This window comes from Neltuma alba, unplaced genomic scaffold, assembly GCF_004799145.2.
Source record: "Neltuma alba isolate B1F8T4 unplaced genomic scaffold, ASM479914v2 tig00010359_pilon, whole genome shotgun sequence".
In the NCBI taxonomy this organism is placed as follows: Eukaryota; Viridiplantae; Streptophyta; class Magnoliopsida; order Fabales; family Fabaceae; genus Neltuma; species Neltuma alba.
The window spans coordinates 748589-820677 of record NW_021635267.1 but is presented as its reverse complement, the minus strand read 5'-3'; the positions used below and the strand labels follow the sequence as shown (position 1 = coordinate 820677).

The 72089-nt window shown below is 35.0% G+C and overlaps 1 protein-coding gene across 1 annotated transcript; it reads right to left on the bottom strand.

Annotated features, from left to right (window-relative positions):
- Window positions 1–39095: 39095 nt before the first annotated feature.
- On the bottom strand, window positions 39096–40066 carry LOC114755962 (glutamic acid-rich protein-like). Its single transcript, XM_028944856.1, has 3 exons — window positions 39873–40066; window positions 39667–39742; window positions 39096–39473 (listed from the first exon to the last, which is right to left on the bottom strand). Exons 1-3 carry the CDS (start codon window positions 40064–40066, stop codon window positions 39096–39098), a joined length of 648 nt encoding a protein of 215 aa, XP_028800689.1.
- Window positions 40067–72089: the final 32023 nt, after the last annotated feature.

Sequence of the window (72089 nt, the reverse complement as noted above, 5' to 3'; positions counted from 1 at the left end):
CTCATCAAAATGCCATCTCAAGTTCTTTGCATCTGTGGCATTAGCAAATAGACGCTTAAATCGTGGTATTATTGGAAGATACCACAGAACCTTTAAAGGAGAACCTTTGGTCATCTCATTATAATCACCATCATCTTTCTTCATTTTGTATCTTGAAGTCCCACATTTAGGGCACTTATTCAACTCTTCATAATCATTTCTGAATAATATGCAGTCATTAGGACACGCATGTATCTTCTCATATTCCAAACCCATCGGACACAAAATCTTTTTTGCCTCATACATTCGTTTCGGAAGTGAATTCCCTTTGGGAAGAATATCACTCAGCAATTCAAGCAATTCCGTAAAACTAGCATCGGTCCAACCATTTCTTGCCTTCAAATTCATCAGTTTCAATACGGTTGTCAATCTTGTGTAATCATCTTTGCACCCCGGGTATAAAGGTGTCTCTGCATCACTACACAAAGTTTCAAAGGTGGAAGAAAACTGTGTAGAGGATTCAGACCTTATATCACGAAACATATCCGAAATTCTATCACCAAAGTCTTCATTCACAACCTTCTCATTTGCAGACAGTGTAGTCTTTCTAATTTCTCCATGCCATATCCAATTTGTATACCTCAAATTTATCCCATCACAGATAAGATGCTCTTTTATCTCAGAAATACTCCGTCGACTATTGTTTAAACATTTGACACAAGGACAATAGTACAATCCATCTCTTTTACTAGAGGCATTTCTCTGAGCAAACTCAAGAAACTTTTCAACCCCATCCTCATATTCCTTGCTAATTCTCTTAGCTTTCATCCAACTACGATCCATTGTTCTACAGATTATTTAAACAATACTTTACTATCAATCAAAATTCATAACGAAGGAAAAAAACACAAAATAACTAACAGATTATTTATCACTAAATTCTTATATTTATTACAAAAAATTATCAAAAATTCGAAATAAATATCAAAAAATTATAAAAAAATTTAAAAACTTCACAACTAATCAACTCCAAACATTTAAACATATTTCTAATACAGTATATAAAAAGGAATTAAGGTTTTCTCACATCTAATGCCTACCAATTAACACCAATCAACGGTTCAACCACATAAAAAATGCAAAATGAACAATACAAGCCAACCACAATGTAAAACTAACAACCCCATTTCATATATAACAGATTTTCATGGCTAAAACATTCAACAAACCAAGAAAAATTGAAAAGAATGAAAGAAGAGGATACTCACAGAGCAGAGAAGCTTCAAACGCGAAGTGAGGCGGCGGCGGGCGGCGGCGGACAGCGGCAACGCACCGGTTTTCGGTTAGATAGTGGGGGGTAGGACCGGTTTTCGGTGGTGGACCACAGCTGAGCAAGAACGGACGGAAATGGGAGGCGGTCGACCACGGCGGACTGCGGCGCACGGCGGCAAGGCTCCAAGAGCTCAATGGAGGAGTTTAAACGGTGGGATAGTGGCGGGAATGGCCGGTAATGGCAGTTTTACGGTGGTGGGGCAGAGGGGCACCACGGCGCACTGAAGAAATGAGAAAGAAAGTGAAGAGAGTCGAGCGGCGCGGGGGTTAGAAGACACACTTTCCACGGCGGTTTTCTTAAAAACCGCCGTGGAAAGTCATACCCTCTTCAACTTATTTACAAAAATGCCACCGCTTTTTTTCCACTTCGTTTTTCTGTTGAACCGCCGTTAGTTTGCGACGTTAAAAGTCTTTTTTCTAGTAGTGTCAACTTGAGAAGGACAGTTTGTTGTAAATTTCGTTGGAGATGAATTCATGTCAACTGGTGATAAAATTTCTGAATTTTGTGAAGTTCGAAAACTGTGGCTAGATCAAAACAAATTAGCAACCTGTATTTGTTTTGTGCATTATTGCAATCCTGCTCCACATCAACTGTTGTAACTGAAATATATAAAAAGCAAAAGCTCAAACAACTTAATGAAATAGAATCACGAAGATCCTTATCACCACAATAAAATAGATCCTCAAAACTTTTAAAGTGAATTGGATTATATTACATTAAACAAGTGCTATGATACAACAGGTGCACTTCTTATATGGCAAATTGCCTAAAACATCCTAATAACATACAAGTGCCAAAACTTGCATCCTAAATAAGTGGCAAAATCATTCTCTTTTCATAGACTATATATTCAACACCCTAAATTTCAACCTACTTCTATATCACAAATGGTGCCAAAATAAAAAATCACAAGACCCCACATCTCCATCCTAAACATAACACGGTGCATCTCTTATTCTGATAAAAAGTTCCTGGAGCAGTGCATCCTGAATTACAGCAAACATCAATTACTTGTCATATGTTATATCATAAAATTTTGCTTCAATCAATCATGAATCCTGTAAGAGAACTATTAAGAGTTTGGTCTCAACTTAAAAGTTTTTGAAGCAGAGAAATGGCTTTCAAATCTTTTGGGTTTGCTGGTTCTTGGAAAGATAATTTATTGTTTGAAAAAGAATTTTATATGCCAATATCCAGACTATGTCACGAGCAAAAATTGTGCATAAGGAAAACCTTTGCGAGCTTGAGCCAACACAAACAACAACGTTGCTCAGCGGTGACCTTCTCTTCCCCTCTCTTCTTCTGCAAGCGACGACCCTTATGCGAGAAACCAAACGAGTGAACACCGCAAGAAGCCAAGTGATCGACTACTCACAAGCAAACCAAATCGCTTACCTATTCAGACATTACAATGTCTCTAAAGTTCCTCGGCGACCTTCTCTCCATCGGCCTCCTATGCAATCAATGACCCACTTCTCCCTCAAAAATCCCCTAACAGGATGCCCATGGTGAGAGAAGCAAGGAACAAAAAAAACTGAACCGAACGCTAGCCTGGTTGAAATAGGGGTTTAAGAATCAATTGGTTAGATTGAGATCAACTTATGATCAAACTAATCATATTAAAATAATATATTTTAATTAAAAATAACAAAATATAACAACATTAATAATAATTAATAACAAAATATAAGAAAAGATAACAATAGTTTGATTGTAACAATAAGAAAGTACAACATTGAGAATTTTGATTTTTAAGATTCATTAATAATTATAATTAATAATTATTGATATCAAAATTATCATTAAAATTCATTCAAATCTATGGTGATTGAGATATTAAGAGTTGAATGAGAGAAAAAAAGGACTAACAGTAACATAATTATCCAAACTGGTTCACACTAATTGTTTTTGGTTTTCACCAATTTACACCAGTTTCATACTAATTCAACTCTTACCTAGTTCAACAACAAAACCAAATTGAACCATTGCCAGTTCGCCAGTTTTCCAGGTGAACCGGCTAATTCGGTCCGGTCTGTTTTTTTCTCTAGATAGAAGTCCAGCATAGCCCCTATGGACTTACTGATTGCCTAATCAAATCCAACTTGGCTGGCAGTTTGCCATATCATCAATTCTTAATATAGTTTTTAATGCCATTAATCCCACTTTAATATCTTTATATTTAAAGGGCTAACAGAGCTAACGGAATAATCTTATAAGACCCAATAAGAAGAAAACAAAAAAAATACAAGTACCTACTTCAAAACTTAAGAAAATTACAAGCACTGACAAATTACTTTTAGGGGCTGTTTGGCTTCCTTAAAATGTGCTTTTAAAAAGTACTTTTCTCCGCAAATCAAGATAAACTCTTCCACATATTTACTTTGTATACTGTAAAAGTACTTTTAAAATCATGATTTTGGTTCCATCCAAACACTTTCTTACCAAAAGTCTAATAGGGTGATTGAATGTTTGGAGACTTAAACACTAAATCATCAAATTATTAGTTGAATGAGAGAAATTTGCCTTGATACTTTAAGTATAGTTCTTTTGGTATGAAGGAAATGGAAGGAAAGGAATAAGATATTTTTATGAACTTGATTTAAAAAATTAAAAAGTGAGATTAAAAACATTTAACTAATTTTGCTTACTTTTCTATCTAACATATTCTCTAACAAAATTTTTAACATTGTTGATCCCAAATTAACAGTTTTACATGCAAAGGGCTAACAACTCTAATGAAGTAATCTTAAAGAACCCAATAAAAAGAAAAAATAACACAACGACCTCATTCAAAACTTGAGAAAATTACAAGGACTAACAAATTAGTTTTACCAAAAAACTAATCAACTGATTGAATGTTTGGGGAATCAAATGCTAAATCATTAAATCACTAGTTGAATGAGAGAAATTTGTCTTAATACTCTGAGTACAGTTTGTTTGATATGAGGAAAATGGAGGAAAGGGTAGGAAATATTTTAACAAACTTGATTTAAAAAACTAGAAAAGTGGGATTAAAAACTCTTAACTAATTTTGCTTACTTTTTTATTTGACATATTCTTTGAACAGACTTTTTAACAGTGTTGATCCTAAGTTAACAGTTTTACATGTAAAGGACTAATGACTCTTAAAGAGTAATCTTAAAGAACCCAACAAAAAGGAGAAAAAAACACAACGGCCTCATTCAAAACTTGAGAAAATTACAAGGACTAACAAATTAGTTTTACCAAAAAGCTAATCAGTTGTTTGAACGTTTGGAGACTCAAATGCTAATTCATTAAATCCCTAGTTGAATGAGAGAAATTTGTCTTAATACTCTGAGTATGGTTCGTTTGATATGAGGGAAATGGAGGAAAGGGTAGGAAATATTTTAATGAACTCAATTTAAAAAACTAGAAAAGTGGGATTAAAAACTCTTAACTAATTTTGCTTACATTTCTATTTTACATATTCTCCTAACAGAGTTTGTAACACTATTAATCTGAATCTAACACTTTTGCATGTAAAGGACTAACGAATCTAATGGAATAATCGCAAAGAACCCAATAAAAAGCGGAAAACAAATAGAAGGACTTGATTCAAAACTTAAGAAAATTACAAGGACTTATAAATTAGTTTTACCAAATTATCAAATCACTAGTTGAATGAGAGAAATTTGTCTCACATATTCTCCTAACAGAGTTTTTAACACTGTTAATCCCAATTTAACAGTTTTCCATATAAAGGACTACCAAATCTGGTAGAGTAATCTTAATGGACCCAATTAAAAGGGAAAAAAACACAAGGATCTGATTCAAAACTTAAGAAAATTAGTTTTACCAAAAAACTGATAAGCTAATTGAATGATTGAATGTTTGGGGACTAAAATATTAAATAATCAAATCACTAGTTAAATGAGAGAAATTTGTCTTGATACTCTAAGTATGGTTCGTTTGTGTCACGATCCAGAAAAAAGAGTCGTGATCGGCACATAGGATAAGCCAAATAATTTTACTTAGCATAGCAAGCCTAAACAATTTTATATAGAATCTCAACCAAACATCTTCACAATAATAAGACTCTAACACCATCATAGTAGTCATGACATCATAGGATCCCACAGAACATACCAATTCAGCACCATATACTCCATAGGTCTATAGAGCATAATTAACCACAATCACTTTTACTAACTGCATTATCAAAAGAAAAAAATGTAAAGAGGGGAGTGAGTCTACCATGACTCAATGAGACTATAAATAACAAAGTGCACGGAAAGGAAGTAAAGGCGCACGAGAGTTTTTCACGAAAGAATTTCATTAAAATAGAAAAAAAATCACACTCACTACTACAATGAAGACCTTTTACTTCTGTTTTTGGGGGGGATGAAAAGAAAGGATATAAAAAGTATCCTACCTTTTACTTCTGTTTTGAACAGAGGAGAAAAATGGTGTTATTTTTGTCTGTTCTTAACAAAAGTAAAATAATCAATCTTTTACTCCTGTTTTATCTAAGACGTAAATAACCTATTATTTATGTCTATTTTGATATAAAACAAAGGTAAAAAGGTGATTTTTTTTTTTACTTTTCTTTTCCAAATAGAAGTAAATAGTGTGACTTTTTACTTCTGTTTTGTCATAATAGAAGTAAAAAGTTTTCCCATTTACTACTATTTTTTTGAAACAAACGTGAATTTGCTCTTTTTTTTTTTAAAAAAATTGACTTCTTAAATACCACTTGCCATACTACTAATATGTCAAAAGAACAACCATAACAGCCACCTTCCAACAAGTTGAAATAGTCTAACATTTAAACCAGTCAATATTTTCAGCCAACATATATCAAGATCATGATTTCATCATAATATTAACACATTAACTAACTATTCAAGAGAACAAATTGCAAAAGTCAAAATTGATAACCTATTATCTTTAAACGTAAACTTTATCAATCCTTAGACCACCATTCTTGAAACAGTTGCTGTGCTAAAAGGTCTCGGATAAAATCAATATCATCAACGATGTATGAGCAGTTATTATAAAAAATATGTAAATTGATAAATGAATAAATTTAAACATATGAAGAAAATAAAATAAGTAACAATTCAATTTAAAAATTCAATAACTATTACAAAACTAAAATTATATTCACTTACCTCTTCAAATTTTTTAGTACATCCACTCTTAATAATTTCAAACATGTAACGGATAATGTAGTATGAGCATTTTGTTGACCCTTGTTGCTTAGGGCACTGCAAATCACAAGGAAATGGTAATACAAATTCGTATAAAATAACTGTCATCAATGAAAGAACTTTAATTTAAACTACTTACGTTGGGATATACCCAAGTTGTTGGGCCATTTTTGCTTGCACACTTCCTACCCATTATATAATAAGTCTTTAAAGCCCTATAAGCAAATGAAAAGCACAAGTTAAACAATTTATAGTGAAAACCAAATTATTGATCTACTTTAAAGTACTTATGTGTTGAAAACGCCCTTCATCTCACTACTTGGACCACGACCCAAAGGATCAAACTAGTAAATGATATTGTCGATGGGGCAAGGAACACACAAACTCCAATGATGACTGCAACATAGATTAAGATTTATACATTGTTGGATATTACAGTAATTCTTAGCAATTTGAATATGTATAAATAAATATAATTAAGCTACTTGCCCTTCAATAATTGGTACTAGATAACAAGGTAATTTGGTGTCTCCAATTGTATTGCCCACATATCTCATTCTCTTATCTAGTGGGTTGTACTTCTTCTGCCCAGTTATAGGGCATAAAAATCCATATAAATGTCTTTTCTCCATTAATGACATGTATTTGTTATGGAAGAAGCTATCATTGAATTGAAATAAGATAATAATTAGTAATTATGTGTAAAGTAAAAAATTAGAAGTTAAGTTAAAAATGAAAAAATAAACTTACATGATTGCTAATTGAACCCATGCTATGTCCAACTCCTTTATAGATAAGAACTTCCTGGTATCTTTGTTTCCCCATATGCATCTTTATGTCGACCTTGTTAATTTTTTTATAGTCCTCATATGATTGTGCCAAGTAGGGATATCTATTAACAACTTATGGTCCTAATGAAACATAAAATAAAGACAAGTATTATAAGTACTACGTTAAAGGAAATTCACATAATATAGTGAGACATTTTCTTACCATTGTAGATATTATCTCCTCATCAACAAGGCGTCTAGTGTAATATCCTAAAGTTTAGTTAGGGTTTTAAAAAAAAAGGGGGGGGGAGAGTCAACAATTACGGTGGAAAGAGATAGAATAAAGAAGAAGAAGGAAAGCTGAAATTTGAAGTGGAAAATTTGGGAGAGTGGAAAATGGGGCAAAGGTATGGAAAGGAGAATGAAGAGTTTGGCGTAGAGAAGGAAGACTTAGGGGAGGAAGAATTAAATGTAAGGAGGAAAATTTGTGATGGGTGGTTGGAATTTACAGCATAAAAGAGAGAGCATAGAGCCAGAAGGCGAGAGTGCGTGAGAGAAGGAAAGAAAGAGAGAGAATTAGAGAAAGAGAGAACGAGAGAGGAGCAGAGAAGTGTTGGCACTTTGAAGAGTAGCACAAGTTTTGGGGATAATTTAGGTACATGAAATTACTTCTTTTCATCAAACTTTCTTCATGAATATTTCCTATATATTTTAGGCTTCCTAATTTAAGTATTATTGAATTTTTGATAGTTTGATTTTGAGGTTTAAACTTAAAATGAGATTTTTAGAATTTAGAACATAATAATTTTATATTTGGAAATTGTGAAAAATCCTTTTTATTAAGGTAAAAAATTTGGAGGTGATAAATAAATAATTTGGGTTGTTAGAAATTTTAAGTTGTTTCTAAAATACTTAGTAATTTTTGGGTTATGAGAGTTGCGAGAATTTAGAATAAAAATTTAATTAATTAGAAATTTAACTAATATAGATAAGTTTAATTAATTAATTAATTAGTTTATATTAATATGTGATTATATTAATTGTGTAGATTAATAATTGGTTGAGCAAAAGTTTGACCTTGTGGTAATCCTTAATATTGCTTTGGCGAGAGGTAACCACTTTCCACTTGTTATATGGGTTGCATTAGTGGCAATATATAATAATCTCACATAACCTTCCCTGTTACTTTGTGTCTGTGCTTGACCATACTTTGTGTTTCTTTTGGTGGGTTCCATCCTTAGCTGGGGAGGATGGTACGGACGCGATCTCGACAAACCAATCAAGGTGAGGATGAATCCACAAACCTACCTAATCAACCACCGAATCCTCTACAGTTTAACTAAGAGATCTTACTGCAACAACTAAGGGAAGTGGTAGTTACGGTGGTAGATGAGAGAGTAAGGAAGATGGAGGAAGATTTAAGAGTCAACAAAGCTATGGAAGAATTTGAAGAGAGTGGGCTTCCTGAGCTGTCTGTGGGAAATTCTATCACCCACAGGGATTCTATCTAAGGAACTAGAGAAGAGAGTAGTTCGCGAAGGCGACAAGGAAAAGAGGAGGCGGTGAACCTTAAAAGTGTATGGAAGGATATAGAGCGGCATCACCTAAAGACTCTTGATGGGGGTATGGATCTTGACAAAGCTGAGGCTTGGATCGATGATATGGAGACAATATTTAAAGCTTATGGCTGTAATACCTACTACAAGGTACAAGCAACGGTAGTCTTATTGAGGGATCGAGCTAAGAGGTGGTGGAGGGGCGTAAGCAGCAAAGATGACTCGAGGATTACTTGGAACAAATTCAAACAATGTTTTTTGATCACTACTTTCCCCCAGCCATGAGACAAGAAAAAGAAACAGCTTTTTATGCTCTTCGACAGAGAACATGCATGAGGATGAGTTTATTGCCAAGTATATTGACCTATCCAAGCATGTTACCTATCTACAGCAGAATGATAATCTAGAGTGGATGGCCCGACAATTGATAGAACAGGTGAGGCCAGAGTTGAAGTAGCAAATGGCCTTATACGAGTTTAAGAGTTTTGAGGATGCTTGCACGAAACTCAGGATGACAGCCCATGGAGGCTTTATGCTGAGGAGACAGGCTCAGGGGAACCATATAGGAGGAGATCAGAGTGTCCACCGTGAACCTGCCAGATCCACACTAAGTGTTAGTGGTCCTTACATGAGTTGTGGGAGAAATCACCCAGGACAGTTTGGGAATGCTACAGATGCCATAAGTTTGGACATATAGCTCGTAATTGTCCAGAGACGCAGCAGCAAACTCTTCGTTTCAGATCCACAGTACCCAGGAGAGTTTTTGGTCTAACTAGAGAGGAAGATGGTACGTCTCCTAATCTGATTAGAGGTACTGTCTCTCTTCAAGGACATGATATACCTGTGTTGTTTGATTCTGGTGCCACTCATTCTTTTATTGCTGCAGAATGTGCTTAAAAGTTTAAATTTCCAATGCATGATTTGTCTTACATGTTGACAGTGTCAACTCCAGCGGGATCCACTGTGTTAACCACATAGGCGTGTTTAAGTCTTGTTCTTAATGGTCTTTTGTGGCTATCTGCTACTCAAGCAACTAAGAGTATTCAGAAGGGTTGTCAGGCGTATGCTGTTTTCTTTTCTGTTAGTACAGATAAAGAAGTTGGTATAGAGCAAATCGAGGTAGTAAAGGAGTTTCCTGAAGTATTTCTTGAGGAAGTGTCTGGTTTACCTCCTGAAAAGGGAAGTTGAATTCTCTATTGAGCTAGTGCCAGGGACAGCTTTGATTTCTAAAGCACCGTACAGAATGTCACCTTCAGAATTGGCAGAGTTGAAAAAGCAAATTGAAGAGTTACTTGAAAAAGGATTTATTAGACCAAGTGTCTCACTGTGGGATCACCAGTACTGTTTGTGAGAAAGAAGGATGGGAGCCTGAGATTGTGTATAGATTACAGATAGTTGAACAAAGTGACTATTAAGAACAAATATCCTTTGCCTAGGATTGATGACTTACTAGATCAATCAATGGGGTTAGCGGTGTTTTCCAAGATTGACTTAAGGTCGAGATATTATCAATTAAGAGTTAGAGCAGAGGACATCCCGAAGACGGCCTTTCGTACTAGATACGGACATTACGAGTTTCTAGTAATGCCTTTTGGTTTGACAAATGCTCCAGCGGTGTTTATGGACTATATGAACAGGATCTTTAGGCTGTATTTGGATAGGTTATTGTGGTGTTTATAGATGATATCCTGATATACTCTAAGAACGAGGAAGAACACCAAGAGCATCTTTACATTGCATTGCGAATATTGAGGAATCATCAGTTATATGCTAAGTTAAGCAAGTGCGAGTTCTGGCTTAGAGAAGTGAAGTTCTTAGGCCATGTAGTATCTGCCGAGGGAGTAGTTGTTGATCCTAGCAAGGTCGATGCCGTGTTGAAATGGGAAACACCAAAACCTATGATGGAGGTAAGAAGTTTCGTGGGCTTAGCTAGGTATTACCGAAGATTCATCAAGAGATTTTCTCAAATCGCCATGCCTCTAACTAAGTTGACCAAGAAAGACCAACCGTTTATTTGGAACGAAAAGTGTGAGGCGGCTGTCCAAGAACTGAAGGCTAAGTTGACCATGGCTCCAGTGTTGACTATTCCATATCCTAGTAAACCATACACCCTTTATACTGATGCTTCACTTAAGGGTTTAGGGTGTGTCCTGATGTAGGAAGGTAAAGTGGTTGCCTATACATCTAGACAATTAAGGCTGCATAAGGAAAATTATCCTACACATGACCTGGAATTAGCGGCGGTGGTTTTTGCATTGAAGATTTGGAGGCACTACTTATATGGATCACGGTTTAAAGTCTTCAGCGATCAAAAGAGCCTGAAGTATTTAATAGATCAGAAGGAATTGAATAATAGACAACGTCGGTGGATGGAATTCATCAAGGACTATGACTTTGAGCTTAAGTATCATCCGGGTAAAGCCAATGTGGTTGCAGACGCTTTGAGTAGGAAAACGGTGCATGTGTTTCACATGAGATTGGAGGAACACTACTGTTTAGAGAGATTGAGAGATCTCCAAGTGGTGCATAAGGCTTCAGCCACTCTATAATCAATTTTGGGTGATTATGAGTTCTTTCAAGACTTGAAGGCTGCACAGATGGAGGATGACTGGTTACTAAGCATCCGAGAGGAAGTGGAGGCCATTGGTGTGCCTGATTATGAAATTAGTGAAGAAGGAATCCTAAGGTACAAGAAGAGGATTTGTGTCCCTAATAATGAGGAAATCAAAAAGACTATTCTAGAAGAGGCGCATCAGAGTAATTACATGATACACCCAGGGATAACTAAGATGTACCAGGACTTGAAAAAGAACTACTGGTGGCAAAAAATGAAGAGGGACATCACGGATTTTGTGCTGAAGTATCTGACATGTCAAAAGGTCAAGATAGAACATCAGAGACCTCCAGGACTATTAAAGAATCTTGATATTCCGCAATGGAAATGGGATAGTATTTCCATGGATTTCAACTGGCATGCCAAGAACCCCAGTTGGCTATGATGCAATATGGGTAATTGTGGACAGACTGACTAAGTCAACACAATTCTTGCCTATCAAGAGTACTTATTCTTTAGAATGATTGACAAAGCTATATATAGATGAGATTGTTCAACTTCATGGAGTGCCAGAATCTATCATTTTAGATAGGGACCCGAGGTTTACATCGAACTTCCGGCAGTCATTACATGAAGCTATGGGCACTAAGCTCAAGTTTAGTATTGCTTGTCATCCTCAGACTGATGGACAGACTGAGAGGACTATTTAGACTCTCGAGGACATGTTGAGGGCCTATGCGCTATAGAGCTAAAGGGTAGTTGGGACACTCACTTGTCATTAGTTGAGTTTGCCTATAACAACAACTATCACGCTAGCATTCAGATGGCACCATATGAGGCTTTATACGGGAGGAAATGTAGATCTCCACTTTGTTGGATTGAATTAAGTGAAAGAACAATTATTGGCCCAGATTTAGTGGACATCACAACCAGAAAGATTAAGCTGATCAAGCAGAAGTTGTTGATGGCCCAAAGTCTACAGAAGAGTTATGCGAATCATCGGAGGAGACCTTTAGAATTTGAAGTGGGTGATCATGTATTTTTAAAGGTTTCACCTGTCAATGGTGTTGGCAGATCTATTAAAGCCAAGAAGCTTACACCCCGATTTATGGGTCCTTATGAGATTTTGGAGTGGATTGGACCTGTTGCATATTGAATTGCGCTGCCGCCATATCTTTCTAGTTTACACGACGTGTTCCATGTGTCACAATTGAAAAAGTATCATCCCAATCCATCTCATGTTATTGAACCCAAAGAGGTCGAGTTGCGAGATAATTTGACCTATCCAACAGAACCAGAGCGAATTTTGGACGTTAAGGACAGACAATTGAGGAACAAGACTATCCGTCTTGTTAAGGTCTTCTGGAAGGGCATGAGTCCTGGTGATGCTACTTGGGAGACTGAGGAATGGATGCGTTACGAGTACCCTTACCTGTTTTTTTAGTAAGCACTTTGAGTTACTTTTGTTTTTATTTCTTGTGTGTGGTTGTTTGAATTTTGGGGACAAAATTCTAATTAGGTGGGGCGAGTTGTAATATCCTAAAGTTTAGTTAGGGTTTTAAAAAAAAGGGGGGGAAGAGTCAACAATTACGATGGAAAGAGATAGAATAAAGAAGAAGAAGGAAAGTTGAAATTTGAAGTGGAGAATTTGGGAGAGTGGAAAATGGGGCAAACGTATAGAAAGGAGAATGAAGACTTTGGGGTAGAGAAGGAAGACTTAGGGGAGGAAGAATTAAATGCAAGGAGGAAAATTTGTGACGGGTGGTTGGAATTTGCAACATAAAAGAGAGAGCGTAGAGCCAAAAGGCGAGAGTGCGTGAGAGAAGGAATGAAAGAGAGAGAATTAGAGAAAGAGAGAACGAGAGAGGAGCAGAGAAGTTTTAGCACTTTGAAGAATAGCACAAGTTTTGGGGATAATTTAGGTACATAAAATTATTTTTTTTCATCAAACTTTCTTCATGAATATTTCCTATATATTTTAGGCTTCCTAATGACAGTGTTACTATGGTATTTAAAGAAAATTTTGAGATTTATATATGATATGAGTATTGAGTTTTGATAAAAGATGACTATAGAAATTTAGAAGTAAATGAGTTGTTACTTTTAATCGGTTTAGATTTGTCTATTTATTAGTTTTAGTATTTAAATCAATTTATTTAGTTGAAAATCTGTTATTTATGGGATATACCATATTTTTACTAATTAAATTTAAGTTAAATAATTTATTTGGATTGTTTGACATATTATTGACGAGAGCCTTTTTGTCGTTCGCCTTGGGGTTCTCAATCAAAAATAAATCCAAGCTATGCAGTATAGTGCAAACTCAGGTCGTTTCACTTTTGGGAGCCTTTATTAATTACCTAAGCTAGACTAAATGCCATGCAATGCAATGAAATGGGGTTTTGGGTTTTTAAGATTTAAATGAATGGAGCCTAAACTAAATGCAATGAAAACAAACCTAAGATACTATATTTTTGGTGTTTTAAGATAATAATGATGGAATGGAAATGAATGATAGGAAATCTCTTGAAAATGGTTTTGATGGCAATCATAGTTCACTTAAAATATTGGGAGTTTCAAAATCCATTAGGTTTTCTTAATAAGAACCTCATTAACTCAATGACTCTAAAGCTTACATTAATGAACTCATTAATGAAAACTTTGTTTAGCTTCCCTAATGTGTAATTTTGGAATGATCATGCAATTGGCTCAATGTAACACACAATCAACTGAGTACCAAAACATAACCATGCAAGATAGGAGAGAATCATGAGAGTTACAATAAGCATATATGCAACTATATATATTTAAACACAAAATTCAACATCAATCAATTCAAATTACAAATGCTAATCATTAACCAATGATTACAGTAACAATCCCAAGTTCTTAACTAACAATTTACAACTCCTAGACCTAGAAAGCCATAAATCATAGCTAAAAATTGAAAACTGAAACTAAACTCCCCTTTGAAGTTTAGAAACTCATGCCACACCACCATTCTTCAAGAGTTGATAAACCCTAACCCTCCATAGCTTCAAGAAAAACTCCAACCAAAGTGAATCTATCAACCATGGCAGCTGGGAGTGGAAGGAAATGAGATGAAATGAAGAAAAGGTGAAGGAAATGGATGAGGAAGAAGATAAAGGTGGAGAGGCAAGAGGATGGGAGAATAGAGGTATTGGAGGTGATAGAATGGAGTGATAGGTCGAAAATAGGGTTTCTAAGGGTTTAAAGGGTCCATATGGGTCGGATCATATGATTAGAGGCTCCGTTTTCGTGTTCTGATCCGGATCTGGCGTTGCTGATACGAGTCTTTCGCTGCGGCGAAGCATTCCTGAGAGGAGCTCCGCTTAATCTTGTGATTTCGCTGCGGCGAACTCTGCCTGAGAGATTACTGGTGAGATTTCAATTTGGCGCCGCGGCGAAGAATTCTCTTCGCCGCGGCGAACTATGTTAGTGCTGATACTCTGATCTTGTGTTGTGTCATCCTTTGGTCTTTGATCTTGGCTCTAATTCTCAAGTGTCCTACAAAGAAAAGCAATAATTTGAAGCATCAATTGTCCTAGAAATCAACTGAATGCAATTAATAACCAATTATGACAATTTTAACCTAAAAAAGACATTAACTCAAAGCAAGGACTCTTAATCTAAATTAAGCACAATTATCAACAAAAGGAGCCAAAATCTATGATAAATACCCTTAAAATGATATGAAATAACATAGAACAATTGGGTTCAATCAATTATTGAGATTTTAATCAGTTTAGTTTTATTTATTAGGTGACTGGAGGTTTTAAAATAATTATTGTAGCTAAAAAAAAGTTTATTATTTACGGAAATATATATATGGTAGTTATACCATTAAAGTTTTGATTAGATTATTTATTTTCAAATATTTGAAGTATTATTGAATTTTTGATAGTTTGATTTTGAGGTTTAAACTTAAAATGAGATTTTTAGAATTTAGAACATAATAATTTTATATTTGGAAATTGTGGAAAATTCTTTTTATTAAGGTAAATAATTTGGAGGTGGTAAATAAATAATTTGGGTTGTTAGAAATTTTAAGTTGTTTCTAAAATACTTAGTAATTTTTGGGTTATGAGAGTTGTGGGAATTTAGAATAAAAATTTAATTAAATTAGAAATTTAACTAATATAGATAAGTTTAATTAATTAATTAATTAGTTTATATTAATATGTGGTTCTATTAATTGTGTAGATTAATTATTGGTTGAGCAAAGGATTGACCTTGTGGTAGTCCTTAATATTGCTTTGGCGAGAGGTAACCACTTTCCAGTTGTTATATGTGCTAATATGTTGTTTATGAGTATTTTCCTATTTTTGAATAATATTTGATATTTGGAATTCGAGTAGATATATTATATCTTTTGAGTTATGAAAATTGTCTTGTGGGATTTTTGGAATTGTGATTGAGAAGTTTGGAAAAGATATATGATTTATATCTTATGAATTATACTGAGAAAAGATTGTTGAAACATTTTTTGTTATATTGTGAATGATTGGTTGTTATTTGGATTTTGGATTGAGCGCTATCCTACCACGTGGTATGGCCGCCATTGGTAGACATTGGTTGGCTTCTTCCTTCATCCCCCATAGTGAGGGATAGGCCTTTATGGCTTCTTATTCATCCCCTAGAGTGAGGGATAGGCCTATATGTCTGATTAATCCCCCATAGTGAGGGATAGACTTATGTGGCTTGTGTGTTAGCCCCCATAGTGAGGGTTTGGATGATTGAAATTATATATCTATGTCTTTGAGAATTAATAACTGTCCCATTTGACACCTTGCGAGCACATGTTAGTATGTATGATGAGTTGGAAAGTTGGTTACTAAGGCGTTTGTCTCACCCCGTGGTTTTTACTATCTTCAAGTGATAGTTCAGGTGGTGACCCATCAGGGAAGGCTCCGGAGGCATAGTGTGCTGTTATAGCTTGTATAGCCTCCCGACTTTTGTTATATGTACTGATTTGTTACATATTGCCACATAGTATCCACATTACTCTAATGCTGTAAACTAATACTTTTAATTACTACTATTTGATATGGGGGTCATTGGAAGGCCAGAGATGTTTAAGACTTTGTGTATTATGCCCTTTTGATAGTGTTGACATTTAACTAATGGGCTCCATGACTTATATTAAAATGATTTATCAGTTGTTCGTATATTTGAAAGTATAAGTTTGGTTTAGGCTAATGGTGGAGTGATATTTCTAGACTTTGGAAGTCCAAGGCCCAAGTTAACGATCGATGTTGCTCGTAATATAAGTTTATTTTTTTTAACCATGATAGCGATTTTAAAATTTTAAGGTTTCTTCTTTTCTATCATGGTTAATCATTCAAATAAATTGTTGGATTTAATCTAAAATGGTTTTGAAAGAACGGTTGTCACATCTAGGCCAAAGAATGAAAGTTCCTATTGCCTAGCCTAATTTCACAACTTCAGTAGTCGGGAATGGCACATCCGTACCTACCTCTCCCTCTCAAACATCCGTAACTATAAACCTCACTTGGTCCTCTTGAATTTGTTGGTGATGGATGGTGCTCCCTTGATTATAGAGGAGAGCATCAGCAACAACACGCATCCTTGGGACCTCTAAACGAAGATAACAAGGTTGTCCAACATCCGGTATAGGACTACTAGGATCATGCATTCCTAATGCCCTCAGTGGATTATAACTGTCTTTGGTGCTTTGAAAGACGGGGGAATCCTAAATGAGAGAAATGCAAGTATTAAATTAAATAAGAGAAATGTTGGGAAAACTCAATATTAATTTAAGTGAAATTAATTACAAACTTGAGGTGTGCATTGTTGTTGAACTGTCCCAATTTGTATGCTAGAGACCATATATTTCATCTCATCATGAAGCTCAGCCATAAGCTCTTGTCGAAGTGACTGGCATAGCTGGGCCTCAATCTTGACCTCAAGCTGGGATTAGAGCTTGTCACAAACTTGGTCTTGAAGTTTAGCTATCATCTTATCAATGGGTTGATTTTATAGATAAGTTCATGAAGTTTGTCTAAAATATTGAGTAAGACCAATTGTTCTCCCTTCTCCTCTAACACGTTCAGGGTGATTAGACTTCCCAATCACCAGCACTAAGATGTCTATCCTTCCACTCTGACTAAATAAACCTTCGCTACTTTGCTCTTTAAGAACCTCCTATAACATTTTAAGTAATTAATGACAAAGTATAAGGAATCTTAGCATAACTTAAAGTTATTTGAATTATACAACTTACAATTTTTTTAGCAATCTCAGCAACTACTGGATTAATATATTGACCCTTCTTCATCCTTGCTTCCTTCCATTTTCTATGATGTGAGGAGGAGGTAGGGCCTGAATAATAATACTAGCATCAGATTTCGCAGCTTCTTGCATTGCCTTCAAATCATTCTGCATGATCCTCTCCTTATGCATCTCGCAACATCCACGAGAAAAATGGTGCTGATATAAATTTTTAGCTTGCCTCTCTTTATTCATAGCACTTAATTCCTATGGAAAAGAAAACAAAGTAAATTGAGCAAGTGAAGTAAATTAAATCAAGATTAAATGTTTTATAGGGCAATATACCTGAAATTTAGGACCATGTCATGATGCCACAAATCTTCTCCAATCATGTTGATCAAGGAACGAGTATTTTTTGCACAAATCGTCATCCTTCTTGGGCCCTCGAACATATTGGCTCGTATGTGTTTGAAATCTTTCTAGCGCTGACAAACTTGCTACAACGAATGCTTTCTCATCCACTCAATAGCAGGGATGTCATACATTTGCTACAAAGAACAATATATATTTAAGTTAAAGATATCAATTATAACTATATTTACAAAAAAATATGAAACAAAAAAAGAAAATGATATACCAAAATATCTTCCCAAATCCTATCCTTCGTTTTCTTGGATATCGACTTCCAATTAGCCTACAAAATGTTAACTTTGCTTCAGGTAACAGAGCCTATATGGCTAATGAATCTGTCCTTCTCTTGACCAATTGGATTCATATTGACATCAAAATCCACATGCTTCTTCTGAATACGACTTTAATGTACTTCTGACTTTGGTAGCCTTGTACTACCTCTACCCTTTCATATTGGTGGATCATTCACATGATTGTTGTCAAAATCATCCTCTATATTTCTATTAGAATCCTCCTCCATGTGCCTGTTGAGAAACCAAAATTAGATCGATAAGTAAATTATAATGAAATACATTCATATAAAAAATATCAAGTATATTGCAGTGAAATGAATGAAACAAAATAACATAAAGTACATTACAAAATTACATTACTTAATCTAACTTCATACATAATCCCATATCCCTTCACAATGATAATCTCTTGCAGCATATTCATCATTATCTACCAATTCCACTTCACTTGGTCTAGGTGGATTTGAAGCAAAAGGTGGTGTCTCAATAAGATTTATAGTTGGATCACCATCCTTCTGCTTTTTTACGTTGAAGGACAATAGACAATTTTTTATTTGTTGGATTACTAACATAAAATACTGGTTTTGCCTAGCATGCTAAAATGAAGGGCTTATCTTTATAACCAACCCTGTTGAGATCAACTAATGTAAATCCAAATTGTTGATCTATTTCAACACCATTATTGTTGACCCATTTATATTTGAAGACATGGATCTTGAAATTGGTGTAGTTTACCTCCCATATCTCTTCAATAACTCTGTAATAAGTCATGGATGCTAATTTGGGGTTTTTATCTTTTGAACTAGAAAAATGCATCACTTCAGCGACCACCATTAACCCACTATTCTACATAGTACTTTTGTCATCTTGAGCTTTTGTGTAGAAGGAACATCCATTTATGTTGTATCCACTCCAAGTGATGACTTCAAAACGAGGACCCTAAGCTAGTCATTTTATTGTATCAGACATATTAGCTTCTCTCAAAACCTTTTCATTGAAACCATGCTATAAATATCTTGTTATACTCATTAGCTATCTGCATATCACTTTTCTTTGGATACTTTTCTTTTAAAATTTTTTTGTGATCATCTAAATACGACTGTACTTCTTCCATATTATTCAATATGTATAAGTGTGCTTGTAGCACTTCTTCATGACCCATACTCTTAACTTTGAGCCCCCCTGTTCCTTTAATTATCCCCTTTTCATGCCGAGATGGTGCCTTAGCAACTGATAGATATGCTTTGCAAAATTTCATAGCCTCTTCTGCTATATATCTTTTAACAATTGATGTTTTAGGTCGATAAGGATTCTTGGAATAACCTTTTAAGACTTTCACGCATCTCTCAAATAGATACATCCATCTTAGAAAAACAAGGCTGTAGAGTCTTATCTCCTTCACTAAATGAATGATTAAATGTACCATGATATCAAAAAATGCTGAAGGAAAGTGTATTTCTAGTTGAGACAAAATAATATAACTCTCATTTTCCAATTCGTCCAACTTTGCAATATCAATGACTTTGCTACAAATAGCATTAAAGAAGATATGTAATCTAGGTATAGTGCTCCTCACATCATCTTTCATTATGCCTCGAATAGCTATTGGTAATAGTTATTGCATCAGTATATGGTAATCATGAGACGTCATTCCCACTAATTTCAAATTGTCCATTGGGACAAGCCTTCTCACATTAGAAGAATACCCTTGGGGCACATTGATACCATTCAAACACCGACACAAAATTGTTTTTTTGACTTTAGACAATGTGTAGGTCGTTGGCTCTATATAAGCCCGCTTACCACTCACTCTTAGTTGTGGATGCAAGCGTTCTCGTATTCCCATTTCAGCTAGATCAAATCTTGCATTAATTCCATCTTTAGTTTTCCCGAGTAGGTGCAAAAGAGTACCGATGAGACTATCACACATATTTTTTGTAACATCTCGATTTTTGGGCCTAGAAGTACCAGAATTACCCTGAAAGGGACAGGCTACTAGACTTCTTTTGGCAGGAGTCCTAGAGGTTCCTTGGAAGGACAGAGGGATTCCTAAGAACTTAATCACAAAAGAAAAGTTTTCTGGGATTGAGAAAAGAGAAAGTTAGAGACTCAGACGAGGTCTGAAAGCCCGAGAATGAAAAGTTGAGATGAGTGTAGGCCAAAGATTTTGTTGGAGGCCTCAATGAGGTGAATTGTGGGGTTAAATCGAATCAGGAACAAAATCGTAATTTTGTAAAGTTTCAGGCTAATAAGGGCAATTATGGAAATTATGCTGACAAATTCCAGAAAAATCCCACAAAATGGGAAATGACATGTTAAGGCCTGCATATGAAGAAAAATTATGAAAATGCCCTTGGGTGACTTTAAATGAATTTTTAAAATTATGACTCATTTTAAGGTATAAAAATAGATTTAATTAATTGAGCCTTGAGAAGGCCTTAGAAATACAAGCAAAAATAGGGATTCATGAGTTAAGAGGCAATAGAAAATTATAAAACTATTCTCATCCCTAGAACCAACAGAATGGCTTTAAGAATACTTAAAAGCCAGTTATGCCGAAAAAGGACGTTATAAGGGAAATTCAAAAAGAAATAGCTACAGGTTGAGTTATGGCCCAAGAAAATTCATATATTTTCTCTAGAATCTAAGAAATTTTTTGATATTTTTGGATGAATTTTTGGATTGAATAAAATGCTCCAGCTAAATATTAAATAATTTTTATCCCATATATAGGAGACAAAACCAAAAAAATATCTAAATGCCATTATGACAGTGCTGAGTCAGCATGTTGAGTCACCAAGTGCAATTATAACACCTCTGAGTCAACATGTTGAGTCATTAGGGGACAATATAAAAATTAGAACGCAATACGGTTACATTTTAGATAGTCTTTTGTCTACTCGTTATAGTGAAATCTCTACTGTATGGCTTAGTAAGGCTAAGTAGCTTGTGAGTGAAGGTAATTATTTTGTTCTATGCTCCTCTAAGATGGCACCATATGTGTACTTAATTAAGATGAGAAAATGGTGCCAGAACATGTCCCAGTGGTCCCGGGTAAATTAAGACCCAAAAACGTACCCGATACGATACAGAATGGCAAGATAGGTGGAGGAATGCCTAGGAACTATATTTTGCACGAATTTTATATTAATTTCCTCCCTATTTAATGCCAAAATGATCAAGGCACATGGAAGAGACAATTGTATGGTTAGATAAATGACACGTGTACGGTTGGATGCAAGACACATGTACGGTAGAACGCAAGACATGTGGCTTGATGATGTAAGCATGATGTCATCAAGATGTAAGCATGATGTCATAAGGACACTTGTCACTATAAGACAAAGAGGAAAAATGGATGGTCAAGATTAAGCCACATATTTTCAAGATTAATAGCTAGGATTTGTTCTTAAACTCTATAAATACCCCTCCCCTCCCCTCATTTAGTCCTAAGCTCAAGGAAACCATAAGAAAGCTCTTACAAAATGACTTCTAGAGAGAGAAAGAAGAAGGGGAGAGAAAGACCAAGTGATCCCATGTAAGATCAAGCTCTAAACAAGGTATGTTTATGGCTTTTGATGTAGTTTTCACTACCCTTGTTGCTATGAGCTTGGTTATGGATTTTAATGGTTTTTGGGAGCTTGAAACATTGGGAGGATATGCTGCACAAAATTGTTAAGGATAGGGGAAGATGAAATTGATGTTGGAATAATGTTCAAAGGCTTGAAAGGAACAAGAGTCAAGTAGTTAAAGCTTTGTATTAATTGAATTTCATGACTTTGAAACCAAAGAGGATGCCACGACCTAATTGATCATTATGTCTAGGATGTGATTTTGAAGATTTTGATGCTTTCAATGTGTTTAAAATGAAAAAATGAAGTTAGAAGCATTGGAATCAAAATTAGAATTTAAGTGGCAGACCTTGGTTTTGGCCTAGAACCAGGGGAAGAAGTTGGATTTTGAGGAATCTAAATTCATATTTGGATTCCTTGGGTAAAATTGTGTGGGATTGGCCTAAGAAAACAATTTTTACAAAGCTAGAACACTACATTATAAATTAAGAAAAAGAGATTAAGTTTAAGGACATAAGTCTTTCACATTATGTAGTTCTTGGTCCTAGTGAGTAATGTGACCATTGTGACTGTGACTAGGACCTTGAGACATCTAAGAGAAGGTTTGGATGTGGTTGACTGAAAGCTAGATGGTTGGGAAGCTTAGGGAGGAAGTTGAAGAACAAGAGAAAACTTGTGATGCAAGGTAGCAAACTTTACCCTACTCTTCTGTGCTTGGTATTTGCCTGCATTTATGACATGTTTCTCTGTTTATATGATTTTATGAACTCATGCATTGTGATTGTGAATATGTTTGAAATATGCTATAGGCCTATGTGTTTTATGATAAATGCATGATGATTTCCAAACATGTCATTATGTTATAAAGATGTTAAGTTGTAAGCTTGTTATAAATGTCAAGCTTGCCATGTATGTTTAGGTGGTTATTGTTTCCTACTGAGATTCTCTCAAATCTCACCCCTCCCTAACCAACCATTTAGGTCAATCAATGATAGATAATGATTGCAAGAGGGAGAATATGAGAAGGAAGGAGAAGAATGTGGAGAATTATTGATGTTAATGGTTGGTGAAGGATTTATGTATAATTCTCCTATTATGTAAATTATGTATATGAATGTCAATGATGCAATGTACTCATTTAGAATGTTTATGCCATGAATAAAAATGTATAAGAATGAATGGGAAAGAATAAGGCCAAGTTATGCATGCCAAAACAATAAAAAGAATTAAAGTAAGATTTGATTAAGGGATAAAACGTAGGTCCTAGAGCAGTCAGTTTCCAGCTCCAGTTTGACCTATCACATGAATAAATTAAGTCACAAAATTTGACAGCATATAGTACACATCCCAAGCTCTAAAATGAGAGGTAGATAACCTCAATTAGATGTGTATACTAAGAGATACGAATTTTCAAAGTCGAGGCAAGAAATTTGGAGGTTCCAGAATTTACAAAATGAATAGTGATATTTATGGATTAAATTGTACAAATTGGCTTGATATAAATCTAGTTTGATATTTTTTTCCTTAAAGAGAATTGAAAGAGCTTCAAGTAGAAATTTGAACCACCTCTATACGATTTTCATAAAATTAGTTATGATCTTTTAAAATTGGAAAAAAATCTAAAATTTAACTGGTGAACAATAACCCGAGAACTAATTGCAAATTTTCAATCTATGGGCTTGTTTTGTGAATCGTTTGAATTGTGATGCTTCCAAACGCAAACTTTGAGGGGTCAAAGGAATGATGTTTTATTTTTCTCCACATGTGTTACATCAATACTATGTTTTACATCATGACTACGCCAATATGGAAGATCAAAGAAAATAATATTCTCTCATCAAGATACCACCTTAACTTTTTTGCTTCTATTGCATTAGCAAATAAGTGCTTAAATCATGGTATTATTGAAAGATACCACAACACCTTCAAAGGTTGCCCTTTAATTATCTCATCACCATCATAGTTATTATCACAATCCACATTCTTTTTTACTTTATATCATGAAGTTTTACATTTTAGACATTCACGTAGACCAGCATGCTCTTTTCTATATAATACACAGTCATTAGGAAAAACATATATCTTTTCTTAGCCCATACCCATCCGAGACAAGATTTTCTTTGCCTCATACACACAATTTGGAAGAACATTATCAATTGGAAGCATATCACTAATCAATTGAAGCAACTTTGTGAAACTTTTGTCAGTCCACCCATTATTTGCTTTTAAATTGAACAATTTTCAACACAATTGTCAACCGGGTATACTTAGAACACCCAGGGTATAAAGGTATCTCTGCATCACTCTGCAAGCTATCATTTGCATGTAGTCGTGCAAAGAACTTTACCCCTACATCACGAATCATATCGTTCATTCTACCATTTACATCATCCATAAATTCCTCTTCTTTGAGTACTGAACTTCTTCCTACTTCACCATGCCATATCCATCTTGTATATTGAAGATTTATACCATCACAAAGCAAATGATATCTAATGTCATCAATACTCAGTCGACTCTCATTTTAACACTTGACATAAGGGCAAAAATACATTTCATTTTTGTCAGGAGCATTTTTTTTAGCAAATTCAATAAATCGTTCTATCCCGTTCTCATATTCATCACTCGTTCTCAAAGCACTCATCCAACTATGACCCATTGTGTTACTCCCTAACAAATTTTGAACAATTTAATTCAAGACTAAATTCAACAAGAAATTTTGAATAATTTAAGACTAATTCAACTCAATTTAAAAAAAACCCTAAAACAATTCAAAACTAATGATGGCAATTTAATATGCTTCATTCAAATTCCAACAAAATCAAACTAATTCAAGACTAAATTCAACAAGCAATTTTGAACAATTTATGACTAAATTCACCAATTTAATCTAATTCAACTCAATCCTGATAAAAATAAAGCAATTAGCAAATCCAATTTCAACAAATTCAAACCAATTGAACACTAATTTTAGCTCTTTAATCTAGTTCAACTCAATTACAACCAAAATAATGCAAATTCAAAACTAATGATAACAATTTTATCTAATTAATTAAGATCAATTATTTAATCCAACAATTTCAAGCAATCCAAAATATAAAAGCCTTAACAAAATTTTCAACTTTACAATCCCAACCACAATTTTCAAGTTTACTCATTTTAAAAATTTTTTTGCCAAAGCTTCCTTTTGAGATAACACATCCAAAAAAACATCAACTTGCTATTAAATAAACCTTTCAAGATCATAATAACTATATTACTGTTCTAATGCAATACTAATATATGAAAATTCTCTCTTAGACATTTTAACAAATATCTTGTGTGCATTAATATTCAAACAAGTTTAACAAATTTCTAAATCTTCAAATCTATTACCTAATCAATGTATACAAGTTTAAAACTTTGTAAATACAATTCAAGATTCAGCAGCAACCACAAACCCACATTCTTTTGCAGCACATATAGAATAACCAAAAGGAGGAAGATTGCTCTTCAACTTACCTTATTCAGTACGTAGAGCTATCGAAGAAGGGAGAGTGTAGATGTGGCGTCGGCTTAGAGGGGAGAAGAGACGACACAGGTGAGTGTGGCTTGAACAATGACCTTCTTTGTTTAGTGGAGTCGCCAACTTGGAGAGGGAGAATGACGGCTTGTCGTTGTCAAATAGCAGAGGAGAGAAACGCTACAGCATCAGAGACGCAGCTGCTACAACCTTCATTCGCTGTGGAAATGAGAGGAAAGGTGATGGTCTGTGAGCTTGTAGTTATGGTCGTCGAGGGGAGTAGTGGAGATGGGAGGAAGAGGTGATGTAGGAATAAAAATGGGAAGGGAGGGAGATGTTTGCGGGCTGCGCAGATTAACTTGGGCAATGTTTTTTAAAAAAATTCAGCCCCTTCTCGTGTGTTACTAATGAAACAGATGAGAAGCTCTAGTTCTCGTCTGTTTTCGTAAAGAGACGAGAAAACGGAGCTTATTCTTGTCTGTTTTACTCAAACATACAAGAATACTCACTTTTTCTCCTCTATTTTTGTAAACAGACATGAATGGGGGAGGTAACAGGTATGTTTTCTTATAGTGATTATTCAAATGTGACGTTGAAAATTTTACGCAATAAGAAGAATACAAATTTTCTCAATCTTCATCCACAAAATAGACAGTTAAGTACCAATCGTCAAACATTCAATCATCATCCAACGCCAATCATGTGGGAAAATAATCACCTCTTCCATGAATATATAAATATATTCCAATATATCATATCTTTATCTATTCCAATATCTCATATAGGATATCGCATATAACTCATGGGGGGAATAACCGTCCCACCTATAGTTATACGTTTCAATACATTTCATACACTCATATATCATATAACTCTTGGTAAGAAATAACCGTCCCACCTATACATATATTTACATTCTAATACATTCCTTACAGTCATATATTGAATAATTCATAGTGATGAATAATCGTCCCATCTACACACACATTACTTGTATACATTCCTTATATGTATGTGCATTCCAAATACATATATGTACATTCTAACACTTATACATTCCAATATATATACGTTCCAATACTTCTATTCCAATCTAAATGCATAACAATAAACATTCCATATATATGCCATATATTCCAAATGTGTGTTACGCATTCCAGTACTTCTAGATATATTCCAATACTACTATATATTCTAACATTTCAATACTTACACATACATTCTATACGCACACCATACATTTCAAGAAATATATATAAAAAAATTTTAAAACGTAAATAAAACTTGAAATCAATTTAGTTATGGAGAAAAAAATAAAAAGATTTAAAGAAGTAAAATGAGAAAATAAATATTTGAAAAAATAATTTCCCTCCATTTGAAAAAAAAAATCAGTTTTATTTTTTTTCTGAAAACATCAAACAAGTTTGAAATAAATTGATAAAAAAAACTTAAAGAAAGTAAAAATAAAGAATTAATTGAAATAATAAGAAAACATAATTTTTTTCTTTCTCCAACAAACTAAATCTACTTAATTTTCAAAAAATTAACAAATTTTAAAATCAAGTTAATGAAAAAGATTTGAGGGAAGGGAAAATGAAAGAATTAGTTAAATAAAACCAACCTATTTTTCACTGTTAAATATATATCAATTTAGTTTTTGAAATTATTAAGAAACTTTGAAATCCAAAAAAAAAAAAAAGTAAAAATGAAACAATTACTTGAAAAAAAAAACATAATTTGTTTTTGCATTAAAGACAATAAATCAGTTTATATTTTGAAAATGCCAATATTAAAATCAAAATTCGTTAAAAAGAAAAGTTAGGAAAAGATTAAAAAAAATCATAAACTGGAGAGGAAAAAGCAAACATAAATATAAAAGTATCGGTTAAAGATCAATGCTAACAAATATCATCACACCTATTTGAATTCAAGAAACAATCCTTTGTCAAGACAAACAAAACACCCAAAAAAAAATCACCCAAAAAATTATTGGAACAAATTCTCATGATTCAAAAGTATAAAGAGAGATGTAAAATAATTTTGAATTGCTTCCCAAGCATGCTGGAATGAGAAAAATAAGAAAATTGTAAATAAAGTTAAGAGGATGGAAAGGTCGAACAAATGGTCGCCACCTTGCTATTTACACCCTCACCTGACGACATCGATAGTGGAGATTTCTTTTTGCTACCGCTGACGGTACACCCCTTATTGCAATAAAAATCTTCTCAACATCACCCAGCAAATAATAGAGATCGTACTATAAACAACTCTCATAGGATTTTGGCACCCAAGAAGAGGAGGATGGTGCCACAGGGGCGAAGGAGGAGGGGTAGAGAGGTAAGGTGACATTAGAGAAATTTACACATCTTAACCCTAGCAAAAAGTATATATACTCCAACGTTTCTTTTCTTCCCCTCTTAATAAGAAAATCATTAACCATATCTATGTGATACTTATTTTAAAATTATTAAATCTAATTATCATTACTCACATCAGTTTCATTTGTTGTGTAAATGTTAATATATTTTTTTCTTATCTATAAGATACGATGAAAATCGCTTAATTTATATTGAAATTTGAATTTCAAAATATTTTGTGGATTTTTTTTGACCAAAGTGGATTGTTATCTAACAGCTTGTTAAGTAATCAATTAAAAAGTATCTTAGATAATATTCTTTGAAAGTAAGTTAAATTTAATAAGGAGGTAATATTAAAAAAAAAAGGTATATCTTCTCATAAATCAGAGTTTTTAAGTGTATTATGGATGAAGAGGAGGTTAATATAAAAATTTGAAATTTTCTGTTGCTAAGTTTACTAAATCTAAATATTTTTATGATCATATATTTTTTGTAAGATTTAAATTATTTTGTTTTAAGAGTGTGTTAGAGTGCTAGGAGGATCTTATTGGGTATGAGATACACGTATGACTTATAAGTTAACTTAAATTTTCTTTTAAATTTTTGAAAAAAAAGTTTACGTAATTTTTTCATGCAGTAATTTAACTTTATTTTTAATTTTATATGGGTTGTTACAGTTTGGCATTAGGGAAATGGAGGGAATGAAAGGAAATTTTTCAATGAACTTGATTTAAAAAATTAGAGATGTGAGGTTAAAAACTTTTAACTAATTTTGCTTACTTTTCTATCTTACATATTCTCCTAATTAGGTTTTTAATGTTGTTAATCCCAATTTAACAGTTTTATATGTAAAAGACTAACAAATCTAATGGAGTAATCTTAAAAAATCCAATAAAAAGAAAAAGAACTCAAGGACTGGATTCAAAATTTAAAAAAGTCACAAGGACAAACAAATTAGTTTTACCAAAAAACTAATTAGCTGATTGAATGTTTGGGGACTCAACTACTAAATAATTAAATCACTAGTTGAATGGGAGAAACTTGTCTTGATACTCTAGGTACGGTTCGTTTGGTATGACAAAAATGGAGGACAGGGAAGTAAACATTTTAATGAACTTGATTGGAAAAATTAGAGAAGTGGGGTTAAAAACTTTTAAATAATTTTGCTTACATTTCTATCTTGCATATTATCATAACAGAGTTTTTAACACCTTTAATCCCAATTTAATAGTTTTACATGTAAAGGATGAATGAATCTAACATAGTAATGTTAAAGGACCCAATAAAAAAAAAACAAGAACATGATTCAAAATATAAGAAAATTATAAGGACTTCCATATTAGTTTTACCAAAAAACTAATTAGTTGATTGAATGTTTGGGTACTCAAATACTAAATCATGGAATTACTAGTTGATTGAGAGAAATTTGTGTTGATACTCTATTTATAGTTCGTTTGGTATGAAGGAAATGGAGAGAAGGAAATGAAATATTTTGATGAACTTGATTTAAAAAATTAGAAAAGTGGGGTTAAAAACTTTTAACTAATTTTGCTTACTTTTCTATCTTACATATTCTCCTTATAGAGTTTTTAACACTACTAATCCCAATTCAATAGTTTTACTTGTAAAGGACTAACGAAGTTAATGAAGTAATCTTAAAGGACCCAATAAAAAGGCAAAAAAAAAAAAAGACACAAAGTCCTCATTCAAAACATAAAAAAATTACAAGGTCTGACAAATTAATTTTACCAAAAAACTAATCAGCTGATTGACTATGTAGGGGCTCAAATCCTAAATCATTAAATCAATAGTTGAATGGCAGAAATTTGTTTTGATGTTGTAAGTATAGTTCATTAGGTATGAGAGTAATAAAGGGAAGGAAAGGAAATATTTTAATGAACTTGATTTAAAAAATTAAAGAAGTGAGCTTAAAATTTTTTAACTAATTTTACTTACTTTTCTATCTTACATATTCTTTGCCAAAGTTTTTATAACCGTTAATCCTAATTTAACAGTTTTGCATGTAAAGGACTAACGGATCTAACAGAGTAATCTTAAAGGACTCAATACAAAAAAACACAAGGATCTAATTGAAAGCTTAAGAAAATTACAAGGATTGACAAATTAGTTTTATCAAAAAACTAATCAGCTGATTGAATGTTCTAGGATGCAAATACTAAATAATCAATTTATTAGCTAATGGGAGAAATTCATTTCATACTCTAAGTACGGTTCGTTTGGTATGAGAAAAATGGAGGCAAGGGAAGGAAATATTTTAATGAACTTGATTTAAAAAAGAGAAAATGACACTGAGTTGTCATGCAACAAAAAATACTACAAAATGGTCCCTTCAAACATTGTAATTAATCAAAAGTCCCAAAGGGAGTTGATTGCAATGAGAGAAAATATGAAAAGACTATATTGCCCCTGCTAAACCTATGTTCTATTTCATCTAGACTCCCTTGAACTCTCTTGTCTGAAAAAGAAAAAGAGCCACATACTTCTCCAATCCTACCGCTCAATTCGACATTCTCAGCCACTCTGCTTGCCATTAAGTTCACTATTAACCTCTCTGCTATTCTTACAGTCACATTTGATGCCTTTGTCACTCACTGTTCTCAACTCTGTTTTCGTATTCGTGTTCGAAAACCATTCTCAGCCCTTGTTTTATTACCTCAACCTTAGCTTTCAAACTTGCATATGAAAACCATTCACTCCTTCTCATCTCTTCGCAATTCTACGTTTTCTTTTAACTCCTTATCAAGTAAGATCCTGTTAAGCCTATAGCTTTATTCTATTGATGCCTTCTTATTCGACCTTTGTGTTTTTCTTCTAGATTTCTTAATTAAGAAATAATGATAAGAGCAAGAGGATGATACAAAGGTGCATGCTTTATAATATCCCCAAAGTGAATCAGAAGAAAATCAAAATGTACCATGCCTATTTTCTTTGGCTATTGAGAAGGAAAAAATAACTAATTTTAGATATATTTGCCCATCAAATCAAGTTATTAGTATATATGTACGGGAAGGAATAAGAAGATTTCTTGTCATTTGAATAGAAAAAATGAATTAAATAGCATTGGAGATTGAATAAGTAGCATTAGTTGATGATTAAGGTAATGTAGACATATATATTGTTGGTGTTGTAATTATTTTAAGGGAAAATTTCACTTAAGGACTGCAGAACACAATTAATGTCAAAGAGCCCCCAAAACTTTCTGAAACCTCAATGCAGAACCAAGGGGCCAATCTGATATTAATTCCACAAACGAAATGACGCCGCTGCCCCTAGTAAATACTTATTTCCCCCCAAAAATGAGACATATCATCAGTGGTGTAAAAGAGAGAAGAAAGACAGAAAGGGGGGAGTTAGCGCTATTTCCTACCTCTCCCATGCAGCACACCAGTGATGAAGGGAGATAGCTGACAACCATGAGCTGAGAAAACCCAGTGGCAGAGCTTCACTTTTAAGGTCTGTGCCTTTGCTGTCTGTCGAACTCCAAGCTAGAGTTGGTGCAAGGGAGAGAAACTGCTAGTGTACCCTACAGTGTTACGTCTTCTCAGGAAGTGGCGTCAACTTGGCGTGGGAGGTAAGATTTTGTTTTCAAAATTTTGGTTTTGTTCATGTGATTTGGTTAGCACAAGTGGGTTGTGATGGGTGAATAAGGAAGAAATGAGTATTTAAGTGCATGGGTATGTAGGTTGGGAGTGAGTTGCAAATCTGACAGTGTTTATGGTTTAAGAAATTCATGCTCATGCTGTTTTAAGTTGTTGAAGATATGGTGTTTGTGATTTTTGAAAAGTGGATGCACATTGAGTATAAAACGCTACTGAAGGAACTTAGGTAGGCCGAAATGAAAGGGAAATGGGTGTGTGGGCTGGAATGGGTTATATGATAGGTAGATATGCAGAGGAATGGTGAAAATATGCATTAGGATGGTAAATTTGCTAATTCTAGTTGTGTACGAGAAAAAGCAATCTAGTGTTGCAAAAGTACTAATTCTTGTTGTCAATTGTCAAATTGCTGATGTAAACGTACACTGTCTTTAATTACTAAAAGTTGATTAAAAGTCATGCTTGATGTGCAGTAATAGAGGATAAATGGCTTGCAGCAGTGGGAAACAATTATTTTGCATCTTTCATGTTGGAGGGCATTTTGTAAAGACCTCAGAAAGAAAATTCATTTATGAAGGGGGCATCATTATTGGAAGATTGATTAGAGAAGGGATGACATATGAAGAACTATAATGCATGGTAGCTCATGATGTGTGGCCAGGGACTTGTGAATATAAAATGAAGTACACAGTTAGCTTTGACCGGGACACATTCTTGGATCTTATTGATGATATTGGTGTTGGACAAGTAATTGAGTACAATAATAGTAGTGGCCATGTTTATGTTTGTGAGAATGAGAAAGACTTCACACAAGTGTCATAGCTAGATAGTGCATAAGAGTAAGCTGTTTTCAATTGGTTTTATTAAGATTGTGTGTAGGATAAGAAATCTGTCCAATTTTGATAAACTGAACTGTAATACTCAATAGCTATATATGCAGGTTAGATGATTTGGTTGGCCCTTGTGGAATGTCAGTATCTCCAATTGAATTGGATCTAGACACAAACAACATAAACATATCTCCCGTACAAGATGTGCCAACACTGATAGGAAGTCTAGGTATGGAAATGTTGCCAACCCCAATAGCAGTAATGAATTTATCAAAGTAGGCAGATTTGTTGATGTCAAAAGGGCAAACCTTTGTTAGTGCTGAACATTTTAGAGAGTCATTATATAAGTATAGCCTTGCACACGACTTTGGTTATCGATATGTAAAGAATGATAGGCATAAGATGATTGTGAAGTACTATGTAGATGATTGTCCCTGGGAAATTTCAGCATATGGAGTAGATGAGAAGAATGGCATCCTAGTTGTGAGAAGATTTAACAGTGAACACTTACATTATGCACAAGACAACTTAGTTGTCCCTCACAGAAAGAGGTGCAAACTTACTTCAGTAGTCATAGTAGATGAGTTGATTTCTTGCATACACAAATCTCCAATGACATTAGATAGGATTTGAAAAGAGATTATAGGTTGAGCCTTAACTACCAATAAGCATATAGGGCGAAAGAGAGAGCATTGGCACAATTCATGGTTGTCCATAGGAGTCTTATATGTTAATCCTTTAGATATGTGAAAGGCTAAAGGAACGTGATCCAGAAATGGTAACAAAGTGGGTTGTATCGTCAGGTAATAGATTTCAAGCTATATTTATTGCATATGGTTGCTGTATGAAAGGGTTTTTGAAAGGTGGTAGACCTATATTATATGTGGATGGATGCCACTTGAGTGGTCTGTACAAAAGTATGTTATTGGGAGCACAAGCGTATGACGCGGATAATGAATTATTCCCACTTGCATATGCAATTGTTGGAGGTGAGACGCTTCATGAGTGGGCATGGTTTCTTGGCAACATAAAGGATGTTACGGGATCTTTAGAAGTGACAATAGTATTGGATAGGCACAACTCAATAAAAGGTGCAGTGCAAGCCGTGTTTGGAGGAGATCGACATGCTTTTTGCTATCGTCATGTGAAGGAGAATTACAGTGCTGAGTTCTTGAAGATAACTAGGGGAAAGAGGAGGACCATCAGATAGACAAAGGAAGTTGCACTAAAATTACTTGATTCTATTGCATACACAAGACTTGATAGAACTTTGATCGCAGAATGGAAAAGCTAATAGGATTTTGTCCAGAATTGGGACAATGGCTTCAAACAAATGGAGATATTGAGCGTTGGGCATAAAGCAAATTTCCTTACAAGAGGTGGAACAATATCACAACAAATCTAGCTGAATCCTTTAATGCTTGGCTTGTTGGTGAGAGGAAGCACAACATAGCTGTCTTGATACATGAGCATAGGGAAAAATTGGCAAACAAGATGTACAATAGCAAAGAAGCCATGAGGAATTGGACCAATGGTGTGGGACCTACTATAGAGGAAAAGTTGATGGATCATGTGGCCAGATCAGAAAGAATGGATATGCAAGATTATGGAATGAACAATTTCAGGGTCAGATGGGGAAGTCTAGATGTGCGGGTAAATCTTGTGTTACGTGAATGCACTTGCAAAGGTTGGCAAATGTCTGGGCTACCTTGCCCATATGCATGTGCTGCAATCAAGAAGGTACTTGGTAATATATATGCATATGTCGAGGATTGCTTTTTACTCTCATCCCTAAAGAAAATTTATGGTAGACTCATGATTCCAATTGAGACCCATGATATCCTTAGGCCAGATTCCCTTTGATATGAAGATTACTTGTCCATCATCTTCCTGCAACCACCATTGACAACTCGTCGTGCTGGAAGACCTAGAGTTAGGAGGATTGAATCATAATTCCAGTAGAAGAAACTGTATCATTGCTCAAGATATGGTGAAGTTGGTCACACTAAAAAGACTTGCAGTAACCTGAAATCTTGGTGACTTTGTTGCTGAAAATAGTCTTTTATTTTTTTGGTTTAATACACAGCTACTTTGTACATAAATGAGCCCCACTATGTAGTTCTTGAGTTGTTGGGGAAGTAGCTATGACAACCCATTTTGATTTATTGGTGGTAGGTTGGATTATATTTTGTATAGTACTGTTAATAGTTGAAATATTTCATGACAGTAGGTGACTATAGCTATCCCAGGTTATGTTAGGCTGTAATTTGTCCACATGCAAATAGACTGTTTTTAGTTGTAAATATATGTATGTATGTTGCAAATTGTGTAATGTCACTTGTAAACAGGCTCTCCCCCACCTATCCACTCACGGATAACTTCTTCAGGTGAAGGTCGTCACATGGAAATATACTGATTCCAGTTATGAATATATGTATATATGTTGCTAATTGTCTAATATCACTTGCAAATGGTATATGCATGGAACCACATGGACACATTCTCTAGGTGAATCAGTCCACATGCAAATGGACTATTTTTTGTTGTAACTATATGTATGTATATTGCGAATTGTCTAATCTCATTTGCAAATGGGCCCTCGCACACCTGTTCACTCACGGACACCTCCTTAAGTACGAGTAGGTCACATGCAAACAGACTATTTATAGTTGTGAAAATGTGCATGTATGGTGCAAATTGTCTAGTCCCACTTGCAAATAGGCTCTCCCACACTTAAGTCGGACATATGCATCAAGTGAATCAGTCCACATGTGAAGCTAGGTATGTGTCTTGCAAATTAGCTAGTCCCCTTTGCAAATGAGGTCTCCCACACATGTTTCCTCACGGACACATGCTTTAGGTGAACTAGTCCACATGTGAATAGACTGATTCCACATGTGAATATAGGTATATATTTTGCAAATTGGCTAGTTCCCCTTGCAAATGAGCTCTCTCCCATTTGTTCCCTCACGGACACATGCTTCAAGTGAACCAGTCCACATGTGAATGGATTGCTTCCATATGTGAAGCCAAGTATGTGTTTTGCAAATTGGCTAGTCCCCTTTACAAATGGGCTCTCTCCCACTTATTCCCTCACGGACACATACTTTAGGTGAACCAGTCCACATGTGAATAGACTACTTCGACATGTGAAGCCAAATATGTGTCTTGCAAATTGGCTAGTCCCCCTTGCAAATGGGCTCTCCCCCACTTGTTCCCTTACGGATACATGCTTCAGGTAAACCAGTCCATATATGAATAGACTACTTTCACATGTGAAGCCAAGTATGTGTCTTGCAAATTTGCTAGTCCCCCTTGCAAATGGGCACCCTGTTCAGGTCAAGGACGACACATGTATATGGACTGATTCCAGTTTTGAATATATGTATAGGGGTTGTAAATTCCCTAGTTCCACATGGAAATGGACATCTTGTTTAGGTGAAGGAGGGCACTTGCATATGTAAGAGGACACGTTATTCAGCTGATGACCGACACTTGTGAATGGTCTAATTATTGTTGTTAAATTATTTGTCTCTCTTGCAAATTGTCTAATCGTTCGTGCAAAGAGCTAATCCTTAATGTAGGTTGTTCAGTTGGAAATGGATGAACATTTGGTGTTAATTTCTGTATCATTCTTGCAAATTCCTTTATTTCTGTTGTCAACTGTACATCTAATCAAAGTAAACAGGTACTGATAATATGAATCCATCAAAACAGACTTTATTAACATCTTTTGTATGCACAACATTTAAGTCCACATAAAGTGTTCATAACAACAATTACAGTGCTTATCAGTGAAAGCTACAAGGTAGGAATTTGCTCTATCAGCGCTTTCTCTTACGTTGTGTGTTAATTTGGTTAAGGTGTTTGGCAACAGTATCTGACTTGATGTTTCTTTTATGAGTCACAAGCCACCACAACAGCTCACCGTATAGATGTGTATTAATCCTATGGGACAATAATAACTTTTCTCAGTAAGTTCACACAGATGCATGAAGTCATTAACATATAATTCAACACCTACTGCTGTATAATAAGGCATGGTGAATTGAACTCCATCCTTCTCTTGTGGGTCAGGCCACTATCTTAGATATGTGATGACATGAACCCCACATTCATGACTAAAAAATGAACACATCATAATGTTGGCTTATCTATGTCGATGATAATTTATGACAAATAACTTACAGTGAACAAAAGACTCACGTATTCTCTTGAACATGAACCGTGGGATACAAGATGACATTGTTTGAATCTTGGTTGGCCAAAGTCTCCAACTCAGGCTTGACTCTCCTTAGTATTTCAATGAAGTGTACCCTCTGTTGGAAATTGTGCCCTAGGGGCCAATCATTATGTTTTGAACATTGTTCATTTATGAATTTATTAATTACGTTATCATATTATTTGCATGTTTACTGTGATGACTATCCTTGGATAACTCATGGTTTATCCTAAATGTCCCTGGTCGGTCATCTATGTGGGAGCAAAGATGAAATAAGACCAGTATGACTTTAAAGATATATAGGGATATAAATTAAAGTCATAGGCACATGTAAGAGTACAAGGTGTTGGACCGACCCGCTATGAGAGAGCTGCATGGGTTAAGTCATAAGCTTATCTCATATACAAACCATGTCATTGTGCCCTTTGACCTGAGATCATCATGGATTCCTACATGAGAGACGCTTAGCTTTGACCTAGTCAAAAGTCACTTTTGACCGAGCGATCATAAAGACTATGTTTAGGCTTAGTGGTTTTTCATGCGGAGGAATGTGAATGGTCAAGATGGAATTTGTCCCTCACATTTGTAGAGAGACATTACTGGGCCCCTCGATGAGTGAGTCTGAGAAATGTATGGCCATACTATAATGGAAAGGTAGTTCCGTTTCTATACCCAGACTACTCAGGGATCGAGAAAGTAACAGTCATGAATAGGAGGATGACGTTCTCCATGCCTCGTCCATGACCAAAATGTCGTGTGACAAAAAGGACGCGATATGGTTGTATGAAAGGTTACATCGTTCAACGATCCTCATATGATTTGGGTAGTCGTGATGTCTTGCTAGAGACCGCTTACGACTTGTGAGTCATTATAGTTAATGGCCCACTGCCAACTTCATATGAGCCTACAGGGTCGCACACAAAATAGCCCAATACGAGTTATGATGTCCAGATTCATTGAATCTAGGATATGTCCAGATTCAATGAATAAATGGGGTGGACGTGTATATATATATATTCGTATATATATATTATTATATAAATATAAGAGATATTAATTGTTAGATTTAATTTATAAGGATAAATTAAATATATAAATTAATTCCATCATCTCTTTATTAAATAAATAAGTGAATTAAATCTGTGAGACGGATTTAATTTAAACCATATTTATTTAATTGTTCTCTTATCTGATTAGGCAATATTTGATATTGTATTAATTTCGGAATTAATTTAGAGTTAATTTCAAAATTAAATATTATTCATTAAACCTATAGCATCCTATATATTTGATATGAGGAGCTAGGGTTTTAGGTGTGAGAGTACCAACAGATAAGAGACGGCCTAAGAGAGATAAGAGTGGACGGATTCTCTGAAAACCCTAGACGGACATAGACGCTAGCACGTCGTTCAAGGTTGAGGGCTACTCGTGTGGATACCGGTAGAGGAAGCCGACTGGAGTTGTTGACTTTGAACGATAAAGGAGGCGAGCAGAGGCATCCTGAACGGCGGAATCACCAAGCCACTCGGAAACCGAACACCGAAGGTAATACTTCTTACTACCTGACTTAAATGCGATCGGTAGATCCGGGCAAGGGATTGAAAGTTTTAAAATTTTGTGTTGTTTTCCGCTGCGCGTCGTCTTTCAATTCCCTTCACCCTCTACACAATTACAAATGATTATCACATAGGGGATACTATGGTTGTCCAAAAAAGTAGAACAATAATTACAGTACTTATACAAGTTTGCGCCATCATTTGCTGCCCCTTTAATTCTGGATTAGACTTTTTCTTCTTCTTTTGGTGCTTCATTGTATCCTCGCCACCATGTAGAGAGTCCAGCACATAAAACTTTATGTGCTCAGTTCAAACACAAAGCAAAACCAATGCAGTGCAAACAAAACAAGTGCAAATATGTATTCACATTCAGCCAAATTGTATCCCAGGTGTTGGGGGAGTAGTTCTTTCAGATGTTTGTCCACTTGGCATGCTGTGTGTTCCTGTACCATCCTTGCCTATCACAACAGAAAATTGCACAGCAATGCAAATTGTCAGTGAAGAAACTGTACCGATAACTTGACTGAACAATTTAAAGCATTGACCCATTAACAGGGGATAGCACTAACCGTGAAATCTGCATCAAATATGTCTTTTAACCACAGAGACATTCTCCTGTTAGTCAGCAGTGAAGGTGTAGGCAATTAGAGTCATGATCTGTAGATTAAAGGAGCAGGAAAATTAAAAATGTGGCACATTCCATATATGGCCACTTTGATGTAAATTAAATAGGTGCACGTACCCTATTGCTTATCCACCTTTTGGGACCCAGTGCTTGTAGGTTTGCTTGTATTTTCAAATGTCCAAACATATCTACCATGACCCCACAACAAATATGAAAGTGGAAATAAGTAGTCAGTATTGCATACTAGTATTATTCACAGGCTGTCTTTTCCATAATAACTGACTATACTTACTCTTGAGCCTCATCTGGTTGACACCACTCAGTACACATAGTATAAAATGCATCCCTGTTACTCATTTTCACCTTTCTGCCATAATTAGACATGTAAGGAGATTTTACTGCTGGGAGTTTACGTCTACTTGACCTCCTTGTGGGTAGCTGTACCGCTTTGCCCACCATTTTCCTTTTTTCATTCCATTCTTCAGTTTCAGCTGCCTATTCACCTTTAGTATCCTTTTTTGTAGCTTCATTTTCTCTCACATTGTCATTCTTGTCTTCATCTTCCTCTTCTTCTTCTTGTTGTTCATCATCATGTGATTTCTCACCACTTTGATGTTTTTCTTCCCCTTCTACAATCATAACTTCATCATGTTGTGATTGCTCATCTTCATCCTCCTCAGTGTAGTGTTCTTTTCCTTCTTCATGCTCATCTTTCTTATTTTCATCCGACTGCTCATAATTGACTTCTTCATTGCTTCCCCAGTTAAGAATTTTGTTTTCCAACTTAACCAATTCATCACAAACAAAGTTTTGAATCTTGGCCATTTCATTCTTCAATGTGTTGTTGAAATTGACCCAAAACTCCTTAATGTCCTACACATTATAAATGTATGTCATTAAACAGATATTAAGTCTGACCAACAGACATTACCACATTGGTATTACTCACCGGATGGTGGAAACTTCTATTGTTTCCCAGTTGTGTTGACTCATTCACTTTAGTAGAGGGTGGATTGTAGAAAATGCCATGTCAACTCTCCTTTTCTGCATCAATTCTACTCTTCACGGCCTTATCATCCCAATGCGGCGTCTTTGTCTTTCGGTTCACCTCCCTACAAAGGGAATCTTTGCAGGAAGTATAGCTACAGAGAAAGAAAAAACATGACTCAAAAATCAAATTACACAATACATCAACAGTTTAATGATCAAACCATATCCAACATCATTTATTTTGTAAGGAAATATGCAAGTACTAATAAAAAGTAGGTGCACCCTTCGACAACTTTGGCACCCTTGGTCTGTCCTTCCTTACTACTCTTATTGTACCGTTTAATTTCTTCACTGAGTTCGTCAAGCACAAACGAAGCCCAGTCAAAATTTTGCCACTTATTTTCTATGCAAGCCATTATCTTTAGCACCTTCTCACTCACACTTGCACTTCTCGTGGGACAAAGAAGAGTTCCCATTGTGAAAAGAGCAAAATAGAATTCAAAGTTTCCATCTTATTCATCACTCATTATCTTCTCTGCAACTTGAGAATATGTCAGTGGAGTATAGTCCTTCTTCAGCTCATTTACTTCATCCATGAAGCCATCTAACTTCACTTTGGAGCCCTTATCTGGTAATCCAAGCACCCTCCTAACATCTGTACCAGTTACCTTCTTTGTCTTCCCCTTATGGTGATTTGTTTACTTGGGGGGTCACATGCATGAATCAACTCCAGACATAAATCTTTGCACAGCTTATTCAAAGTAATACCAAGAAGATGGCTAAACCCATTTCTTCTACCTTGGGCTTTAAATTTTCTTTGCCATTTATAAAGTTTACTACTTCCTTGAATTTTGTGGGGGAGCAATAGGTAGAAAATAGGGACACATATTTCTCCTTCTTCTTTCTTTTTCCACGAATATAATGTTTTGTAAGAATGGATTTAAAATTCCTCTGCCATTCATCAAGTTGCTTAAACAGACGGTCTTCATTTACTCAGTGGCGGGAATATGAAATGTCAGTTGCAATACAATAGCATAGAGTTATAAAGTAAATAAGCAATTATAATTGAAACAAGTAGAGAAAACAATCCATAATGTACCAAGATATCCTCCCAAATGTTTTGCTTCAAATCTTTGTCCACCTTCTTCCAGCTGGGAATGTCAATCCCAATCTTACTGCGTGCGAGATAACCCACATAACTAGTAAATTGAGCCCCAATCTTTCCTATAGGCTTTGTCACATCCAGTAGTACGATAATTAGGAATAAGAAATATTCCTAAATAATTAAGGGTCAAAAGTGACAAGGAGAAATAGAAGAATTTTGGTGAAAAATAATTATTTTAATTTTCCAAGCCAATTATGAAAAGTTTGACTAATTAAGAAAAATTGGTCAAGAATAATTATGGAAAAATATTTTCAAGTCTCAGAAAATTAAGAAAAAATAAGGATAACATTCTTGAGAATTATATGGGATTATAAAATTGGTCTTATGACCAAATTACCCTTAGAGAAATTACAAAGGAATTTAAGGGTGATTTAAACTAGTTTAAGGTCCTTTATTTAGAAAATTCCAAATAAATATTTTTAAGGAGAATAAAATCCCAAGAAAATTCCTATGATATCCCAAGGAATTATGAGAGATTATGAAATTAAAAGAAGACCCTAATATAATGGATCAGACATCCCAGTAGATTAAAGTTATTTAGCAAAAATTTCTAATGGCTCAAAGTAGACAAAAGAGCTATCAGACATTAAAGGAAACCGTTAAAGATTGAAGTTGGTGATTAAAGTGTAACCAACGACAGAAGTCAGTCAATCCCTAAAGCTTAAGAAGTTAAGTTTAAAGTATGTTAGACCGTTTTAAATTTTGTCCAAGAGTGGAACAGTAGATTAAAAGTGACCCTTCCCCTGAATGTAAGTCAAATTCATGATGTCTACCATGTCTCTTAATGAAAGAAGTACCATCTAGACCCAACGTATGTCACAAGCTATGATGACATTGTGCTCCAAGACAACCCGTCTTTGAGATCAGACTAAAGCGAATCATTGATGAAAAAGTCAAACAGCTGAGAAACAGGCAGATTCCGCTGGTCGAGGTTGTCTGGAAAGGTCTTATGCTAGAAAAAGCTACGAGGGTGATGAAGACTAAGATGAAGGAAAAGTATCCTGAACTTTTCCAATAAGATCCGCTTTAAATTTCGAGGACGAAATTTATTTTAGAGGGGGAGAAATGTCAGATCCAGTAGTACGATAATTAGGAATAAGAAATATTCCTAAATAATTAAGGGTCAAAAGTGACAAGGAGAAATAGAAGAATTTTGGTCGAAAATAATTATTTTAATTTTCCAAGCCAATTATGAAAAGTTTGACTAATTAAGAAAAATTGGTCAAGAATAATTATGGAAAAATATTTTCAAGTCTTAGAAAATTAAGAAAAAATAAGGACAATGTTTCTTGAGAATTATATGGGATTATAAAATTGGTCTTATGACTAAATTACCCTTAGAGAAATTACAAAGGAATTTAAGGGCGATTTAAGCTAGTTTAAGGTCCTTTATTTGGAAAATTCCAAATAAACATTTTTAAGGAGAATAAAATCCCAAGAAAATTCCTATGATATCCCAAGAAATTATGAGAGATTATGAAATTAAAAGAAGACCCTCAAGTTTCCAAGATTTTTTCCAATTCCTTTGAAAAGAGGAAAAATCACTAAAGAGAAGGAAAATAATTTTCCTTTTTATTTAATTATTGGGAAATTAAATTTGAGACAAAGAGGGAAATTTGGAAAGATAAAAATGAGGAGAATAATTTATAGATTTAACAGAAAATAATTATAGAGGCCAGAACGCTGTAATTATAGAAAAGAAATTAAACTCGGAGTAAAAGTGCACCGATAAAGTGTTAATTGGAGTCTTGCACTTTGCTTGGCCATAAGTTGCTACTTGTCAAGCCTTTAATGGATGATAATTAAAGCTTTCCAAGTGTCAAGCTACCAATGGAGAGGATCTTGACTTTGGAATTTAATTACATTATGATTTAAGTTAATTAAGAGAGAGGATTAAGACAAAGTAGGCTTATGACACTTGGCAAATCATTAATGATGGTTGGTGGGATTTTATGAACATTAATGAGCTCCTCCTCCCCCCTAAATCATATCATATTTCGTCCAAAGCATGAAGAGAGGGAAAGAGAGAGAACTTGAAGGGAAATCAAGCAAAAAGCAAGCCTATTTGACCTTCCAACTAAGATCCAAGCTTAGTAAGTTGTCTTAAGATGTTGCTTGCTTTGTTTTATTGAGTTGTATGGTTGGAAAAATCACTTCTTTCCCTTCTTGTTGCTGGCCGAAATGGATATAGTGTAGGGAAGGAAGTTTTGTTGTTAAACATAGTTAGAACACTATGATTTAAGATGGTTTCAAGTGGTTTAGTGTTGTTTTGAAAAGTTTTTCATGGTTGAATTTCAAGAGGTATAGCTCAGCCAAACCAAGATCTGGACCCTAGGATGAGTTTTTCAAAGTTTTGAGGCTTCCATTGTGTTCAAAATGAAAAATGGTGTAGGGTAAACCTAAAGAACAAGTGTTGGAAGCCATAGAATCAAAGTTGAAATTTTTGGATAAGGAACCCTAATGGTTCGGCCAAGCTAAAACTGAAAGAGGAAGTTTTATTTTCTTAAATACAAGTAGATATTTGGAATCTACATGAAAAACCATGTAGGAAAAGGTCAAGAGGGAATTTTTAGGGTTTATGGAAACCAACTCTAAAAACTCAAGAACAAAGATAGAAGCTTTAAGGGGTTTAGGAGTTACTTGAGCTATGATATTGATTCTTATGTGGAATGGTTGATGATCCTTGCTGCCATTTTTGTGGATTGCCATGTTAGGGTTTGGAATTTGTGGAAGCAAGAAAGAAGAACAAGAAAATCAAAGAGCATTGGATTGAGGTAGTAAGATTTAATTGACCTTAATGTTCAATGTTGCATTGATTGCTATGCAATTTCATGTGCTATTATATGGTTGAACTAAATGATGAGAAGGACGATGATTGTGTAGCTATACTCCTTTCTTTATGTGCCTTGGCTATTACATGTTAGAGTGCTATATGTATGAGGTAAAGTAGTTCCCTATTAATAAAAGGTTGAAATGCTTGTAATTAATGCTTGTTAATGTCTTGGTTGATTGATCTTGCTACTGGGATTTCTCAAAATCTCATCCCCCAAATATAATCTAACATTTTAGGGCCTAAAACTCCCCAAGATGCATTGGAGGATGGTGATACACCATAAAAATTCATGGACATTTGATTATGTATAAATTCCATGGTTGGTGCTGTAATCCCTAAGCAGGATGTTAGTTTAGAGCCACGTTTCATTAAGTTACCGAATGAATCTCTGCACAAAATTTAGTATGCTTAGAGTTTATGTCTTGAGCTTCAAATTGATAGATAGCACCTTAAAAATGGCCAAGTACATGATTTTTAATGATTTTCCAAATTTAAGGTTTAGAATCTGGAAAAAGGATTTTTGTCAAATAGACAGAGGTGAATTTCACAAAAACCTGATGCTTTTTCCTAAGGATTTGGATCATAGGATTCTTTTTGAAAGACCACTTAAAGAGCTTTAAGTGGAATCTTGAACCACCCCATTTCGATTTTTCTAGATTAAGTTATGAATTTTTGAAGTTGGGCTAGAAAATTGGATTTTTACCTGATGAACAGTGAAAATCCAAAAATTAGCGTTTTTCATGAATTTTTGAGCCCAAGACCATTCAATGTGGTCTAAAATGGTTTTAATTAAATCCTAAGTGGATCCGATAGTAAGGTGTGATAGGCTTCAAATCATCATCAAACTCCACTGTAATCCTCATAGGCTGTGTGGTCTCATCACGTAAAGCCAAATACCTCATACGGGTTCGCCCTCTACTATTTCTCTGGCTAGTAAAAGAGCTGCCATCACCAGAACCCTGTTGACCAGATCCATCCATTTCCTGTTTAAAGAATAAAGAATTAATAAATGTAAGAATAAGAAATATCAAGTTAATATAAAACATTATTAAGTATATTTAACAAAAAAAAATCAAATAATTCATTTAAGCCTTACAATGATTATCCTCTTAAATTCCTTCCCAATGATCATCTCTAACAGCATAGTCATCATCTACCAAATCTAATTCAACTGTTTTAGGTCGAGTAGCTGTGAAAGGCGGGGTTTCATCAAGATTAAACTCTAAGTCACCATCATTTCCACCAACTCCTTGCCTCTTACCTTGAAGCACGATGGACAATTTCTTTTTTGCTAGATTGGGAACGAAAAACACTTGTTTTGCTTGACTTACCAAAATAGATCGTCTCCATATCCAAACCTCTCAAGATCAACCAAAACAAATCTAAATTCTTCATCCACTTGCACAGCATTACTATTAACCCACTTACATTTGAAGATGGGAACTTTAAACTTGGTATAACTAACCCCCCATATCTCTTCTATTATTCCATAATAGGATATTGCCGCCAATATTGGGTTTTTGTCTTTAGAACTAGCAAACTGCATAGCTTCCGCTACTACTATCACCCCACTATTCTGCATGGTACTCTTATCATCTTGGGTTTTTGTGTAAAATGAATAACCATTTATGTCACGTCTACACTAACACGAAACCTCAAAAGAAGGCCCTACAACTAGCCTTTGTATTGTCTCAGAAGGATTGCCATCTTTTAACACTTCTTGCTTAAACCACTCTGCAAATGACTTATTATGTTCATTAGCTAGTTGTATATCGTTCTTTCTTGGATTCAAGTTCTTTAGCATATTCTTGTGAGCATTCAAGTAAGGCAAAACTTAATCCGTGTTGTTTAAAATGTATAGATGTGCCTACATTACAACTTTTCTTAACATAGATCTCACTACGACACCCCGTGTTCCCTTGCTTCTCCCCTGATCATGTCGAGATTGAGGAAGACCAACTGCCTTTACCCTATCAAGATATGCGTTACAAAACTCGACTGCCTCCTCAGCTACATATCTCTCAACAATTGATGCCTCAGGCCGATAAGGATTCTTAGAGTACGCTTTTAGGATTTTCATGTATCTCTCAAAAGGGTACATCCATCTTAAACACACAGGGCTATAAAGTCTTATCTCTCGCACAAGATGAGCTATCAAGTGGACCATGATATCAAAAAATGATGGAGGAAAATGCATTTCTAATTGGGAGAGGATCACATAACCTTCATTTTCTAATTCATCCAACTCAGCAGGATCAATGACTTTGCTACAAATGGCAGTAAAAAATACAAAGTCTTGTAATAGTATTTCTCATATCAGTTTTCATAATGCCTCGAATAGCAAGTGGAAGTAATTGTTGTATCAACACGTGACAATCATGAGACTTTATTCCCGTTATCTTCAAATTTGGTTAAATTAGAATAATAACCTTGAAACATCCTACCTTTAACCCTCAGAGTCTACATTTGGAAGCGTTACGGTTCAAGCGATTCACAAAATAAGCCCGTAGATTGAACTTTGTGATTGGTTCTCAGGTTACTGTTTACTGGTTAAATTCCAGATTTTTCAGTCCAACTTTGAGCAATCATAACTCTTAGCACACACATCCGTTTTAAGTGATCTACCACTTGTTTTAAAGCTCAGGGTGTGTACTTTAATCATGCCAAATTTTATGAGCAGAGTCAATCATTTGCCATACTTCTACTCTGTCACTATTTTGTTGCTCAATTAGGGATAGCTGATCCCCTAACTTGCACTAACAGTTCATGATTAAAACTTTCCATACATAATACAATTCCATTCATACACTAACTATTCACATACATTATCATAGCTAATTACACAAGTCAATATCATCATTTATCATCACATACCATCAATGGCACATTTACAACATACATCGGTATATACGGTGTACAACGTAATACAACAAACTTCCCAATTTCTTCTTTCCTTACTTCCACTTCATGTGTCCTTTGCTTGATCATATCACCTATTATGGTTGGTTAAGGGAGGGTGAGATTCAGGAAAATTTCAGTAGCAAACAATAACCACCCAAACATACATGGCAAACTTGGCATTTATAATATGCTTGCAACTTAACATCTTTATAACATAATGACATGTTTGGTAATCATCATGCATTTATCATAAAACACATAGGCCTATGGCATATTTTAAACACATTCACAATCACAACACATATGAGTTCATAAAATCATATAACATAGAAACATGTCATACATGCAAGCAAATACTAAGCACATAAGTGTAGGATAAAGTTTGCTATCTTGTGTCCTTAAGCTTTCTTCTTACTCCCTTTTTGTTTCCAACTATTAAAGTTTCTTGCTCAACCACATCCAAGCCTTCTCTTGAATGCCTCAAGGTCCTAATCACAGTCACAAGCGTCACATTACTTATCAGGACCAAGAATTACACAATATGGAAGACTTATGTCCTTAAACTTAATCTCTTTTTCCTTAATTTATAATGTAGTGTTCTAGTTTTGTAAAAATTGTTCCTAATCACAGTCACAAGGGTCACATTACTCATTAGGCCACTCCTACACAATTTTTCCCAAAGAATCCAAATATGAGCTTAGATTCATCAAAATCCAAATCCTTCCCCTAGTTCCAGGCTAAAAACGAAATCTGCTACTTAATTTCTAGTTTTGATTCCAATGCTTCCAACTTCATTCTTTCATCTTATCCCTACACAATTTTTCATTTTAAACACATTGGAAGCATTAAAATCATCAAAATAACATCCTAGGCACAAGAAAACATTTTCTCAAGTTACACAATCATGAAATTCAACTAATTCTAGCATAAAACCACTTGATTTGTGTTCCTTTTAAACCGTTGAACATTAATCTAACATCAATTTCATCCTCCCTTACACTTAACAATTTTGTGCAGCACCTACCCTAAGGGTTTCAAGCTCCCAAAAATAATTAAAATCCATAACCAAGCTCAACAACAACAAGAGTAGTGAAAACTACATCAAAAACCATGAACATACCTTGTTTTAGAGCTTGATCTTGCATGGGACCACTTGACCTTTCTTTATCCCTCTTCTTTCTCTCTCTAGAAACCATTTTGCCAGAGCTTCCCTAAGGTTTCCATGGCTTAGGATGAAATGAGAGGGAGGGGAGGGGTATTTATAGAAAACAAGACCGAATCTGGGCCGTTGATATTAAAAAAACATGGCTTGATCTGGATCGTCCATTTTCTCTTTTAATCTTATGGTGACAAGTGTCCCATGACATCATGCTTACCTCATCATGATGACATCATGCTTACATCATCAATCCACATGCTTCTAATCTGACTGTACATGTGTCTTGCATTTGACCGTACATGTGTCTTGCATCCAGCTGTACACGTAATACCTTATTTTCCCATCACACCGTACACTTGTCTCTTCCATGTTCCTTCATCATTAAGGCATTAAAATAAGGAGGAAATTAATATAAAATGAAGGGAATTGAAAGACACGCAACGGAATAAACTTTAAAATTTTCAATCCCTTGCCCGGATCTACCGATTGTGTTTAAGTCAAGTAGTAAGAAGCATTACCTTCGATGTTCGGTTTCTTGGTGACTCGGGGATTTCGCTGTTCAGGATGCCTCTGCTCACCTCTTTTATCGGTCGAAGTTGACAACTTCGGTCGGCTTCCTCTACCGGTATCCACACGACCAGCTCTCCAATCACGAACAACGTGCTAGCGCCTTTAGTCTATCTAGGGTTTATTTTTGAAGAAACCGTCCTCCCTTCTCTAGTTTTGGCCGTCTCTCCTCTGCTAGTGTTTTCACTCTCACACACACAAAACCCTAGCTCCTACTATCAAATATATAGGATGCTATAGGTATTATGAATGATATTTAATTTTGAAATTAATCCTAAATTAATTCTGAAATTAATACAATATCAAATATTGCCTAATCAGATAAGAGAACAATTAAATAAATATGGTTTATATTAAATCCATCTCACAGATTTAATTCACCTATTTATTTAATTCAAAATAAAGATATGACGGAATTAATTTATATAGATCTAATTTATCCTTATAAATTAAATCTAACAATTAATATCTCTTATATTTATATAATATGTATATATATATACGAATTTATATATATATATACACATCCACCCTATATTATTCATTGAATCTGGACATATTTTAGATTCAATGAATCTGGATATCATAGCTCGTGTTGGGCTATTTTGTGTGCGACCCTGTAGGCCCATATGAAGTTGGCAGTGGGCCATTAACTATAATGACTCACAAGTCGTAAGCGGTCTCTAGCAAGACATCACGACTACCCAAAACATATGAGGATCATTGAACGATGTAACCTTTCATACAACCATATCACGTCCCTTTTGTCACACGACATTTTGGTCATGGATGAGGCATTGAGAACGTCATCCTCCTATGTATGACCATTACTTTCTCGATCCCTGAGTAGTCTAAGTATAGAAACAGAACTACCTTTCCATTATAGTATGGCCATACATTTCTCAAACTCACTCATCGAGGGGCCCAGTAATATCTCTCTACAAATGTGAGGGATAAATTCCATCTTGACCATTCACATTCCTCCACATAAAAAGCCACTAAGCCTGACCATAGTCTTTATGATCACTCGGTCAAAAGTGACTTTTGACTAGGTCAAAGCTGAGCGTTTCTCATGTAGGAATCCATAATGATCTTAGGTCAAAGGGCATAGTGACATGGTTTGTATATGAGAGAAGCTTATGACTTAACCCATGCAGCTCTCTCATAGCGGGTCGGTCCAACACCTTGTACTCTTACGTGTGCCTATGACTTTGATTTATATCTCTATATATCTTCAAAGTCATACTGGCCATATTTCATCTCTGCTCCCATATAGATGACCGACCAAGGACATTTAGGATAAATCATGAGTTATCCAAGGATAGTCATCATAGTAAACATGCAAATAATATGATAACATAATTAAGAGATTCATAAATCAACAATGTTCATAACACAATGATTGGCCCCTAGGGCACAATTCCCAACATAAAATTCATACCAAATACCACCCTTAGGCATTCTTCCACCTATCTTGCCATTCTGCACCGTATAAGGTACTTTTTCGGGCCCTGACTTACCCGGAACCACTAGGACATGTTCTGGCACTATTTTCTCACCTTGAATAAATTCACATAGCATTATATAACATGCCCAAAGATAGAGTGATGCTCTTTCCTTGTTCTTCCATTAAAATGATTAAAATAATTAATAATATTTATTTCGGAGTGATTTTGACCGAATTCTTTCTACTCGTCCACAACTCCGAGGATCTATCTCCGGGTACCAATACTATTTATTCATCATGGGGAATTCCTCTAACTTTTCTTAAGTCAAATGTCAGCCCCTAGACATTTGACTTTGACTTTCCCCGGATAGTATGTAAATAAGCTTTAAATTCCATTAAAGCCAACCTCTTCGCTTTTGGGGGACGGAATTATTTTTAAAACATGTGATAATTCCTCAAGTATTTTCTCCCATTTTCTTCCAATTATCTGAGGCCTCCCTATACTTTAAATAATTCATTTTCAATAATATTCAAAATCAGTCAAAACCCTTGGAATTCCACAAATTCCTTCTAGGGGCATTTTCGTCATTTTTAGCCTCATACAGGCCTCTGAACCTTATTCCCATTTTTCTAGAATTTTTCTAAGCTATTCAAGCCTTAGCCTACCATTTCCCATTTTCTGGGATTTTTCTAGGATTTTCGGGCATAATTTCCATTTTTACCTCTACTAGCCCAAAACTTTACGAAATTACAATTTTGCCTCTAGTTTGGCTTAACCTCAACATTCACCTCATTGAGGCGTCCAACATAACATTTGGCCTATATGTATCTCTATTTCTCATTCCTGGGCCCTGAGACTTCTTCTGAGTCTCTAACTTTCTCTTTTCTTAGTCTCAAAAAACTTTCCTTTTGCGATTTAGTCCCTAGGAATCCCTCTGTCCCTCCAGGGAACCTCTAGGACCTCTGCCAAAAGGGGTCTGGTAGTCTACCCAATTCAGGCTAATTTTAGTACTTCTAGGCCCAAAAATCGGGATGTGACAAACCTTGTGGCACCTTAATACTACTGACAAATCCACAAAAACTTCTTTTCTCTTCTTTTGATAATGTGTGTGCAGCTGGATGTAAATAAGCCCTCTTACCATCTCTTTCTTGTGGGTGGTGGACATTTCTTATTCCAATTTGAATAAGTCTCGTCTTGCATTGATTTCATCCTTAGTCTTTCCACTTATATGCAAAAGTGTACCAACAATGCTCTACACGCATTCTTCTCCACTTGTATCACATCTAGACTATGCCTCACATCAAAACTTTGCCAACATGAAAGATCAAAAAAGATAGATCTTTTTTCCATATATTCCTCTCACCAGCAGTCTTCTTCTTCTTTTTACCGAAGACCATATTAATTCCCTCCACCCGCTAATAAACTTCTTCTCCAGTTAATGGTCTTGAAGCCATTTCATATTATTGTGAGCTGTTAAATGCCTTTTTCAATCTACGGTAAGGGTGATACTGACTAAGAAACCTTCTGTGACCAAGGTACACCGTCTTCTTGCCATGTTTGAGTTGCATATAGTGGGTGCCTTCTTCGCATATTAGACATGCTTTATGCCCCTTAATACTGTATCCTGACAAATTTCTATATGCCGGAAAGTCATTTATCATGGTGAAGATCATGGCACATAAATTGAAGGTCTCTTGTTTATATGCATTAAACACATCAAGACCTTCCTCCTATAGTTTCTTCAGATCCTCAATCAAAGGTGCCAAATACACATCGATATCGTTTCCCGGCTATTTTGGCCTCAAGATCATCAAAGATAGCATGATATACTTTCTTTTCATACATAACCAAGGAGGCAAGTTGTAAATTACGAGAAGCACTGGCCAAGCACTGTGTGTGCTACTAAGATTACCATATGGGTTAATTCCGTCCATACAAAGGCCTAGCCGAAGGTTTCTTGGCTCACCACCAAATTGAGGAAGTTTTTGATCTATTGTTTTCCATTGAGGAGAATCTGCTGGGTGATCACATATTTTCTGATCGAAATGCCATCTCAAGTTCTTTGCATCTATGGCATTAGCAAATAGATACTTAAATCGTGGTATTATTGAAAGATACCACAGAACCTTCAAAGGAGAACCTTTGGTCATCTCATTATAATCACCATTATCTTTCTTAACTTTGTATCTTGAAGTCTCCCATTTAAGGTACTTATTTAACCCTTCATAATCATTTCTGAATAATATGCAGTCATTAGGACACGCGTGTATCTTCTCATATTCTAAACCCATCAGACACAAAATTTTCTTTGCCTCATATATTTGTTGCGGAAGTGAATTCCCTTTTGGAAGAATATCACTCAGCAGTTCAAGCAATTCTGTGAAACTAGCATCGGTCCAACCATTTCTTGCCTTCAAGTTCATCGGTTTAAACACGGTTGTCAACCTTGTGTAATCATCTTTGCACCCTGGGTATAAAGGCGTCTCTGCATCACTACACAAAGTTTCAAAAGTGGGAGAGAACTGTGTAGAGGATTCAGACCGTATATCACGAAACATATCCGAAATTCTATCACCAAAGTCTTCATTCACAACCTTTTCCTTTACAGACAGTGTACTCTTTCTAATTTCTCCATGTCATATCTAATTTGTATACCTCAAATTTATTCCATCACAGATAAGATGCTCTTTTATCTCAGAAATATTATGTCGACTATTGTTTAAACATTTGACACAAGGACAATAATACAATCCATCTCTTTTACTAGCGGCATTTCTCTGAGCAAACTCAAGAAACCTTTCAACCCCATCCTCATATTCCTTGCTAATTCTCTTAGCTTTCATCCAACTACGATCCATTGTTCTACAGAGTCAATGAACATAGTTAACAAGCTCAATTCTAATTCCTTAATTCAAATATTGAAATAATAAAATCATTAAATGTTAGTCAATAAATTAAAATTGACTAACACTTAATTACAAATTAAAGGGAATGTCGCTTTTTTAAAAATAAAAAATTCGACAAAATTTCCCCTTAACAACTATGTACAAATTAAACACCAAATTAGAAACAAAAAACTCAAAATTTGTAATCAAAATTAAAATTTTCTCAACCCTTATTTATCTTATTAAATATATTATAATAAAAAAGTAAAATATATAATTATTTTTAAAAATTAGATTATGTAATTTCTTAAAAATTAGTATATATAGTGAATGAACGAAATGTTAATAAAATAAAAAATCAAACAAACATATATAATTTTTGTGAAATAGTTAAACAAAAATTATTTTAATCAACAGAAAAACTATTCTTCATAACATATTTCAACATCATAAATTTGAAGAAATATAACAAATAAAATAAAAATAAATTCAATTTCAAACCAATTCAATAAATAAAGATTCTTAAAGCTAAAACTTCTGAATTCAAAACGGGAACACAAATGATATCTATTTGCAATGAAATTTTAAACAACACTTTACTATCAATCAAAGTTCATAACAAAAAAAATCACAAAATACCAAACAGATTATTTATTACTAAATTCTCAAATTTATTAAAAAAAAACCAAAAATTCGAAATAAATATCAAAAAATTATTAAAAAAATAAAAAACTTCACAACTAATCAACTTCAAACATTTAAACATGTTTCTAATAGAGTATATAGGAAGGAATTGAGCTTTTTTCACACCAAATGCCCACCAATCAACCGTTCAAGCACATAAAAAATGTAAAATGAACAATACAAACCAACCACAATGTAAAACTAACAAATCCATTTGCAATACAACAAATTTTCATGGTCAAAACATTTAACAAACCAAGAAAAATTGAAAAGAATGAAAGAAGAGGATACTAACAGAGTAGAGATGATTCAAATGCAAAAAGAGAGGTGTTCAAACGGCGGCGGATGGCGATAAGACACCATAAGCTAAATGGAGGAGTTTAAACGTTGGGGGAGTGAGGGGAATGGCTGATAATGGAAGTTTTTTGGTGGTGGGTGAAACGTCCTGCTTTAACCCCTCAGAGCACACATTCGTAAGCATTATGGTTCAAGCAGATCATGATAAGGCCCATGGATTTAAAATTTCAACATAATTACTCAGGTTACTATTTACTTTTTAATTTCTAGATTACAGGTCTAATTTCAAAAATTCATAACTAATTCATAAAAATTGTATTGAGGTCTTCTAAAATTCTACAAAAATCTATTTCAATGCTCTTTAAGGAAAAAATATCCAATTGGACTTACTTTTGCCCAATTCATACAGTTTAATCAATAAATATTGCTGTTCATTTCATAAAATCTGGAACTTTTAGATTCTGTGCCTCAAAATTAAAAATTCGTATCTCCTTATGTACACATCCAATTGAGATGATCTACCTCTCATTTTAAAGCTTGGGATGTGTACTATGAGTTTGCCAAATCTCGTGACTTAACTCATTCATTTGATAGGTCAAATTGGAGCTACAAACTCACTACTCCAGGACCTACGTTTTATCCCTTAACATCTCTTTACTTTAATTTTTTTTATTTCTTTGGCATACATAACATGGGCTTACTCTTTCCCATTCATACTCATACACTTTCATTCATGTCATAAATATTATAATTAATTACATGGCATCATTGGCATCCATAACATAAATTATGTAATAGGAGAATTACACATTGAATAATTATATCATTCATTAACATCAATAATTCTCCACTTTCTTCTCCTTGCTTCTCATGCCATTATTGCCCAATTACACATTGAATAATTATATCATTCATTAACATCAATAATTCTCCACTTTCTTCTCCTTGCTTCTCATGCCATTATTGCCCATCATTGATTGACCTAAATGTTTGGTTAGAGAGGGGGTGAGTTTTAGAGGAATTCAGTAGCAAACAATATCATATTAATCATGCTAGATGGATGCTAATGCACTACACGCAACTTGTTTATTCTTTTGTTAATTAGTGGCATATTAGTATGCTCAAAGCTAACTTCTTGATGCATGGCCATGGTGACATAATATATTCATCATGAATAGCAATTATAGCAGCTACAATATATCACAATAACATTCAAATAACATGTATACAGCAACACACAAGCATACAACATCAAGTAATGACAATAGATAAGTTCACTACCTTGCACCTCAAGCTTTCCTCTTACTTTTCCTTTGACTCCCTTGACTTTTCAACCATGTGGGTATTCGGTCAACATCACCAAACATCCTCTTGGATGTTCCAAGGTCCTAAACATAGTTATAATGGTCATACAATCTATTAGGACCACTAGATTACATAATATTCACAACTAGCTCTCTTAAACCTCAACCCTTTCTCTTGCTTTTAGGGTTTTCTTTCTAGTTTTTCTAACATAAATCTCATCATTTTCCATTCTTAAGATCCATTTCATGTCAATTAAGACCACTTTAGATGGCCTTAGATTCAAGAAGATCAAATATGAAAATTTTGCTTTGCAGGTACTGTTCACGTAGAAATTCCAGAATTTTTGCTCAACTTCAAAAATTCATAATTAATTCTAGAAAAATTTAAATTGAGTGGTTCTAAGTCTCACTGAAAGCTCCTTAAGTTGAATTTACACGAAAAATAATTTTAGGAACCAATTCCATACGAAACAGTACCAAAATTGTACGGAACTTGACACTCTTCTAAAGGTTAAACACTATTTCCAGATTTCAAACCCTAGTTTTGAAAAATCACCATAACTCGTACACATATCCAAATGAAGTGTTATATCCATGGATTTAAAGCTTACAAAGTGTAATTTAATCATACCAAATTTCAGAATCAGATACAAAAGGTAACTTATTCGAAATAGGCATCAAATCAGGTGCTATAACCATCACATACCTTGATCTTGAAGCTTGAACTTAGGTAGACTTTCTCTCACTAGAAATAGCTCTTTCTCTCTCTAAATGCAAGAGCGGTAAAGTTTCCCCTATGGTTCCTTGCTTGGCTGAAATGTGAGGGGAGGGAGTACCTATTTATAGCCAAAAATTTGGCTTGAATGGACCAAAATGCCCTTGGTGGCTAATAGAAAGGGTAAGGGCAATTTTGGAACTTCAAGTTGACTTTTACATCATCATTGCATCATCCTTACCTCATCCTTCTAGAAGATGCCAAGTGTCACAAATGTGGTGGAGAAGGGAGATTAGATCCTAGCCGTTGGATCAAAACTTAATCTTTAAGTTTCTTCCGAATTTACTTGGCTCATATTTCTCCAACTTTCTTTATGGCCTTCCGGAGCTTAGCAAATTCTTCTGTCTACTCCATAAATTTTATTTTATTCTAGAAAACATCTATAAATTTTCTTAGGCCATAACACTTCCTTTAAACCTTGCATAAAAATCATTTACTAAAATACCCTTTTATTAGTATAACCAGCTTTTTAATTTATTAAAGGCATTCCATTGGCCTTTTGGTTATGGGACTAATTTTATAAATTAGTACAACCTTTCAACCATTTAACCTCATTTTTGTATACATTTTTGAAGTCTCTTGCTATTTTAAATAATTACCTCAAACGGTATACTTTTTATCGGCCATAACCTCAAATTCCATTTAAGCTGCCTCAGGGGTATTTTTGTCTTTTCTCTTCACAAAAGAGCCTTAGAATATTATTTCCCATTTTTTTGGAATTTTCTTGGAATTCTCTGTATACCCTTCTATTTTTACCCCTATTGGTCATAACTTTCTGAATTTACGATTTAGTCCCTATTTGGACTTAACTTCATACAATCCTCTCTTTGAGGTTTCTAACTTAACCTTTGGCCTGTATCTAGCCTCTTTTCTCTCTTTGAGTCTTCGAGACTTTACTGGAGCCTCTAACTTTGATTACACTTTAGCCCCTTAAAACTTTCACTTTGCGGTTTAGTCCCTAAAACTGCTTTAGTAGCCTATTCAATTTAGGCTATTTCTGGTACTTTTAGGCCCAAAAGTTAGGATGTTGCAGTGGGACAGAGGGGGACCACGGCGTACTGACAAAACGAAAGAGAAATGAGAGAAAACGAAGGCACCGTAGGGTTAATTTAAAACTTTCCAAGGTGGTTTTCTTTATAACCGCCGTGGAAAATCAAGACTCAATCAACTTATTTACAAAAATACCACCGTCTTTTTTTTCACGTTGTTTTTCTATTTAACTGCCGTTATTTTGCGACATTAAAAGTTTTTTTTCTAGTAGTGGAACTAAGTTAAAAAATAAGAGTTGTTAGTGGTTTTCATGGTCTTAATGATTGGTTATTATTGTGTATTATAAATTTAGGATCATGAGACACCAAGAAAGAGGAATGGCAAGATTGTTCAAGCAATCTTTGTAGTTGGGAAATAAAGGGAGCAAGAAGGAAAGCTTAAGGATAAAAGGTAGTGAACTTACCTTTCTTGTATGCTTAATGTGTATGTTTGTGTGTTGATATGCATTATGTGATTTGATGATATTATGAAATGTTAATGCTAGTATGATGCCCTATTTCATTGATATTTTTCATGGCCATGCATGTTAATATGAAACATTGAGCATGAGAATATGTTATAAGTAAGCACGAGTTATATCAAGTAAGCATATCATGCACTTGCATCCATCTTGCATGCATGATGGTAATGTTTATTACTGAGATTCTCTTGAATCTCACCCTCTCTTAACCAACCATAATAGGTGTAAAGAGCATGGAAGAAGAAATCAAGAAGTGAGCAAGGAAGAGAGGAAAAGAATTTAAGAAATGTATTACATTACATTGTATAATGTGTATGTTAATGCATAATATAAACATGCCATTAATATTATATGATGTTAAATGATGATGGCATATATAATTGGCTATGATACTGTATGGGAATGGCTAATACATGGAGGGGATAGTATTATGTAAGGAAAGAATTAATCATGAATTATTAATACAAGTTAAGGGGATAAACTATCCCTAAATGAGCAACGAAATTGAGACAGAGTGGAAGTAAAGCATATGATTAAATCTTCCTGTGTTATTTGGTATGATTAAATTACACATCTTGAAATTTAAAACAAGTGGTAGATCACTTAAAATGGATATGTGTGCTAAGAGTTATGCTCGATTAAAGTTATGGTAGAGAATCTACAAAGTACAGTTTTTACTAAATGAATCGTAAAATTCAGCGAATAAACTGTACAAATTGGAAAGGGTTAAGTTTTATATCTTTTTTCCTATAGAGAATTAAAGGACCTTTAAATAGAATTATGAACCACCTCAATGTGATTTTTCTATAACTAGTTACGATTTTTTAAAGTTAGACTGAAAATATAGAATTTAACCAGTGAATAGTAACCTGAGAACAAATTACAAATTTTCAATCAACAGGCTTGTTTCATGATTTGCTTGAACCATAACACTCCCAAATGTGTACTTTGAGGGGTTAAAGGAAGGATATTTCATTTTGGTATCAGAGTAAAGGTTCTGGCAATGGTTTAAACATAATAGAGGCTTTGGTAAAGGTTGTGGGAAAGGTTTAATGGGGCATTCACTACTAGGAAAAAGGCTTTTAACGGTGGTTATTAGTGGGTTTTCACGGAGGTTTTGGAGGCAAAGTTGATACATTCGATGTTGAAAGGTTTGCAAAACATGGCAGTTGAGAACCGTCGTGAAAAATTGATTTTCCATGGCGGTTATGTAAAAAACTATCGTGAAAAGTTAACTTTCAATGGCGGTTTAATTAATAACTGCCGTTATAGTGTAATTTTCCATGGTGGTTTTTTACATAACCATCGTGGAAAAGAGTTTTAATGGCCATTATTTAAATAACCGTCATTAAAAAAAATTATGCGTGATTTTCTTTTTTACCATCTTGCAGTTTACAGTTCCAAATAAATATAAGCAGTGCAGAATACGCAGAACAAGAACATATGAACAATTAATCAACTAGCTAGTTAATATATATAGCAAGCATTGAAATTTCTTTTAACATAGGCGCAAAACAAAAATAGAGAACCAAGAGAACTAAGGGGAACCTAAGACCAAAGAACACGTATAGGAACCAAGAGAACCAGCATACTGAAAGAAAAGTAACTACTTCTGTCTGTACAATAGAAATAATGAACATGTATAGGAGGGAACCAAAAGAAAATATCTAACAATGAATTTTTTGAGGAATGACCTAACTATTTGAAAGTTTCAACATTTTGTAGCAATGTTGTTGACAAAGTGTCCCTCATCAAGTTGATGTCATCCATGGGATATGGCGCAGCATTTTGAAATACCTGTTAATAAAAAATAACATAGTAAACTTAATCAAAAATGTGAAATGAATTGAAGAATGTCATGCAACGTAACTTATCTTTACCTCATAATTTCTTAGTCACTCCTGTCTCAATGATGTCATTCATGTAGCGGATGCCATAATATCCACATTCAACATGTCCTTGTTGACAATGCTACTAACAAAATGAAATATAAAATTGAATATTAGACATTATTGATTATAAACATTAACTTTAATTTATCTAAAAAGGTTTAAAAGTATATATTTAGCTCAAAACAACATACCTTTGGGAGAATCCATGTTGGTGATTGTCTATTTTGTTTAATCACCACAACATTGAAACCATGAAAAGCCCTATCAACAGTATAAATGAAAATGATATTAGAGCATGTTTTTATAAACTTCACACATAATAAATATATAAACATAAACTAACGTGTCGATGAGATCTCTGGTTTCTTCGGATGAACTTTCACAGAGGGAATCGAACCAGTTAACTTTGTTATCAAAAGGGGCATAAAGAATTAGAGTCCAATGATAACTGCAAAATACAAACCATGTTAATTATAATCCTACACATACAACTTGTGTATCTCAAATACAATAATACACTTACCCTTCCACATAAGGTACACAATATATTGGCTTTCTAGTCTGAGTCATTGTGGTCATCATGTAGATCGACCTCGCTTCCACGGTATTAAGTTCTTTCTGCACCCTTTGAGGACACATAAAACCATACGTTCCTTCAAGTCCTCCGTTCTGATAGATTTGAGTAAAGTGCTTGTTGTTCAAATAAGAAACATTAGGACATGCATAAAGTATCACATGAAATAAGAAAATGATATTGTAACTTACAAAATAGCAAGCTGTGTGAAAACTATATCAAGCTCCTCAAAGTTGAGGAACAGAACGAGGTCCTTCTTGTCAATAGTGAAGTCGTATGTTATATCTGAACCCATAATCCCCAATGGCATCTTGAAAGTAACGGGCTTATCCATGTTTGGCACTACGGAATGAAGAACCTCCAAACTGAAATACATAAGCGCAACATCATCAGAAAGAAGCAGGAGTACAGGATCTGATGATGTGCTCTTTGTGGCCTTTTTTGCTGCCTCCTTTTTCACCACTAGCTTTGCAATCAATCTCTTTGGCTACAAAATAAAATGTCCTTTATCTTGGGCTAATAGTCGAACCTCATCAGTAGGATTGGGCACTGGTGTACCGCCCTGACCATGAAGAATCCTCTCCACTGTCACCCTTGCTTGATCGCTCAGAATTTTCTTGCCGTGAATCTTTGTGCCCATGAATGCTCGACCATTAGTGACATGAAAAGGTGAATTTTCATAATCCACATAGAGAGCACACAATATTCCATTGTCTTTGATAGGGTTAGGGCTAGGGTCAGGGTTAGACACTATCAGTTGCTGTGTCTGATTATCATTGCCCTTCCCACTTTTTGTCACAAGTGAACCCTGAAACATAATACAAAATTAGTTAAGGCACATTAAATAAGTTTAAATAGATCAAATGAACCTTTAGAAGATTTCAAAAGATGTGTGATTATTACCTGGGAAGGTTTAGATACTTGGGGCATCTGGAATCCGCTTACGCCCATCATCATCATAGCTTGTTGAAACTTGGCATCGAGTTCGTCATGTATCTTATGCATCTCTACCATGAGTTGTTGACTGAGTTCAGCTAGAACTCTCTCTGTTTCTTCTTGTAATCGTTGGTCGAGCTCCTCTTTAGATACCATGTCAGCAGAGGATGATCTAGTGCTTCTTCGTGAAGCAGAGCTAAAAAATTGTTTAATACCAATCCCTTTAGGGGTCCCTCTGACTTTGCCTGGATGGTCAGCTTTTCCAATGGTAGTGGCCAAGATATCCATCCTTCCTTGAGGGATGAATGTACCTTGGGATAATTACTCCTCAAGTGTATCCTGTAACATTAAAGCAATAAATTCAATTTAAGATAATTGAAAAAAGCAATTAATGAGGCATAATTCTTAAATATTACTTACAATCCTCTCAGCAATAGCAGCAGACTGTAGAGTAATGTATTGACCCTTTTTAATCCTCACCGCCTTCCATTTTTCTTGGCGAGAAGGATACTCAATGGGTGGAATATAGCCAGTAGGATCTGAAGCAGCAACCATCTATGCATTCTTCATCCGCTCCTCTATCATACTTCTTTCCAAGCCACCATACCCTGCACGAGACATAGTATGTGGGTATACATTCTACTCAGATATTTGTTTGTTCTTATGACTCAATGCCTATAACAATGAAACAAATTTGACAAAGTTAGTTTAGTCAAATAAAATTTGACCTGATAAAAAACTAAGTTTGAAGAAACCAAACCTAAAATGCAGGGTCTTCATGTTGTTTTACAAAACTCTCCTATGCCTCATCACTAATAAATTGGTATCGTTCCTTAGGATGCTCACCCTTTCTTTCTCCACGAATATAATATTTTGTAAACATCGCTTTAAAATCCCTCCACCGTTCATCAAGTTGCTTAAACAGACGGTCTCTCATTTGCTCAGTGGCGGGAATATCAAATCTCACCTGCAATACAATAGCATAGAGTTATAAAGTAAATAAGCAATTATAATTGAAACAAGTAGAAAAAACAATTCATAATGTACCAAGATATCCTCCCAAATATTTTGCTTCAAATCTTTGTCCACCTTCTTCCAGCTGGGAATGTTAATCCCAATCTTACTGCGTGCGAGATAACCCACATAACTAGTAAATTGAGCCCCAGTCTATCCTATAGGCTTCAAATCATCATCAAACTCCACTATAATCCTCATAGGTTGTGTGGTCTTATCACATAAAGCCAAATGCCTCATACGGGTTGGCTCTCTACCCTTTCTCTGGCTAGTAAAGGAGCTATTGTCACCAAAACCTTGTTGACCGGATCCATCCATTTCTAGTTCAAAGAACAACGAATTAATAAATGTAAGAATAAGAAATATCAAGTTAATATAAAACATTATTAATTATATTTAACAAAAAAATCAAATAATTCATTTAAGCCTTACAACGATTATCCTCCCAAATTCCTTCACAATGATCATCTCTAACAGCATAGTCATCATCTACCAAATCTAATTCAACTATTTTAGGTCGAGTAGCTGTGAAAGGCGATGTTTTATCAAGATTAAACTCTAAGTCACCATCATCTCTACCAACTGCTTGCCTCTTACCTCAAAGCACGATAGAGAATTTTTTTTTACTAGATCGGGAACAAAAAACACTTGTTTTGCTTGACTTGCCAAAATAAATGGCTCGTCTCCATATCCAAACCTCTCAAAATCAACTGAAACAAATCCAAATTCTTCATCCACTTGCACAGCATTATTATTAACCCACTTACATTTGAAGACGGTGATTAAACCCAATTCTTTATTGTCTTTTCATATCATTTTAAGGGTTTTTATCATAATTAGTAGCTCTTTTAGTGTTTATTGTGCTTAAATTATATTAAAGTGCCTTACCTTGAATTAGTGCATAATAGGGGCAAAATTGTCATAATTGGAGATTAATTATTATTAATTGATTTCTGGGATAATTGATGTTATATTATGTATGATTTTCCTTGTAGGTACTTTGGGAGAAATTTGGGCAAATTTAGAAATCACACTTTAGTCCCAACATTAAAGGTAGTAAAAGACCGGATTAATCACAGAAAAGGGCCCCAGAATTCAAGAAATTACACCAGAAGCCCTAAGTAAATGAAGCTTTGCATTTTGACTGAAAGGTACCATCTGCCGTGGTGGATTTGTCAGAATTGCAAAAGTCACGATTTCAGCATTCTGATTCGGATCCCTAAGCTTCAACCAAAGTTCTAAACCAATCAAAATAAGTTCCAAGAAGTTAAATATACTTGAATATGAATACTTTTCATGAAAAAAATCCTTGGAAACAAAATTGAAGATATTAAACCAAATTTTTTTCGCTATTACTGTTTGTGGTTCTGTGAAATCCACCGTGGCGCCTCTTCAAATCCACCGCGGCGCTTGTCTCTAACACATAGAAAATTTGTTTCTATGAAAGAGGCCGTGGCACTTTGGTTCATCCGCCGTAGCACATCCTCTCTGTCAAAAGTGCCACAGCGCCTCTACAAATCCGTCGTGGCGCCTGCACTATTTTAAAAAAAAATCTTTTTCTTTTTTATTTATTCTTGTCCACACACCTCATACACACACTTACCACCCATACCATACATCTTATACATATTTTCACACACTTGCATCCATCACATCTCATCTTTTTATTTGGCTTTGTGTGCTTTTCAAGTCAATTTTGTTTTCTTCTATTTTGATTTGAGTTACTCTCTTGTATGCCCCGAAAGACCAAACTTGTACCTTATAACCCTGAGATTGAAAAGAGTTTAAGGAAGATAAGAAAAGAAAAGAGAGCTGAGGGGACAAGTGAGGTAATAGTTGAAGAAGAAAATATCTCTCTAGAGGCTAGTTTTTCTAGTAGTGAGAGTGAATTAGTTAACGAAGAGATAATGGCCGACATCCCACCTAATCCACCCAACCCTAACCCCAATGGTAACCAACTTAGAAATGGGGGTAATGGAGGAAATGGAGAGCATGAGAGAGTTGGAGAGAATAATGGCAACCGTAGAAGAAGAACTATTAGGGAAGCCACAACATCTGATGTTAATTTTGATCCCTTTACTGCTGCTTGCCCTAACTTTGAAGTAAACTTTGAAATTAAAGGTTTATTTATTAACTCACTTCCAAAGTTTCATGGCTTGTTAGGAGAAGATCCATACCTCCATTTGCAATCTCTTTCTATGGTGTGTCAGAGTATGAAGCCTGTGGGAGCATCACTAGACCAAGTTTTATGGAAGGTCTTTCATTTATCGTTGGAAGGAAAAGCTAGAGAATGGTATATGAGTCTTCCAAGACATGTGGCAGATGCTTATCACAATTGGGGGAACTTAAGGAAAGCGTTTTTGGAGAAATGCTTTTCGGCTTCTCGTACTTCATCAATGAGAAAAGAGATCTATTCAGCCAAACAAGACTATGATGAGTCACTGTATGACTACTGGAATAGATTTCAAGATCTTCTTTCAAGATGCCCGCACCATCAGATACTGGAGGAACAACTGGTGCAGTATTTTTATGATGGATTAAGAAATCAAGAGAAGGGTATGCTAGATGCTGCATCAGGAGGGTCTTTAATTGACTCAATTGCTCAAGAGGAATGGGACTTCATTAAAAAGATGGTCTTGAATCACCAACAATATGGGCCTAGAGATGCAAGAGCTGTGCAAGAACTAGGACTTTCAACTGCACATACTAAGAGAATCAATTCTTTGGAAACCAAGGTGGATTCTCTCGAATCCAAGATCACATCTCATCTCTCTTTAATCACTGCTGAATTGAAGAATTTGAGTGTTCAGAGGACTTCTTCCACTTCTCAAGCTTTAGTTGCTCCAAGCTGTGACACTTATGGGTCTATTATGCATGTCAACAGCTTATGCCCTAACACTCCTGAAGAGGTGTCTGCTGTCTTTCAAGGGAGACCAAACCATGATCCAAAATGGAATCCCTACTCTAACACCTACAATGAAGGATGGAAGGCTAATCCAAATTTCAGATGGAGCAATGGGGACAGCAATAATAACTTCAAGGGGAGTACTTCTAGAGCCATGGTTCCTCAAGACCAATATTCCAGAGATGATGATAAGCTTGGTCAAATTCTCAAAGGCATTCAAGTGATGAATGATAATATCTCAAAGAATGAAGTTATATTTGAAGCAAGATTTGCCTCTATTGAAAGTAAGATGGAGCAAATGGAAACCGGGGCCAACAACCTCAGTTCTTATGTCACTCAATTATCTAATAATATAAGTGACCAACAAGCTAAGAATTCAGGAACTATGCCTTTCAACACTGTCATTAATCCTAAGTCTGTGAATGCCATATGTCTACGAAGTGGAAAGAAAGTTGGACCTATTCAAGACTTGAGTGATGATGAAGAGGTGGATGAAGAGATTGAGGTTGAAAATCCACCCAAGAGGTCTGAAAGCTCTAAAGAAATGAAGCTACTAAAAAAGGAGTCCACTAAAGAGCACGAAAGCAAGGAGAGCAAGAAGCAACCAGAGACAAGCACTCATGGAACCTTAAGCAATGAGGGTAAGGTGGTAAATCTCAATAAACTCCCTTTTCCTCACTCTTACTTAAAGAGCATGAAAATTGCTAATGAAAAACAAAATAATGAGTTGCTTGAGACATTTAGAAAAGTTGAAGTTAATATACCCTTGCTTTAACTGATTAAGAAGATCCCTAAATATGCTAAATTTTTGAAAGAGTTGTGCACAAATAAGAGGAAGTTTAAACCTAATGAAAGAGTTCAGTTACCCTCAAGTGTGTCTGTAACATCTCAATTTTTGGGCCTATAAGTACTAGAAATAGCCTGAATGGGATAGGCTACCATACCCCTTTTTAGTAGAGGTCCTAAAGATGAGAAAGGAAGTTAAAGCAGTTTCAGGGACTAAACTGCAAAGTGAAAGTTTTAAGGGGCTAAAGTGTAATCAAAGTTAGAGGCTCTAGTAAAGTCTCAAAGGCCTAGAAAGAGAAAAGAGGCTAGATACAAACCAAAAGTTAAGTTAGAAGCCTCAAAGAGATGGTTTTATGAGGTTGAGCCTAAGCAGGGGTAAAACCGTAAATTCAGAAAGTTACGGTCATCAGGGGTAAAAATGAAAAGTACTTAGAAAATTCTAAGAAAATCCCAGAAAATGGGAAATAATATTCTAAGGCTCTTTTGTGAAGAGAGATGACGAAAATACCCCTGAGATAACTTAAAAGGAATTTATAAGTTTATGGCTCAATTTGAGATGTAGAGGTAGATTTAATTGTTTGAGTCATAAGGAAACCTCAGAAAATTATGACAAAATGGGGATGTATGATCTAAGAGACTATAGAAAATTATAAAATTAGTCTCATCCCCATAAGACCAGCAAAATGGCTTTAAGAATACTTAAAAGCCAGTTGTGCTGAAAAAGGGCATTTTAAAGAATGATTTTTAAGTGGGGTTACAGGTTGAGTTATGACCTGAGAAAATTCACAGATTTTCTCTAGAATATGAGGAATTTTATGATATTTTTGGATGAATTTTTGGAGCTCTGGATTGAATAAAATGCTCCAGTCAAATATTAAATAATTTTGTCCCCTAAATAGGAGACAAAACCAAAGAAAATATCTAAGAGCCATCATGACAATGCTGAGTCATCAAGCGTAATCATGACACCGACGAGTCATCGTGCTAAGTCATCAAGCGTAATCATGACACCGACGAGTCATCATGTTAAGTCACCAGAAGATATTTATGGATAGCATAAAAATCAGAACGCAGTATGGGAATATTTTAGACAGTCTTTTGTCTACTCGTTATAGTGAAATCTCTACTGCATGACTCAGTAAGGTCAAGTAGCCTGTTAGTAGAGCTAATTATTTTCATCTATGCTCCTCTGAGATGGCGCCATATATGTACCTTTTATTGGCCAGAATTTTAAGAAGTTGTCCCAATGGTACAGGGTAAGTCAGGACCCGAAAAATATCCGTTACGGTGCAAGATTGGCTTGATAGGTGGAGAAATAATTAAGAAAATATTTTTGTACGAATTTTCTATTTATTTTCTCCCTATTTTAATGCCATAAATGATGAAAGGACATGAAAGTGACAAGTGTACGGTTAGATGAGAAAAAGAAAATATTATGTGTACGGCTAGATAGAAGACACATGTACGGTCGGATGCAAGACACATGTGCGGTTGGATTAAAGACATGTGACTTGATGATGTAAGCATGATATCATCATGATGAGGTAAGCATGATGTCATAGGACACTTCTCACTGTAAGATCAAAAGAGAAGATGGACGGTCCAGATCGAGCCACGTATTTTTAAGATCAACGGTCCAGATTCAGTCTGCTTTTCTATAAATACCCCCTCCCCTCACTACCATTTCATCCAAGCATAAGGAATCCATGGGGAAGCTCTTGAAAAATGGTTTCTAGAGAGAGAAAGAAGAGGGAGAAAGAAAGGCCAAGTGGTTCCAAGCCAGATCAAACTCTAAAACAAGGTATGTGATGGTTATAGCACCTGATTTTATGCCTATTTCAGATTAGTTACTGTGCGTATCTGATTCTAAAATTTTGTATGCTTAAAGTACACTCTGTGAGCTTTAAATCCATAGGTAGAAAACTTCATTTGGATATGTGTACTATTTATGGTGATTTTTCAAAGTTAGGGTTTGAAATCTGGAAACAGTGTTGAACTTTTGGAAGAGTTTCGAGTTCCGTACATTTTCGGTATTGTTCAGCATAGAATTGGTTCCTAAAACTATTTTTCCCCTAAATTTAACTTAAGGATATTTTAGTGAGACTTGGAACCACTCAATTTGGATTTTTCTAGAATTAGTTATGAATTTTCAAAGTTGAGTAAAATTTCTGGAATTGCTGCGTGAACAGTACCCGCGAACCAAAATTTCCAGATTTGATCTTCTTGAATCTAAGGCCATCTAAAATGGTCCTAAGTGACAAGAAATAGATCATAAGTCTGGGAAATGATGATATTTATGTTAGAAAAGATAGAAAGAAAACCCTAAGAGCAAGAGAAAGGGTTGAGGTTCAAGAGAGCTAATCTTGAACTTTATGTAATCTAGTGGTCCTAATGGATTGTATGATCAATGTGACTATGTTTAGGACCTTTGAAACATCCAAGAGGATTGTTTGTGATGTTGACCAAATGTCCACATGGTTGGAAAGACAAGGGAATCAAAGGAAAGCAAGGGGAAAGCCATGTTACAAGGTAGTGAACTTACCTATACTGTGTGCTTGATATGTATGCTTACATGATGTGATTGTGTTGCCATGATGTGACTAAGCTATGATGAAATGTTTGCAAAGTTATGTTTGTAAGTTTATGTTATGTTTTGCCTTGGCAATATGTTATGGAAGCATGAAATGCTTTAGCTTACTTTCCATGGCATTCATGCGTTAATGTTATAACATTCATGCATGTGCATTATGTCTTGCATGCTTATGGGTAGTGTTTGCTACTGAGATTCCCCCGATCTCACCCCTCCCTAACCAACCATTTAGGTCAATCAATGATGGGCAATAATGGCATGAGAAGCAAGGAGAAGTAAGCGGAGAATTATTCTTGTTAATGGATGAGACTGTTGATAAATGTATAATTCTACTATTTTGTGAACTATGTTATGGATGCCAATGATGCCATGTATTTAATTATAATATTTATGGCATGAATGAAAGTGTATGAGCATGAACGGGAAAGAGTAAGGCCATGTTATGTATGCCAAAGAAATAAAAGAATTAAAGAGATGTTAAGGGATAAAACGTAAGTCCTGGAGCAATGAGTTTGTAGCTCTAGTTTGACCTATCAAACGAGTGAGTTAGGTCATAAGATTTGGCAAGCAAAGAGATCTGATGTTTCTCTTTAAAATGAGGGGTAGGTTGCCCGATTCCGATAACCGAGCAGAAAGTTATGCCTTTCCAAGTTAGGCAAAAATAGTAAAATCCAAAAATGACCAAATGAACAGTAACATTTTCAAAGGAAATTGAGCTCGAATTTCAAGGAAATCAGTTCAGAAACTATTTTTCCTCAAAATTTTATCCAAAGAGCTTTTTGTAGAACTTGGAATCACTCAATTTCAATTTTTCTACAATTAGTTACGAATTTTCGAAGTTTGTCACATTTTAAGGTGACAATGAATAGTAACCCGTAAATGAAAATTTTCAAACTTGATTTTTCATCAATTGTAGCCTTCAAAAGTGATTCCAAATGCTTCCGCAAGGAAAGTTAATTGATTTAAACATGAGGTGTTACACCCTTTTTCGGGGATAAGGTCTTAACCAGGAATCTTCCTAGAGAAAGTGAGAATTAGTCCTCCAAGTCATAATTGATTTGCTCTCGGTGGAGCAAGATACCCTGTCCGATCAGCGAAGTGACTTCACCCAATGGAAGCATGACTAGCCAAGAAAAAGCTAGGCTTGGATGTACCTGAGTTTAGCAGAGTACTAGAGTAAGTAGAAAGAAGAAGAAACTCATAACTCCTCTCCTTATGACTTCCAGAATCAGCTGTAAACAGAAAGAGAGGCTCCCTCTTGTAGGGATAAGATGTCCGGATGGCACGCTATAGACATAGCAACCAGTAAGAGCTTGCACTCTTTGCATTGAAATGCCAGGTATTATGCATATTAGAGTATGCTCATACTTAAAAGTAAAGTAGAAGACAGAGAAGTTGCATAAGTCCTCTCTCTGTACTGTTTTAAGATAGAAAGTGAAACGTCCTGCCTTTAACCCCTCAGAGTACGCATTTGTAAGTGTTACGAGTCAAACAGATCATGGCACAAGCCCGTGGATTTAAAGTTTTAACATGACATGACTACTCGGGTTACTATTCACTGTTAAATTTCCAGATTATAGGGCCAACTTCAAAAATTCATAACTAATTCCATTTAAATCGTATTGAGGTGATCTAAAATTCTACTGAAAGCTATTTCGATGCTCTTTTAGAGAAAAATATCCAATTAGACTTATCCTTGTCCAATTTGTACAGTTAAATCAATAGATATTACTGTTCATTTCATAAAATCTGGACCTTCCAGATTCTGTGCCTCAACTTTGGAAATTCGTATCTCCTTATGTACGCATCCAATAGAGGGGATCTACCTCTAATTTTAAAGCTTGGGACGTGTACTATAAGTCTGCTAAATCTTGTGACTTAACTTATTCGTTTGATAGGTCAAACTAGGGCTACAAATTCGCTGCTCCAGGACCTACGTTTTATCCCTTAACATCTCTTTACTTAAATTCTTTTTATTTCTTTGGCATACATAACATGGGCTTACTCTTTCCCATTCATGTTCATAAATTTCTATACATGCCATAAGCATTATAATTAAATATATGGCATCATATGCATCCATAACATAATTACATAATAAGAGAATTACATAATGAATAATAATATCATTCATTGACATCAATAATTCTCCACTTTCTTCTCCTTGCTTCTCATGCCATTATTGCCCATTGATGATTGACCTATATGGTTGGTTAAGGAGGGGTGAGATTCTGGGGAATCTCAGTAGCAAACAATACCATATAATCATGCTAGATGGATGCTAATGCACTACACGTAACTTGTTTATTCTCTTGTTAATTAGTAACATATTAGCATGCTCAAATCTAACTTCTTGATGCATGGCCATGGAGACATAATCTACTCATCATGAATAGCAATTACAGTAGCTAAAACATGTCACAATAACATTCAATAACATGTACACGGCAACACACATGCATACAACATTAAGCAATGACAATAGGTAAGTTCACTACCTTCCACCTCGAGCTTTCCTCTTACTTTTCCTTTGACTCCCTTGACTTTCCAACCATGTGGGCATTCGGTCAACATCACCAAATATCCTCTTGGATGTTCCAAAGGTCCTAAACATAACCATAATGATCATACAATCCATTAGGACCAATAGATTACATAAAGTTCAAGACTATCTCTCTTGAACCTCAACCCTTCCTCTTAGTCTTAGGGTTTTCTTTCTAGCTTTCCTAACATAAATCTCATCATTTTCCATCCTTATGATCCATTTCTTGTCAATTAGGACTACTTTAGATGGCCTTAGATTCAAGAATAGCAAATCTGGAAATTTTGGTTTGCGGGTACTGTTCACGCAGAAACTCCAGAATTTTTGCTCAACTTTGAAAATTCATAATTAATTCTATAAAAATCAAAACTGAGTGCTTCCAAGTCTCACTGAAAGCTAGTTAAGTTAAATTTAAAGGAAAAATAGTTTTAGGAACCAATTCTATGCCAAACAGTACCGGAATTGTATAGAGCTCGAAACTCTTCCAAAAGTTTAACACTATTTCCAGATTTCAAACCCTAACTTTGAAAAATCACCATAAATCGTACACATCCAAATAAAGTGTTCTACCCATTCTTACCAAAAAAAAAAAGTGTTCTACCCATGGATTTAAAGCTCACAGAGTGTGCTTTAAGCATGCAAATTTTCAGAATCAGATATGAACAGTAAATAATTCGAAATAGGCATCAAATCAGATGCTATAGCCACCACATACCTTGATCTTAAAGCTTGAACTTAGGTGGACTTTCTCTCACTAGAAATAGCTCTTTCTCTCTCTAGATGCAAGAGCGACAGAGTTTCCCGTATGGTCCCTTGCTTGGCCGAAATATGAGGGGAGGGAGTGCCTATTTATAGCCAAAAATTTGGCTTGAATGGACCAAAATGCCCTTGGTGGCTAATAGAAAGGGTAAGGGCAATTTTGGAACTTCAAGTTGACTTTTACATCATCATTGCATCATCTTCTTGCATCATGCTTACCTCAATCTTCTAGAAGATGCCAAGTGTCATAAAAGTAGTGGAGGAGATGGGAGATTAGATCCTAGCCGTTGGATTAAACTTAATTCCTCTGAATTTACTTGGCCCACGTTTCTCTGGCTTCCTTTATGGCCTTCTGGAGCTCAGAAAATTCTTCTGTCTACTTCATAAATTCCCTTTAATTCTAGAGAATATCTATGAAGTTTCTTAGGCCATAAAAATTCCTTTAAACCTTGCATAAAAATTCATTTACCAAAATACTCTTTTATCGGCAAAACCGGCTCTTTAATTTATTAAAGCCACTCTACTAGCCTTTTGGTTACGGGACTAATTTTATAAATTAGTACAACCTTTCAACCATTTAACCTCATTTTTGTATACATTTTTTAGGTCTCTTACTATCTCAAATAATTACCTCAAACGGTATACTTTTTACCGGTCATAACCTCAAAAATTCCATTTAAGCTGTCTCAGGGGTATTTTCGTCTTTTTCCTTCACAGAAGAGTCTTAGAATATTATTTCCCATTTTTTTGGGATTTCTTGGAATTCTCCGTATACTCTTCCATTTTTATCCCTGTTAGTCATAACTTTCTGGATTTACAGTTTAGTCCCTACTTGGACTTGGCTTCATACAATCCTCTCTTTGAGGTTTCTAACTTAACCTTTGGCCTGTGTCTAGCCTCTTTTCTCTCTTTGGGCCTTCAAGACTTTACTAAAGCCTCTAACTTTGATTACACTTTAGCCCCTTAAAACTTT

What these genes read in the sequence shown, in the direction of transcription:
- LOC114755962 (XM_028944856.1), bottom strand. Translation starts at nt 40,066, where the DNA reads ATGGGAACTCTTCTTTGTCCCACGAGAAGTGCAAGTGTGAGTGAGAAG. An exon ending in GGTGCCAAAGTTGTCGAAGG is followed by an intron (nt 39,743 to 39,872) that starts GTGCACCTACTT and finishes CTTTCTCTGTAG; the next exon opens with CTATACTTCCTGCAAAGATT. An exon ending in CGCATTGGGATGATAAGGCC is followed by an intron (nt 39,474 to 39,666) that starts GTGAAGAGTAGA and finishes TATAATGTGTAG; the next exon opens with GACATTAAGGAGTTTTGGGT.